General features: G+C 36.8%; 4 protein-coding genes, 1 long non-coding RNA gene and 1 other non-coding gene across 14 annotated transcripts in view; 4 read left to right on the plus strand and 2 right to left on the minus strand.

Moving 5' to 3' along the window:
• Positions 1 to 5,397: 5,397 nt before the first annotated feature.
• LOC104612596 (uncharacterized) lies at positions 5,398 to 14,324 on the plus strand. 2 transcript variants are annotated; one of them, XM_088894407.1, is made up of 7 exons: positions 5,398 to 5,926; positions 7,741 to 7,818; positions 10,706 to 10,740; positions 10,845 to 10,900; positions 11,441 to 11,542; positions 11,704 to 11,810; positions 13,993 to 14,324. In XM_088894407.1, the coding sequence occupies exons 1-6, from the start codon at positions 5,900 to 5,902 to the stop codon at positions 11,760 to 11,762; spliced, it is 357 nt and encodes a 118-aa protein (XP_088750533.1). In that variant the 5' UTR covers positions 5,398 to 5,899; the 3' UTR covers positions 11,763 to 11,810; positions 13,993 to 14,324. The 2 variants fall into 2 exon arrangements, with proteins under 2 accessions (XP_088750533.1, XP_010278365.1); XM_010280063.3 differs by lacking the exon at positions 5,398 to 5,926 and adding an exon at positions 6,382 to 6,952.
• Positions 14,325 to 22,511: 8,187 nt separating this feature from the next.
• On the plus strand, positions 22,512 to 28,024 carry LOC104612597 (uncharacterized). 3 transcript variants are annotated; one of them, XM_010280065.3, is made up of 2 exons: positions 22,512 to 23,184; positions 26,066 to 28,024. In XM_010280065.3, exons 1-2 carry the CDS (start codon positions 23,002 to 23,004, stop codon positions 27,824 to 27,826), a joined length of 1,944 nt encoding a protein of 647 aa, XP_010278367.1. In that variant the 5' UTR covers positions 22,512 to 23,001; the 3' UTR covers positions 27,827 to 28,024. The 3 variants fall into 3 exon arrangements, with proteins under 3 accessions (XP_010278367.1, XP_010278366.1, XP_088750534.1); XM_010280064.3 differs by having other exon boundaries at positions 22,519 to 23,184; positions 26,063 to 28,024; XM_088894408.1 differs by lacking the exon at positions 22,512 to 23,184 and adding an exon at positions 23,229 to 24,311 and having other exon boundaries at positions 26,063 to 28,024.
• Positions 28,025 to 28,133: 109 nt separating this feature from the next.
• LOC104612598 (uncharacterized) lies at positions 28,134 to 34,385 on the minus strand. The gene is made up of 4 exons (XM_010280066.3): positions 34,177 to 34,385; positions 33,066 to 33,136; positions 29,597 to 29,686; positions 28,134 to 28,775 (listed from the first exon to the last, which is right to left on the minus strand). The coding sequence occupies exons 1-4, from the start codon at positions 34,292 to 34,294 to the stop codon at positions 28,752 to 28,754; spliced, it is 303 nt and encodes a 100-aa protein (XP_010278368.1). The 5' UTR covers positions 34,295 to 34,385; the 3' UTR covers positions 28,134 to 28,751.
• A 3,418-nt stretch (positions 34,386 to 37,803) lies between these two features.
• On the plus strand, positions 37,804 to 38,361 carry LOC148803868 (uncharacterized). Its single transcript, XM_088898217.1, has one exon. It carries the CDS (start codon positions 37,804 to 37,806, stop codon positions 38,359 to 38,361), a length of 558 nt encoding a protein of 185 aa, XP_088754343.1.
• A 19,452-nt stretch (positions 38,362 to 57,813) lies between these two features.
• Positions 57,814 to 71,694, plus strand: part of LOC148803869 (uncharacterized) — a 15,234-nt gene continuing 1,353 nt past the window's right edge. For 2 of the 6 annotated variants that reach the window (XR_016080232.1, XR_016080227.1), the window contains exons 1-3: positions 57,814 to 57,997; positions 61,322 to 61,849; positions 63,976 to 71,694. The exon at positions 63,976 to 71,694 is cut by the window's right edge and continues 222 nt beyond it. This is a non-coding gene — a long non-coding RNA (uncharacterized LOC148803869). The remainder of the gene's footprint in view (positions 57,998 to 61,321; positions 61,850 to 63,975) is intronic. The other 4 variants (XR_016080230.1, XR_016080229.1, XR_016080228.1 and 1 more) reach the window with 4 other exon arrangements.
• LOC148803870 (small nucleolar RNA R71) lies at positions 64,451 to 64,557 on the minus strand. Its single transcript, XR_016081711.1, has one exon. It is a non-coding gene; the product is annotated as a small nucleolar RNA R71 (small nucleolar RNA).

Genomic DNA, 71,694 nt, shown 5'->3' on the forward strand with positions numbered 1-71,694 from the left:
GATGATGTGATCAATTGTCATACCCACGATTAAGGTGGTATTTAATGTACTACTATTTAAAAGACAAAAGTATTGAAAAAAAAACAGTAATTGCATCACGAAATTTGATGGACAAAAACTTTCTATAATCTATTATTGTGTTTGAGACTTTTCTTTGGCTTCATGGTTCTACACAAGAAGGTGTAACCCATCCCCAACAACCATAACCTCCCAAGTCCCAACCCTACAGGTGGCAATGAGATTTGATCTCAAGTCTCTATTACAACAAACTAGAGTAGAGACCCTACCAATAGGTGGTGTTTGATAATACTTTTCAGACATTTGAAGTTTAAAAATTTTGCTTTTCAGACGCCACCTATATTTGGGTTGAGTATGAAAAAAAAAAGGATCTAAAATGCATTTTCAGATATGAATTTGTAAAAGAAAGGTCGGTGACTTAATGTGCTAAGACGGTTTTTAGACCGTGTTAAAGACAAAAATGCCCATTCTCATTATGCCCCTCATTCTCCTCTCTCTCTCTCTCTCTTCTTCTTCTTCATAGATGGTGAACCAACACCGCAAGCTTTTCCCTCCACCCTTCTTTCTCTCTCCCCCTCTCTCTCTTCTTCTTCTTCTTCTTCATTGACGACGAACCAGTACCACAAACTTCTCCCTCTGCCCTTCTCTCTCTCTCTCCCTCTCCCTTGTCTTCCCCCACCGTCGCAATGACATTCAATTTCCCTCTCCCTCCCTCCCTCCCTCTCTCTCTCTCTCTCTCTCAACGAAAGCCCTGTTTCAGCAATGGTGTTCGATTATATAATTTTTATTTGTATTAATTATTAATTGTTTTAATTTTTATTAATTATTAAAGATTTTAATAGTTTTAGTTTAATAATTTGATAATTATTAAAATATTTTTTTCATTGCTTCATAGACTTTATTACTATTTTCATTATTATTTTAACTTTTAATAATTTATTTTTAATTTATAAATTTATATGTATTTTCAATTTTTTTCTTATTTTAATAAATTTATTTTTTTTAATTTGTCATAATTTATCCATTTTTTTCAATATTATTTTGAATTTAATAAATTATATTTATGAAATAGTATAAATTGAACTCAAAATTACCAAATAGTTTGTTCTAGGGGTAAAATAGTAAAATTAAGAAATTTCAGATGTTGAAGGATTGATCCAACACAAACAACCTTCTCTGTTCAGAGCCTCTAAAAAGTCGAAAAGCATATGTCTCTTTTAAGATTTCAGACACTTTTAATATCTTTTTAACTTTTCAGATTTCAAATTTATCAAATGCCACCTAAAACACCCACGGTTTGCCTGTTGCGTTTAAGGTTGGGGAGGGTTTCATGAGGTGTGAAGTTGAAAATGATTTAGAGGGTGTTGAATTGTGTTCTTGTTTTGAAAGGTAAGGACAAAATTGGTTTTGCTTAAAAAATAGTACATGTTTTTTGGAACTATCAAAACAATGGTTTTTAAAACAAAAGCAAATTTTTGAAGGTAAAAAGTTAATGACTTTTTTTTTTTTGGTATTTTAATGCAACACATTAATTATTTTCAAGGTAGGTAGTAACGGGTAGTGGGACTTGAATCCACATCTCCACTGGGACCACCTAGCTAATGTATCAAATGAGCCACCACTAAGTTAGTTAAAAATTATATGATTTATTAAACATGATATTAAATAATCAGATTATAACACATTCTTTAAACCAAAAAATTAAGAACAAGTTTTTGAAAACAAAATACATGCATACAACCAAGAACATGTTTTTGTGTTTTCATTTTGAGAATCAATATATTTTTAAACTAGATGATTTTGTTTTGTTTTTTGAATGGGCAACAAGAAAAACGATTCACCTTGTTGCCCATTCCAAAAACAAATCAATAGTTCAATACCATCTAGTTTGAAAACAAATCAATACACATGTTGTTGGTTTCATATATTTTTCTCTTTTTCTTTCAAAACTAAAACCAACTTGAATTTTTAACTTTAAAAACATGTTTTCCTCTCATTACTTAATATCACTACAAAATTTGTTTTTTGTTTAAGAACGGTTCGAAAAACATATATTGTTTTTTTTTTTACTTATTTTTGAAATAAACCAACTTCTTTTTCCATTTTAAAAATAAAAACGAAATTCAACATGCTTTTGTTTTGTTTTTTCCTAATGTAGTGATTTCAAAAGACAAATGAATTGAAAACAAAAAACCTCATTATGACAGTAGAACACCTTGCGCTTAGTTGTTACAGTAAAAATCCTAGGCACTCCATTTCGATCATTGCTGATGTGGTTAAGGTGTATAAAGTATGTGTTTGGCATAGTTGCTGGGAACATCACAATGTTTTCTCATAAAAACGGTGCTGGGCTTGTGGAGCTATAAGCACTTATTTTTTGTTTGGAACCGATGCTGTCACATAGGCGTTTTCTAAGAAAACAATACTAGTTTTGTTTGATACCAGTGCTAGTAGTAATGTTTTCAACATTGATCTATATTATTTAAACATCCAATATGATATCACATTGACACCACATCATTGCACTGTACTAGCAATATGCCATTTTCTTATAAAAGATTGAATTTAGCGTTGCTCTATACCACACTTTCTCGATTTTTAAGAAATAATTTAGGACAATATTTTTTTTTTCAAACTAATCTATATATAACCTATTTATCTATCTTCTCCATTTTTGCAATTTTTATTTTCTTTTGTTTTAAATATATAAAACAATAATCATTGCTTATCTTGATTAGATTAATAAAGCTACAATAAGACATTTTAATGCATATTAAGAGAGAGTGAGTGAGTGAGTGAGAGAGAGAGAGGGAGAGATAGAGAATAACAATAATATAAATCAAATAATATAAATAGGTTAAGGTTAAACAATAAAAAAATTATTAATTTAAAAATCCACTTAACTATCACTAAAAATAAATATTAACAAAACTTAGTAAATATTAAAAATGTGTTTCAATTCCACTTAAAAAGCCAACTTAATAAGCACTAATAAAAATAAGAAATTTAAATATAAAAATATTAATTGATAGTTTTAATAATATTATTAGATAACTTATGAGTTGATACCTTAATAAACACTAATAAAAAATATTAATTTATATTTTTAAAATACCAACAATTAATTAAAAATCCAAAAAATAATTAAAATACTAATAATAATTAAAAAATATTGAAATTTAACAATATTTTATATTAATAAGGGTATTTATTGAAAATAACTAAAAAGTACAATTAATAGTATTATTAAAGAATACCAAAAATTATTAAAAAATACTCGAGCCAGAAATTATTGAAAAATATTGAAAATTATCTATATTTTTTTTATTAACTATGATATTTATTTAGTTATTTAATTTATTTTTACTGAAAGCAAAAGAAAATTAATTTTGTAGTGACTAATATGCAAAAATAAATGATGAAAAATATTGAAAAATACTTATATGCAAAAATTACTAAATAATAATGTAAAAACAACAAAAATTAATTAAAAATCCAAAAATTCTAAAACACCTAAAGCTTTATAATTAAAAAAATTAAATTAGTTGTATTTTATTGCAAAAAATACTGAATAATAATGAAAAAATATATTTTAATTATTAATAGTAATATAATTAACAATAATTATTTTTAAACTATAATTAACAGTAATTATAATTTAAGCTATAAATAGTAGAAAATTATATTTAATTACCAAAAAGTTATATTTAATTACCATAAAATTACATTTAATTAGTTTTATCCAAGAAATTAGCAATATTTTTGAAAATATGATAATTAAATACAGTAATTTAATAATTACAATATTTTAACAGCTAACAATATTTTAATAATTAATAATAAAAAGTAACAAATCGTTTATAACTTAACCTAACCTGATTAGATCTATAAATTTGTAGGCTCATGCAACTATTTTCTTTTAACTTAGTTTTAGCTGAGATATCCACAATGCCCATACATTATTAGGGATAATCAGATCCGATGCCTAATAAGTTCAACTTGGTAGTTATATGCATATATGGTAAATATTATTATATAATATTTAAATAACAAATTTTATATTAATATATATATAGAAATGTTATATATTTTTTTATACTAGACTAGAATTAAATAAATATTTTAATTTGTAAAAAATCATAGTTTTATAATTAGCATGAGCCTCTTTATCAATAGAAAATGTGCAAGCCTGAGCCCACACGAGCCCGGCCTGACCATCGGACCTAGATCTTGAGCCCAAGCCTAACCCTTATATAAAGCCTGAAGCTCAAGCTCGATCTATACACAAAATGTCTTATTTTCAATATACTTTTATAAACTAATATTATATTAATTCAGTAATAATTTAATAAATTAATAAACTAATTTATATTTCCTAATAGTAAATTGATATTTATTAATAATTTAAGAAGCATATATATACATTATTTATTATATATAACATAAGTACTTTTTTATATATGTAATTGTATTGGGCCAGGCCGTCGGGCTACCTGGCCTATGAATAGGTCTAATTATATATATAAACAATTGTATACATAAAAAATCATATGAAATAAAAATTTAAACATCTTTTTCATTTTTTTTAAAGTGGACCTCTCATAACTTGGCCCGGTTCGCGACATGGTCTGGCCCAAGGCTCGGCACAACATGATCTAATTTACACCTCTACTTGAACCTGCCCAATATTGGGAACGAGGCGGAGACATTCAAGGGTTCCCCATCTTTGATGAAGAGTGGTTGCCTTGCCTTGAACCTGCCTGACATTGGGGACGGGGCGGGATGGGGTAGAGTGTTTTGATTATGGGGCAACAATAAGGATGGGGTGCCCCGCCCTGAATCCAACTCGTTGTCATTTCTATATAATTGTTAATTATTAGTGAAATTAATTAAAATGTTAGCTTTTGTAATTATTTGTATTTATTTAAAGTTAATCAAAATTTTATTTAAAAGTAATAACATTTATTAAAATTATTAATAAAGCTAAATTTATTAAAAAAATATTTGTTCATATTAAATTAACAATAATTATTTTCTATAAATCAACATTAAATGAAAATATAATTATTAAAATTTTAGATATTAATAATAACTTTAAATATTTTTAGCTAATTAACAACAAATTTTAATTATTAAAGGGTAAACTTCTTAAGCTACACTTATAGTTTAGTTAATTGACTAAGTATACTTTTACTATTTTAAAATTGACTAACATTACCCCCACTGTGACAATTGATTAACTCTACCTTACCATTAGCATCCATTAACTTTCCGGTCATGTGATTAATATATTTTATAAAAAATTCCAAAAATACCCTTCCTACTTTCATTCCTAAAAATACCACATTTATTCCTAAAATACCATCCCTAAAACCTCTGGAAAACCAGAAACCAAGAGATGAATGGAGATCGATCAACTTGTTAATTTCCATGTACAGGTAACGTTTTCTTTTTTCACAAAAAGAAATTTTACTGAAAAAATTCATTAGTTGTTGTGAAGAGAGAGAACTGAACAGCCAAGACAGAAGACGATGAATTAAAAACGATAGCATCATCGCATCAAATCACCCTCACCTCCGATCTCTCCACAGATCCCTGCCAAATCCAGCACCATGAGCCGACGCTCGTCTTCAGTGCCGGTGGCTACACGGGTGATCTCTTCCACGACTTCAGCGATGGGTTGGTGTTTCCGCTCGTCTTCAGTTTCTCTAATGGTTTTGACAGATCGACTACAACACACCAAGAGCAACAGCAGGCACAGCACATCGAACAGCAAAGCCGGAGGGACAAACTAAGGGTGCAAGGGTTCAAGGTGCCTCCACCTTTGGTGGGAATAGAAGCGGAAGCATCTGGGGAGTTGCCGGGTTATGAAACGGGTGGGATGTTATCGGAGATGTTCAATTTTCAGGTAGGTGTCCCCGTGGCTGCCGACCTTTTAGAGAATTAGATCGTGTCAATTTTCACACTATAAGAGTAAAATTAGCCAATTCGCTAAACTACAAGGGTAGTTTAAAAAATTTACCTATTTAAAGCAGACCAGATAGCGCCGTCATCGATGCCAAACATCACAAAAAATGTCTCCATTAAATATTTCCGTCTCGAACATAATCCACCGTATAGACTTCTTCCTGGAACGATTACTTGCAACAAAAATATCTCTAAGCCTATCCGAGAGTTACATACAGATAGAGGATTGAAGATCATTTGACTAGATTAATCAACTGCATGCAAGACACGTGGATAAGGCAATATCCTTTTCTTTGGTTTGGGGGCAAAATTGTCAGTATGTACACGGTTTATGAAATGGGCAATTAGATTTTAATATCTCTGTGGTATAAAATCCATGTCTTCTCCACCATAAAAATCCTCGTTTGGTGCTTAACAGAGGATATAACCAAATTTAGGACGAAAGCTCTTGTTATTAACTACATACCCACCCGCCATGAATCCCCTATAGACACCCCCAATCACAGTTTTGTCTATATAAAACAGAAACAAGTTCGCCATGACCACCCTTCAGATTTCAAGAATTAACGTTCCAGTGTTCAACGGCTTATCCGGTGATATTAGCAAGAAGAGAAGCTCCTTTGGGCTTAGATTCCTTCAACCCATCAACTGTTGTTCTCAATCAAGAAGAAAAGTCGGTTATTTCCAGGAGAATGCATTCAGATGGAGGGCTTCTGTGGAGAGATGGTCTTTGTTTGGGGAGAGCGCAGGGAAAGATGAGATTTTCATGAAAGAGAAGAAGGGGAGGAAGAAGAGGGATGTTTTAGTTAAAGTTAACCAGGGCTTTGGATTTAATGGTGGTGGGGGCGGAAGAGATAACAGCAACACTGTGAGGGTTTTGGGTAATCTTGCTTTGGCTATTGGATTAACTTATCTTTCAATGACAGGGCAGCTTGGTTGGGTTTTGGATGCAATTGTTTCGATATGGGTAAGTTGTCCTTTCTTCTTTTTAGGCTTTTGGTCCAGTTCAGGTGCTCGTAGTTCTTGGATAAGCTTTTCTTAATGCACAGTGGGATATCAATTGCAACTTCTCTCGTTTTTTTGTGTTGAGAAAATACTCTCACATGTCATTTGTTTGTGATTTTGGTTGCATTTGATGGTAGTATGCTTCACTGGGACTTTTTACTTGTTAATAGTAGAGCTAGAACAGGTAACTATAATTTCGTAGGGCTGAGGCCCTGAAACATTCTTGTGAAAATAGCTCCATTGTGAAAAAGATGGTGGGATTAGCATGGCTTAGATGGCGGAATCTCATGTTCACCAGAGGTCCTCCTTTAGAGTATTACATCTTAGATGTTTCTATAATTTCCAGTATTTCTTTCAGTACTTTATGATTTTTCCTATTTCCACTAGAAAGGTGCCTTGGCCAAAGGAACACTAATGAGTAAGCAAAGTTACAAAGGAACTCTCCTAATTATTATTCTTTCTATTTAGTTAATGATGTTTGCATAATCAATATTATGATTTTTTATATTTCAACTCATTTTAGATGCTATTCCAGGCTTTTTTTTTTAAATAATTTCAAGGATAGCTAATCAATATAACTATATGAACATATTATTCTGTCGTGCCTCTGGGGCTTAATGTATCCAACAACAATCTGTTTCTAGTATTCTGCTTCTAGCAGCCAATTCTGCATTAATCTCTAATTGCTTTGTCTCTCTTTCTCTCACCCCTCTGGCTTTTGACTGATTCCACCATGCTTTTCATTAACAGCTTCTTGCAGTGCTGCTGCCAATTGTGGGGTTGGGTGCTTTCCTCTGGTGGGCAGGACGAGATATAATTCAAGGCAGCGTAAGACCTATTTCACTTGTGATTTTTCTCTTATTATTTGAAAATTCTATTATCTTTTATTGTTTCTTCTGTATGGGGAATATGAGAATATGTTGACTTGCATAGAAGAAAAAGAACCGAGGGAATCTTTATTTAAGATTAATCTAGTCTAAGTGAAACCCAATTCTTGAGCTCATTTCCCAGTTCTCATTTTGCTTCAATGTCTTTGGCATGTTTAATAGCTTTGATATTTCTATATGGGGTTCCTTCTTTTTCTTTTCTTTTTCTTTGTATACTCAACCTATAACCATGGGTAGGACCTATAATCACCAGGATACTTATACATGCTTACTATACCCTTGCCAGACTTGATACATACTCAATACAATGCAGCAAAGTGCATGGGCACTTCAAGATACACTTCATAACATTAACATTTCTAAATATATAAACATTATATTTCAACAAACCATGCTATAAAAAATGTACACAATAGAAATTTAATTAAAGTTGGCAAGATAGTTATTGGGAAATGATGCTTAGGTTGAAAACTAAACATAGGAGTATGATAAGAGAATATAAGATGGGGTACTTGCACTGTATCCATGATTTAGATCTCACAAAATGGAGAGTTGAATTCCTGTCTCCCCTATCTGTGTCCATGTCGATATCCATATTGGGACATCTTAGGATAGGATACTATCATTAGAGATGTGAAGTATTTCCATTTCTTGGTAAGGTGGTGAAAAGTGATGTGCAACCATATAAAAGGACTTTATATAGCCCAATACATAGTTTGATCTATTATTCCTAATTATCATATGCTTCAATGCCTTCCCCATTTTTAATTTTTATTTTTTTACAACCTTATAATAAGCCCATACATCAAAACCTCTTTCTGTGACTTTACAAAGACATTATCTTATGATTTTCCATCCATGAACACACCATGCCCATTACCCTCTTGATAACCTCCTCCACTGAACCCTGTTTCCGTTCAAATATGCGAGCAGTCCTTTCTACCCACATTGCCCAAAATAATGCTGCCAAAATAATATTTCATGCCGCTTTACCACCTTTACTCAAACCTTTTAAATCCCATGCTCCTAGAAAACTCTTAAGCACATCTCCACCCCAAACAAATTCAGCATTTTTATCCATAATGGAATAAGAAAATTCACAATGTATCAATAAGTGGTATTCTTTTTCCTCATTTGTGCCGCACGTAACACAACCAACATCATCTACTTCTATGCCCTTTCTGATTAAATTGTCCCTAGTCACAATCCTGTTCAAAACTGCAGTCCAAAAAAATTATTAGTAAGATAGCCATAAAAGTCTCTTCAGAGAAACATGTAAAGATGGAACTACTCTTCCCTTCTTTTCCTTCTTAGAATGAGATGGTGAAAGGCATAATTTAGGGCATATGCTAGAGCTGTGCATACTCTGGCTTAGAGAGCTAAATCTTTTGATGATGATGTGTGTTATTGGTGGCATTATTCACCACCTATCTGGCTGGAACCTTATATTTGTAGTCTTTTTGTGTTTAATGAACCTATCAAAAAAATTAAGAGAGGGAGAAGCATATTTCTTTATAAGGAAACAATTAATAGTTAATAGGAAGAGGAGATTAATCATTTTTCTTTTTAAAATTTTTGAACTCTTTAAATCTGTTGAGAAGAAAATGTGGTTATTCATACTATACTCCAAAAGTGCCTAAACAGGCTAATTTGAATTAGGAGCATGTACCACCAGTATGAATTTTAAATATTTCAAATGGATGATTGCTTGATTCTTCACATAAGTATTGTCAGATACTGAGGTGTAGCATGAGTTTTTTTTCGCTACAAAGGTGTAGCATGAGTTGTTCCACCTGTTTGAGGATTGAGGAACAAGCCTCATGAGCATGGATTTTTTTATTAAATAAATAAAGTGTATAAATAATAAGAACAATTTTAATTTATTTGTTGTATAATTTCATATAAAGACTAATTTAAGTTCTATAATTTTTATTAGTATAGTTTATTTTTATGAAATTTCTATGAGTGCATCACTGTTTAATTGATATTCTTAGAACTCCATTTAAAAAAAAATATATTTTATTTTTGTATACCATTATTTTTATTTTCTCTTAATATGCAGAATTAATTTGATATTACTATTTCTAGGAGTAAAAGTGAAATGTCTAAAATATAATAAACTAACAAATAATTTGGTAGACCCATTTATTAAAATCATCTTAGGCCACAATTTTATGTAGAATATGATACTATGGGATACATCTAAAGCCCAATAAATTAAGGCACTATTTTGTTTCCCAAATTGATTAGTGAATAAAACAGTCCATTAAATATTCTCTATGTTCTTTTTTCTTCTATGGTACTATGGATTATATTTGGTGTCCAATACATACATGTAATAGACATTTAAACCTGATAAATTACTTAGTAAAATACAAACATAAAGGAGTTAAAAGACAAAATCTATGAAGGGACCCAACATTGGATAAATAGAAACTGACAAACTGCCCATATTGTCCAAAAATACAGGCGATAAGAAAAATCAAATAATCCAGTGGAACCATTCTTTTTCTTACTTGCATTTTGCATCATGTGTATGATTACGGGTTCATAAACTACAAATCAAATGCTTGAACATACTTGCTTGGCATAGTTCTCTGGATATTCACAGATTGATGCATCCTTATAATAGGAATATCTAGATTAGTAGTTTAGCCATGGAAGTGTGTACCTTTTTGCCTATTGCTTCTTCCATAGTTGCATTAATTCTTATGTAATTTGTTTTCCTTAAGCAAAAGGAGCTCTATAATGTTATCTAGGTGTTAATGTTGCATGGTTTTCTGGACAATAATTGACCATTTTCTGTTGCTACTATGGTGTATGTGCAGTGCCCTAACTGTGGGAATGATTTTCAGATTTTCAGGTAACAGCCATAAAAAATCCTTATCATATACTAGAATAGTGTTGATCCCTTTGATACCTCCCTCTCCCAACCAGATTTTAGAGTGATTTGACTTTCTCTTGCAGATCTTCTCTAAAGGATGGTTTGCAGCTCTGCCCCTTCTGTACCCAACCTTTCTCTGGTAATAACTAATATATATATATATATATATATATATAAGTAAAATCCAACAAAATTCAATTTGTAATTTAATGCGGTACACTTTACACATTTTAGATTTCCTTTATTGTGGGGGGAATTCCTCATATTGCAATATGTGGAGGAAAAAAAGCACAGAAAGACAATCTAGTTTTGGGGGAACGGGGTCTTGCTTCTCCCAGCAGAATGATGCTGCTCTTAGTTTATTAGGTGAAGTCATATTTAACTACTGTTGATACTGAGGCCCTTGTTATTAATAGTGCCATATAAAACAGAATGTTTGGTCCTTTTTGGAGGAACCCTTTTTTGGTGACTTGGGGAGTAAAGCTTCCTGATGATTTGCCAGAACCTATGGGAAATAAGCTTTCTATGCTGTATTGATGTCCTCTTTGGAGTTTCATCCAATTTATAAACCTAATATTTATATTGTTACCTTCTTGCTTTTGAGGCAAATGCAAATTTTCAAATATATATATACTATCTTTCTTCCCCTGATTTCTAAGTCAATGTAAATTAACTCCAGTGGAGGGCAATGAGTTCGTTAAAGAACCTACCAAGTTCTCTTCAAACCAGTCTAGGACATTTGGACAAGCATTCAATGGTTTCTCCCCCCGCTCAAAGAAAGGTACATTGTCCTGCCCAAATGATTTCTAGTTTATTCTTCCAGGTTATTTGTATAATGCTTGTTACCATAATAACTGGATTTGTTCTTGGATTCTGTAATCCAATTCCAGGAGTTACTGGTTTAGATTCCTCTAACTTCCTGTTCCCTGTAAATATATGCAGGAAAAGACTCTTCTGTAACAGTTGTAGACATAGAAGCTGAAGTGAAGGATGTGGATTGATGAGCTGATGGCTATTGTTCATGTTAATTTTACCTGGTGACTTTTAAGGTACCCTTTTCTGCCTTCTCCTCATAATGTTATCTTCTTAAACCAGTTTGATATTTACCAAAAAAACCAGTTAGATGCAACATGACATCAGAGTTCTGTCTATAATGGGAAAAATAGAAAAGGTCCATGTTTTGAGATAAATGTATGCATATATTAGTACAGAGTATTAAGACAATATTCTTATTTCTTATGGTTCTGGATTTTTTTTCTTGACCAAAAACAGATTACTTTATTAAAAGAAAAAGTAGTCCATGTTTCAACTCCCCTTAACACTTTGAAAGAAGATAACGACCAAAAGAATCACTTCAAATGTAGCATTTTTTTTTTCAAAATAACAATGGAAAAGCACTTTCTTTAAATGGGTTGGGGGTTGATCATATAGTCGATCGTCGGGATTGATCATGGGTTGGGGGGGCCAATCCAACCATTTTTTTATGAGTGAGGGTTTCTTTTTCTTTTTATGTTTTTGGAGTGGGTTTATTGTACATTGTGAAAGCTAATGATGCTTTTAAGACTATACTCTAAATAATTTAAACAAGGTCATCTTCCTCTTTTATTTTCTTTTACTTCTATTATTGATGTTTTTTGTAGGAAAATTTTGCATCGATTTTACCTTAACCAGAAAAGGTTAAAAGTATAAAATAAGGTAAATAACTTTAAATAATTAATTAGAAATAAGAACTGTGCCCACATCTACCTTTCTCAAATATATCACACAAGATCCCACTACTGCATTTTGACTATAGTACTTGTTCATCAATTTTTGTGGTTATTTGTGGTTCTGCTGTCTTCTACCATGTATTATCACTGATGATAAATTCCAAAGATATGAGATATTCTTAGGCTATGTTTGGGAAATAAGTGCTTGTTCGAGTAAGTACTTACTCAATAAGTTCTTGTTTTTAAGTATTTATTCAAATAAGTACTTATTAGTGTTTGGGAGGTCTTTTCCCAAATCACTTATTTTAAATACTTATTTGTGTTGCAGTGTTTGGTGAGCTGCTTATCCCACAAGAACTTGTACTTTCAGAAATGACAATTATAGCCCTAACTTAACATAGACATATATTTGATATTTATGATATTATATTGACATGATGGAGAGAACGATAGCTGTTGCCACTGCTGCAATTTAACATTTGGTGGTAGAGAACAATAGGGTTCTATTGGCTTTTTGGGGCAGTCCTTTGGAAAATAAACAAAACATTGGGGACAGTCTTGTTTCACAAAAAAAAAGTGTTTATTGAATAAGCACTTAAAAAAAGCCACCCAACTTTGGCTTATTTTTTAAGTGCTTATCTTTAAAATAAGTATTTATTCTAGTCTCATTTGCCAAACACGAATAAGTACTTATTTTCCACTTATTGTGTGGTTCTAGCACTTAAAATTAAGTACTTATAGTTTTACGTAATAATCATAGTTGTTACTCGAATATACTTCCCGCATTAAATGTCTTATTTTTTACAATTTGCAGAGTCTGACACCTGTAACAAGATTAATGCAACATAGCTGCCATAGTTGCTGAAGTAATTGTGTTTTTGTATATTTGATATATCTATGATTCATTTTTAATATATGCTGTGTTTGTATGAACAATCTATAGATTCTATATCACAATAGTATTTCTCAATAATATCATCAAACTTTGGCATTGATCTTGTGGAGTTGTGCCTTGAATTCTTTCTTGCAGCCCACTCCATATCCTAACCCACATTTGTGGAAAAAACTCAAAGGCAAAATTTCATAGTGGAGGTGGACCCAATCCATTTTTAGCTTATCAGTCTGACCCGAATGTGTTAAGTTGGGGTTTTCTCTTTTATGTAGCTTGGGCTTGTACAAGAAGATATAGCGCAGGTCTGAGTGAGGGCTGTATTAGGGTTTAGGATTTTCTGTGAGAGTGAGATTGCACAACATTGCATTTTCCATTGCCATTTTCTTATAGTGGATGTTTGTTACTCTGCCCATTGACATAAGCTATAAGCGCCGAACCACGTAAATCTTTGTGTGCTTTCTTGAGTTCCTCTGTTCTGTGATTTCTTGTTTTCTCTCTGTCAATCAGTTTTGATCTTGGGTTTGTTCTATTGCAACAGATCTTGTTTTGCATGTTGGGCTTGAAGATCTCATGTTATTGTTCTGAGATTACTTTGTTCATCTGATTTTCTTTGTATACTTCCATTTGTAGGTGAGCTGAACTGGATTGCAGCGGGAACTGCTATATGAGCTTCTAAAAGCATTTTGTTCACAAGCAATGGTAGCTTTGGCATCAAACGTGAGCACTTTTTGCATACAAGTTGTATATCCTTTACTGCATGCTTCTTCAAAATACCGAATAGGTCTCACAATTCAGTACAAGAGTTCAGGAACAAGGGTTTCTTGTTCTCCCATGTGTGTTTATAGTATTTTGTTGATATATAGTTCCTCATCTGTTTTCTCTAACTTCATGTTTTTTTTTCCCTCCATTGGTTTAAGTTGGCATGAACATATAAATAGAAAATAGATCCTGATTGCGTGTTCTGATGGTTGGGTCTAATAATAGACGAGAACTTAACTGTCATGGTAACTAATTAACCATGTTAACTTTGTATCTGGCTTCTGCATTTGATTTTTGAAGCCACTTCTGCTCTGTTGATTTTGGGTAAAACCCGAGAAAGGATTATCTGTCTTGTATTAACGTATGGAATTTGTTGATAGAGTGGTCATATTTCATATAGTTCCCACAAATTCCATTCCATCTTGTTCGTCATCTATTAGAAATAGGCAAGAGGTTTCTCACCAGTCACCCACAGGCTGCACGTCTCAAACTTGAATGTCGTCATTGATGGGGTCGTAAGTGAGATGTATGGCTGTAGTGTCTTGTGGATGGATCGGAATTCACTATTAAATGCGCTTCACGTGCAATCCAAACAGTTCTAAATCTTTCTAAAATCCTTTATCTTCAGCGACGATGAATGCCCAAACATATTTTTAGAGTGACATTAGTCATGTAATAACTCGTGTCCTGGTTGGTTTTAGCAATAGGACAACATTCCATATCCATTGCATCGAGATCTCTCAAGTATTTGTACTAAGTTTTACATTAACCAATGAGAATTCATCAAAATTTATAGGGTGGTTTTAATTGGTCATACTTTCAAAAGTGAGAATAGGTGTTTTTTTTTTTTTAACACAGAAAAAAAAACATTTTTTATCTTTTTAAATCGTAGGTATGGTTAAGGATCAAATTAATGATATTGGGTATCGTATCAGATAATTCAGATATGAATATGAATATAGATATGCTTTAGAACCACATGGATACATATAAAAGATATAGAAACACTTGGATACTCTAGGGAAATGTATTCAAATCACATAAATAATATTAAATTTAAAGTTTAATTATCTATGAATAAGGTATAAACACATTAAAAATGTACTTTAATAGGTTATATGAAGAGCAACAATACTAGGACTCTAGAACATGCAAACATAATTTTGGAAAAAATTATTTATTAGTATTTTTATCTAAATATTAACTCCAGTTTTCAAATAATAAATATATATTCATTTTTAACATATAATTGTTTTATACTACATATAATTGTAAAATAAAACATATAAATCATTTAAGCTTGATAAAATCAATTATTTTTAAATTTTTATTAATTTTATTGAGAAATTTATTTATTTAGTATTTTTATATAAATAATAACTCAATGTTTTGAATAATAAATATGCTTTCATTTTAACATATAATTTATATGTAAAGTAAAAACATATAAATCATTTAAGGTAGATAAATAAATTATTTTTATAATTTGTAGTTTTTATTAAATTTGTGGGGAAAATTATATCTTAAATTATTTGTTTTAGTTTTATAATTATAATTTTCAACTTTTATTAAAATTCATAAACAACCCAAAAGCGGTTAATATGCAGTTCCATCAAACTAGGCACTGATTTATATTTTTATGTGAAACTAAAATCCCTAACGATAAATTAACTAAATTAGCAAATAGTTGACATTATTCTAATACTTATTTGATTCTTTTGGCTGCTACATTATCCTAATGTTTCTCTTTCTTTGGGAGCATGTTGGGGCTCTGATCACCATCCATTGATTTTCAACCTTACTCCTCAAACAATACAACTCCCCAAGCCTTTTAGGTTTTATGAGATGTCGCTCTCTGATAGCTCTTGTAAGGATGTAATTGAGGATGGTTGGAATTTTCAAATCAATGGTCATACATCCTATAGATTGACTCTAAAAATGGATTGAATTAACACTTATCTAATAAAATGGAGAAAATCTACTTTCACTGATCCAAAAGATGGACTTAAAGTTTTAGATAATCAAATTATTTTGATGGAACAATCTAAAACTTGGGATTCCCATAGGCTAAATGATTTGTATAAGGAATATGAGGATTTATTATCCCAAGTTGAGAGTTTTGGGAGACAGAAATCTTGACGGTTATGGCTGCATTTGTGGGATAGGAATACTAATTTTTCCATAAAAGCACAATTTTTTGGTAGAAGAGAAATTATATCGAAGGTGCAAAGGATGATCAAAATAGTTGGGTTTCTTCTCATAAAGATATTACTCAAGTTTTTGTTAAATATTTTTCAAAGTTATTTACCTCTCAACAATCAGAGGAATTTGATGATCTATCTCATCTAATTTGCCCAGCCATTTCTGAGGAAGAGAATAATTTCGTACTGGCAATACCTTAAGAGGAAGAAGTCAAAAAAGTACATTTTAGTATTGGCAGTTTAAAATCTCCAGGACTTGATGGGATGCCAGCCTTAGTGTTTAAAAAATGTTGGGATATGATGGGACAGGAGATTATGCTCTTTGTTTAGGAGATTTTTTGTAAATAGACGTTTGTTAAGGATGTTGAGTCACCCATTTATCTCTCTTGTCTAAAAAGGTCGATTGTACAAAAGTACAAGACTATAGACCTATTAGTTTGTGTAATGTTCTGTATAAAGTTATAGCGAAATGTGTTAGGTAAATGTATTACTCCTACTCAAGCAGCTTTTGTTTCTAGACGTCAAATGGTGGATTACTCTATCATTACTCATGAAATGTTTTACTTTTTAAAAAATTAGAAACGAGGTACAGGCCATCTGGCAATAACGTTAGATATGTGGTCTGAAGCCTATGGTAGATTAGAATGATCATTTTTATTAAAAATACTCCATCCCCTAGGGTTTTCAGAAGGTTTCTGTCAAATGGTTAAAGAATGTATTTCTTCTGTTTTCTTTTTTCTCTTGATTAATGGCACTTTAGAAGGACATTTCTTTTCCTCTAGAGGCTTAAGACAAGGTGACCCTCTTCACCTTACTTGTTTATTTTAGCTATGGAGGGTCTTTCTTGCATGATTTTCAAGACTGAACATGAGGGGCAGTTGCAAGGAATTAAAATCTTGAATCACTCCTCCATTTCTCACCTCTTATTTCTTTCTGACAATATCGTGCTTTTTCTTAGAGCCCATAGGGAGAATTTGGACAATTTGAAACAAATTTTAGATCAATTTCAGTCCTCTGATCAGATGATTAATTTTGAAAAATCAAGAATAATTTTCAGTAAGAGCATTCATCCGCGTCATCAAAGGATGATTAAAAGGCAACTTCCTATCAGTCCCTTTAATCATCATTCTAGATATTTAGAGATTCCCCTGTGTTGGTCCAGAAATAAGAATGCTAATTTGAATTATATTTTGGACAATCTTAACTCGAAACTAAATAGGTGGAAAGCATCAACTCTCAGTCAGGCAGGTAAGAAAGTTTTTATTCAATCTGTTCTTCAACCCGTTCCCCTACATTCAATGAGTACAATCCAGTATCCTCAAAAAACTATACATAGTGTGGAAAAAGTAATTAAAAAATTCTGGTGGGAAAAGTCAGAGGTACGAAGTCACCCTTATATGTGGTGTTCGTGGTACAAGATTACTTTACCAAAAGCCTTTCTGCCTTTGGTGGTTTGGGACTTAAAAATTTAAAAATGATCTTAAAGAAATTGGGTTGGAGGTATCTTAAATGGGCAACATAAGCAATGGGCTCAGTTGTGGAAGTCAAAGTACTTAAAAAAATAAAAAAATAATACTCTTTCAGGTCCTAAACGTTTTGGGAGTTGGAATTCATTTACGTTTTTTTTTTATTGTTTTTTATTTTTAATTATTTTGACATAGATAATAAAATAATGGATAATTTCTGTCTAATGGAACAAAAGCGTTTGGATGAAAGGCACATTAATTGGGACATGTGTCACACAGCTATTACGTGCTCACTCATTGTGCTTGTCTAATTAACATGCCTACTACATCCAAACCCGTCTCTTTCCTCATTCCATTTAGAAGTGAAGATTATTGGAAATCAGTAGCTCCAAGAATTCGAGAGTTGGCCTCAAAATGTGAATGCCTGATAAAAGAAAATTCTGAAATCACTTTGGATCAGTTCCTTGGATCCAATCAAGTAATGCTTTTACAATGGCGGCACAGCCAATGTCTTCAAATCTTAGAAATTCTCCTATTTCAAATCTCATTTCTTCGAGTCCGGATCTCCTGCCCACGTTTCTTGCAGTCACACGTGGAGAACATCTCATCCTCTGCATAGTATCAGAGGGAGATGTTCCCGATTCATGGGGGGTAGTGTATTGTTGGTAGGCATGGGCAGGGTTCTCGTGGGCAGGAGATCCGGACTCCATTTGTCCAGGCCAATGGAATGAACTTTTGATTCATTCTATGTTTATTCCCACAAAGGCTACTAAAATTATTCAAACACCCATTTTTCCTCCAGAAAATTCTATATGCATTGGGCCTGGACTCCTCATAAATCAGGTAAATTTACCACTAAAGAGGCTTATAAAAAGCTTCAACAACTGTTCCTAGCAAGGTTTTAAATTCCGACTTGAAAATAGAACTGTTTTGGGCACCTTTTTCAGTTCGATAGTTCAACTATTTGGATTGAACCGTTCAACCCATGATGTCATAAATAAATTAAAAAAATAAAAATACCATAAAAATTAAATAAAATACATAGAAAAATATAAGAAAAAGAAATCGTAGTATTGCAAGAAATACCACAAAAATACAGTGGTTCTTGGCTCCAATGGAGTGGTGGTTCCTGATGTGAAATTGGAAAACAAAGATCAAATGAGAGAAAAACAAAAAGAAAAAAACACAATCACATGCAAGTTTTTACCTTATAGTCGTCGTTGTACCCCTTCCAGAGTGGTCGTAGGCAGCCGCAACGAAGATTGGTCACCAGAGGTTGGATGTCCACAGCGATCGCCATCGTTCTCTTCCAAGAGATGTCGTTCCTTTCAAGAGATCAGAGATGTTCGGAAACAGAGTGTTTCACCGTGTTTGCCGGTTGCTGCTGCAAATCTTGGTCGCTGGTGGGTGGTTGTTCAGACTTCGGGAAGGTAGGTGTCAGTGTGCCGTTGTCGTCTTCTTCGGTGAAGTTGGTTCAGATGTTGGATTTTCAGTTTTGGAGGGATCATCGAATGTTTAGGAGTTGGGATATGTTTGTCATTTTCTTTTTTGTTTTACTTTTATTTTAAAATAAAGTATAAATCAAAATAAATTTAAATGCCAAACCGCTAACTATTGACCGGGTCAAATGGGTCAATGGTTCGACCGACTGGATCAACGATTTTTTGACAATTTCAATGGTTTTGGACTAAATGACGGTTTGAGGTAAAACCGAAATCATTCAAATGATCATTTTCTGGTCCAAATGGTCCGACCATCCGGGTCAACGATGATTCAAAAACTTTGGTTTTCCTACTGACTTCCAATTTTGTCTTAAATGGATTTGGAAATTGACTATTCCCCCCTGGTTATCAGCTGGAGGGTTATTAGTAATTTTGTTCCAGTTAAAGATTTGCTATGTTTGGAGCAGCAAGAGAAACATTGTGTGTTATGCCATGGGTTTGTGAAGTTTTTAATTATTTATTTTTTGAATGTAGTTTTGCACAAGCTATCTTCTTTGCGGTGCCATGGAATATTAACCTTGTGTTCATATCTCTATCTCTGTGAGATAAACATTGTGTGTTTTAGGTTGGATTGCAATTGCCATTTACTATATTTAGTTTGCTAGGAATGAAAATGGTTTTAGAAACCACCAAATTATACCTCAGAATCTTTTAATTATTATTAACCAAGCATTCCAAAATTCTAGATTGTCACAATCTGATCTAAGTCGTACACAAGATTTTCGGCCAAAAATTTTTGCTTCAAGTAAAACACTCAACAGGGTTGATAATTACTACCAAGGAATCTATCATGCTCATTGATGCTATGTGGATTACTAATACCTTATTCTCTTTTGGGATCATCTTAATTACTACCAAGGAATCTATCATGTTTGAGAATATATGGGGGCAGGGTTGATAATTTTGATTTTATTGATCAAGCTGAGCTCTTTGCTGTTCTGTAGGCTTTTGAATTTGTACAGCAATTAATGGAATTCTGGGAGTGTAGTTTTATGTTCTGATTCGCAAAGGCCAAAGCGCTACAAGAGAAGTTTCTGTTGCCTTGGTCTTGCCATTGGCTGGCTAAACTTGGCGATCGATGTCAGCCCATGCAGCGGCCCCAGTTGGCTAAGGGCCATCCACAGAACTCCCTTTCTTTTAATACTTATCCCACTGCAATACCGGTGGTTCAGGACTATGTAGATATAACTGTTGTTTAATATATTACTCTTATCTTTCAAAAAAAATCAAATTAGGCACTGATGCGCTTTCATATCGGTGCATGTCAGACCGTATCCACTAATATAGTGTGGATATAGAGTTGTAGTAGGATATATGTCTAGTCGTGGCATATCCATATTCATGGCCATATATTGGGTTTATTGTATCAATACTTTAAACCCTATCGGTGCATGTCAGACCGTATCCATTAATATAGTGTGATATGGCCCAATATAGAGATGTATTGTGCGGATACATACAACTTGCGGGATATATACTCAATCATGATGCATCTATATCCATGGCTTATTGTATCAATACTTTAAACCTTGAGTATAATTGCTTTTCATGTGGATGATAAGACTAAACCTCCTCATTTTTGTAAAAGCTTGTAATAGAAGCCAAAGTTCTCTTACTTCTTTACCAAAAAACAAAACAAATTTCTCTTTAGATTTGTATCCATGGCTGTGAAAAGAGTTCACTTTTGCTGAAACAATGTCATAGTGAGGACTAAAACCCAAAATCATGGCCTTAATGTATTGTTGTGGCCCTAGTGCCCTACCAAGGTATCATTCATTTATCACATTATGGTAATAAAAGTGGTTTACAAAAAAAAAAAGAGGGTAAATTGCTGAAGCCTCCTTTGAAGTTTTGGGCCGTCACTAAAACCTCCTCTGAAGTTTGATAGTTGCAATTACATCTCCTAAACTTTCTAACACAGTTGCAAGTATACCCTCTCTATTAGGATCTTCTAAAAATAGGCATAAAAATGACCAAATACCCATACAGTTACTATTGAGGCTAGTTTTATAAATAAAATAATGCAAACTTTATTAAAAAAAATGGTCTACATGCAACTATGTAAGAAAGTTCACGAGAGGTGATTACAATTACCAAACTTCATGAGAGGTTTCAGCAATAACCTGAAACTTCAGGGGAGGTTTCAGCAATTTACACAAAAAAATAATTATTTCTATATATATTAAATGTGGGTTTCATTCTTTTAGACAAAATGGGTTATTAATTGAAAATTAGATTTGATTTAATCTCCTAAATTAAATATTAGATATGACATTCAACCTAAATTTATCACAAGAGTCATGAGTAGTGAACCCCAAACAAAATATATATAACAGCTGTAGTTGACCTGTATTTAATGGGTGGCCATTGGTTAATTTTATATTTAAACTGCAACAGTTTTGGGTTATTGTAAGTTTGTTACTTGTCAGGTTGAATAGCCATATTTAAAAGGGTATATTACAAATAGGTACTCTGTACTTTTGGGGTAGTGACTAATAGGTATCCTAAATAATACTTGAGTACCCTAAACTTTCAAAAATATCATGCAGATATTAATCTGGCACAAACAAACACTCTTTATTCAGCTTAGTTTGGTTTAGTTTAGTATGCAAATACATACAAAATATAAGGTTTTGCACTCTACAAATTTGTATTTATACTCCTTCTAAACTGAACCTTAGGGACCAAAACGGAGTTGGAGATGGCTGATGGTATATATACACGGAAATTATATTATATAAAAATTCCACAGATAAATTGCTCTGTCATCAGAAACATTCCAAGGAAGGTGCACAAACAATGCCATCTCTCTAAACCTCTAAAATACCCAGGTGATGGTGTGCATGGTAAATTATGGTGTGTGTGAGAGAGAGAGAGGGAGGTGAAGCTTGGTTGCTTGGTGAGGTGCTGGAGTGCATTATACGTTTGAAGAGGAAGAACACAAGTGGAGAGAACACTCTGAAAACGAGCATGCTTTTGACCTCAGAGTCTCAGACTACCTTCTGCCTTAATCAATGCAAAAAGACAGCGCACTCTTGACTCTCCCTCTCCTCGAGACTCTGTCTAGAGAGACCAACTTCCCTATATATATATTTTTTCTCTTCTTACTATTATTCTATTGCTTGAAATAATATAGAAACAAAAGTAATCTTACACTCTTACGTTTACTCAGAAGTCAGGAGTCTATGGATCTAACTAAGATTTGGCTTCTAATTTCTTTCGAATATAAAAAAAACTGCATGTCCATGCCTATGGCTATCGAGCTTGTTCTTGATACTGCACTCATCGATCTGTCTGTCATTTAGAGAAGATATCAAGGGCATTGTAGTAACTGTGATTGGGTTGGTGGGAAGTGTGGGAACCATCTCTAGAAATTGGAATCAGCGCCTGACACAATTCCCATGCTTCTTCCACCTTGCGACTTCCGTTTCTACGTGAGATGCTCGCTACCCTTGTGTGAACCGTCTGTGAGGGGAGAGAGAGAGAGAGCGAGAGAGGCAAATTAAGCAACTTCCTCAGCAGGGAGAGAGAGAGAGAGGCAAATTAAGCAACTTCCTCAGCAGGGTTCTTTAGATTTGAAGCAAATAGGAGCTGCGATATATTATAAAAACCAAACAGGGAGGCCGGTCGGAGGAACAGAGAGACCCTGTTGCTTCTCTCTCTTTACTTAGAGATATCCATTTCCTGGAGACTTGAGAGAGAGAGAGAGAGATGGCGGCAAAAGGGAACTGGAGTAGCAACAGAGGGAGGCCATATGCGATGATGCTGCTTTTAGCGTTTGGGGCAGCAGCGTTGGGTGTAATGGTGCTCCACAAGCTTAGGGAGAGGCGCATTTTCAACCTTGTTGTTCAGGACAAGGACCGCCAGATCATGTCCCTTCACCTCCTCTTGCAGGTATATATGATCTCTCTCTCTCTCTCTCTCTCTCTCGCATGTGTTACAGGTTCTTATGAAACTTATCAAACCGTGATCTGTCTGAATCCATCACATCCTCTACCACCGGAAAGAGCCTGTTGTTGGTTTCTTTCGCATTCAAAAGAAAAACTAGTCTTTTAATTTTGACGTTGGTTATGATCCGAGTATAGTAAGTCAGCTAGTAATTCCTCCAAATTGGTGATCTGATGCCACTTCAAACCCCAAAGAATTTGGAACTAAAAAAGAGAGAAGAGGGAAATTTCTATCCAACTGCTCTTTGATGTTATTTGACGGTTGTCAATGTGGGAAGCATGGTCATAGAGTCGATCAGATGGGTGGCCTTGTCTCTTGTCAACCTCCTTTTTCCGTGGAGATCAGACTCAAAATTTTCCATAACTTCGTTAGCACCCCATCATGCAATGGAACATATCATGGATTTCGGGTTGTGGATGACATCTTTCTCTGTATCATTAAGCAGAGGCCAGACCCTCTTCAGACTTCAGGGGTTTCTTTTGAAATGTAGTCTTCTTTGGTTGTTTCTCCACTATTACTTTCAATTCTTCCTCCTCTAAAAAAAATAAAAAAAAATCACTCAGGTCTCAGCAGTAAATACACCCACGTGATGTTTCTAAACTAAACAAAGGGACTTCACGTGCCACCCACGTGACTACTATGACTCAATTCTCTCAAAACCTGTGGGACATGAAGTTCGGTTGTTTACAGGATGCGCTTACAGGGTCTGGATCTGGCCAGTAACGGTCAAGGCATAAACCCACATAGCATGACTAATTCTGTGTTTGTCTGTGTAGAAAGGAAACTGGTGAAATTCTATCTCTCCCTTTTTCTTGTTTAATTCCAAGAAAAATTACATCCAATCAATAGACTTGGACCACACCAAAGTTTTTCAATCACCCCCCATCTCTCCAGTCTTTTTTTTGTCTTGCATAGAATTGAAGTTATATCACTATCCCAACTATCAAGCTACATGGTTTTCTGTATCTAACTACCTGTTGCATTTGAAAAAGCCAAGTGCTGCTGGCATAGTGACTATCATCACCATCATAAGCATCTGTACCCTTTTCTCAGCTATTATAGACAAAGCGTAGGTATTACATTTCACTAATCAACTCAGTTTGATCACATACATCCTTCACTGCTGAAAATGTTCTCAAATATATTCACATTACAATATGCACACTATGCTGAATAGTCCTCTGAATTTTTATCTCTCTAATTATCAATCTGACATCCATATCTCACCTAGAATATGATGCTGTTGTTTCTTGATTGCTCACCATTTTGTCCATAAATTAAGTTTATCTTATACCCATTGCATAAAGTTTAAACTTCAATTAGTCTATGTTGAAATTGTTGATCATATGGTACAACTTGTTGTAAGAACATGGGGAAGTATGGTTCAGTATTTTCTTTTTTTCTCTGTTCTTTTTGTTTTTGGTGAGGGAAAGGTATAACTTTCTTAACATCTCAAAAGACCTCCTGAACTGCTCCTCATGTCAATGTCCTTGCTCCATGTATCAACACTACCAGACTCTAGTTGATGTCTCAAATCTTTTGTAATATTTTGGAATCTATCTCTAGGACCCTATGTTTATGCATGAGTTTTCAGAGGACTTGCATTAAGATTACACATCTTGCTGCTAGCTTCCACCTTGCCTTTGACTTGCTGACACTATAATGTTACATATATGATATTTATAAAGCTTAAAGTAATCATTAATATATGATCTGTAAATGATGCAAACGTTTTTGTTCGATTGTTAAAAATGATTTAAAGACTTAGAATATGGTAGAAAACATGGCTTTTGACAAAGCACAATGGTAGGATAGGATTCATGTAGCCAACCCCAAATAGTTAGGATCAAGGTTGAATTGAGTGGTTTTTGTTCAATTGTACTGCAAAAATCTATCCATTTTTGTTTTCAAAAGAGGATAAGAATGTTAAAGATGTCTGCCATCCTTTCATTTGTCTAATTTCACGCACCTTCACAATTGATTCTGTGACCTAAAACATGTAGTGGCTAAAAGACCTTGTGTGTGCTTATTCACATATTGTGTTCAAACAATGAAAAACATGGTAACTTTTTTTGGAACTAAATTGTGATGCAATGGAAACTGTTTGAAGCTTGTGTGCAATCCAACAGTAGATGTACATCGAAACTAGATCATCATGGCGTGGAATTTGAATTTTTAGAAGGAAATGGGTGCCATCAAGTATGACACAGAACCAGATTGTTGATAAGTGCTTCTATTTTTTACCTTTCTTCTATTATGGGTAGAGTGCAGAGTTGAAAAATATTAGTAATAGAAATAATTAAAGATGATATCTCAGCTTTACATGAACTTCTAGCCATTTCACAACATTCAGTGGCACTCTATGATGGTATCAAACAGCAATAGCAGCTGTTAAGATCAGGAGTGACAACACAAGAAATGGAAATAATTAAAAATCGTGTTTCAACTTTACATGAATTTCTAGCCATTTCACAACAACCAATGGCACTCTAATGGAAATATCGAATAGCAATTATCACTTCTTCATATCAAGAGTGATAGCATCCCCTCGCCAAAGAAGAAGAGAGAAAGAGAAAGAAAAACCTTATATTACATCCCATTTAACAGATCCATAATTGAAAAAAAAAAACTGTATAATCATTTACTCTTCTAAATTATTAAGCTGGACTCAAAACATTGTAATTTTAACATCAGATATGTAGATGAATTTCCATGTTGAACAGTTTCTACCAATGGAACAACTATTTTTCTCTCATTTATGATTGGTTTATATGGACATAGTATAGATAGGTTTTAAGCAATGACTCTAGTTCTTATTTTACAGAAGGAAAGAGATTCCACAAAGGAAGTAAAAAGGAAAAATGAAGAGATGACAGCAAAATTATACTCCCTTGCAAGCCAAAAGATAGAGCTGAGTAACAGGATCATTGAGATGGAATCCATGTCAGATTCCCTTAAAGAGGAACAGAGAATCCTGGAGTCAGCACTCGAGGAGAAGCAGAATGAGATTAAAATATTAAGAGAGAAGGAGATGGATTCAACCAAGGCAATCTCTCAAGTAACAGCTCTAACACAACTCTTACAGCAGAAAGAATATGAAATTGAGGAAATGAAGCACCACCTCAAAAGCACTGCTCATATCTGGTCACCAAGTATTGATGATTCATCAAATCCACCTACAAATCTAACTGCAACAAGGAATATAGTCAGTGAAGTTGAAAATAAGGTGGATAAGAAGAAAGTGGATGGTGCCATTGCTAAAGAGGGGGGACTTCAAGAATCTAAGAATGCCAAAGATGGCCAGAATCTAACAATGCACGAAGGAAGGATTGAAAATGGAAAAGATGATATAGGGCAGACAGAAATTCTAAGAGAAGGCTTGTTGCAGAAATTGGAAAATAATATGGATGGTGAAAGTTCTGAAGAACAAGGTGAAAATGGTAAAAGGATTTCAGATAAGAGTCAAGGAATGGGAGAAAATAAAGATGAGAAGTTTGAGAAGCCTAGAGGTTTTCAAGATGGTGAAGTTTCCAGAGTGGCAAGTACAATGAATAACAGAACTAATGACGGAAACTCTCATGATTCTCAAGTCTCGGAAACTAAAAATGAATATGGTGATTCAAAAGTAATGGACAGTAAAGAACATGACACCATCAGAGATGAACAGCCCAAAAGACTCCACTATGGCAAAGGTCGGGATCCTGATGTGGTTGCTAATGATAGGATAAAGTTAGAAATGGCCAATGGCTCTCAAAATGGTGACGGTTCTAGCATGAGAGGAATACATGGTTCCAGAAGTAAGATGAAGGGTAAGAGATGGAGAATGGTTTCTGAAAATAGGGAATTGAAGAAGAATCCGTCGGATGGTATTGGTATGGACTTACGGTCTAGAACCTCCGATAAAGATGAAGCGAAAACAGGCAAAAAGAGACAGATGTCAGAAATTGGGAATTTGGAAAGGTTTATGAGCTACCAAGTTGATAAAAAAGGCCTGAATACGAGAGATGAACATGCTCATGGAGATACAGTTGCGAATGAAGAACAGGGAAATGGGCAACTGGAAATGATTGAAAGGTCTAAAACTGTTGAAATAAGAACGAATGACGATAACCAAATAAGATTGGAGGGTAAAGAGGAGAAAGAACTTCCAAATAGAGGAAGATCAGAGATGCCCAAGAATTCCACAGGTCGAAGTTCTCAACATGCTGAACATTTGATGGTCGATGATACAAGTGCCAGTACAGTTCATCAAGAGGGGAGGAATGGCGAAGTTATTTCTAAAAATGAGAAATTGGTAAAGCCACAGAGCTCTCTTTATGGAGAAGGGTTAATCAGAAATGTCATTGATGAGGCTGAAGGACGTGCTGTAAACGTCTTTGAACAGCCAGTGGACCAAGAAGCAGGTAGTATTCGAAGGCAAGACATGATAACAACTACAACCAACAACAGAGAAAGTTCAGAGAAAGCCACTGGATATGAAGAGCAAACAACTCTGGAGGTTGCCCATATTGGTGAACAAGAAGAAGCAAATGATATTGAAGCTGATGAGGAGGCAAATGGAGGGAAGGATGGCGAGACTGAATTCTAGATGACAACCACGGGTTTTCCTACCAAGCTGTAATGTTTTCACACTTCGTAGGAGGATTTTACTTATTTAGGCAGAAAGAAAATTTTCACTTACATGAGTCAGTTTGACAATCGCTGATGTGGCTGAATTGAACGACTTATAGCCTTGTGTTTTTAGTGATCAAATAATAAAATATTTGCAGGAATAGTAAGCAACCAATCTCGTATCCAACAAAAAAAGAAAAAATAATCACAGCTTTCATCCACTTGAGAGCTTGCAGTCTCCTTAGTAATTTATGAACTCAAAGACGAAGCAAAGAGTCATCCAGTAACAGTAATCAGTATAGACTGTATAGCAGCTTCAGCTGTTAAAAAGCAGCCCAACTTTAGTGAGGATCGTTTATGTTGGCAAAACAATTAACTTTGGGTAAATAATTTGACCTCCCAAACACAAACAACCTTCCTACCACAGTTTTTTACTTCCATTTTACCTCACAAACAAAGAAAACAAAGCCAAACCCGATCCTCCCGGTTTTCTATCTGATACACAATAATACATTACAAGTGAAAAACTGAAAACACGTCAATGGTTTCGACTTTCGACTGAAGGCTGCTCAATCCCTCGATCACACACTGTGTCTCGACTCTCGATATGGGAAGAACCAGCGAAGATAGACGCCAGATGCTTGGCTTTATTACCAACTACCAAGATAAAACACCGAGATGTGCATTGGTGTGCTGAGCTCGACCAACCAATTTGATTAAAGAAATGAAATGAAAAAGGCCCTCGGCATTTTAACGCCAAATCACTCATCAAAGTCATGTACACAGAGAACTGCTGATACAGAGAAAAAAAAACACATCTCCCTAAATGAAGTCCTTGCACATACTTTATTTCCAGCTGCAATTCGAGATGATAAAACCAGCTTAAAAGTTGTCCTTCACTCCTAGTGTGTTGCTTCTGCGGGTTTCTGCACCGAGATTAAAATTAAATCAATTAATTTATAAAAAGAAAATTTCATGCAATTTCATCAGTTTATGAGTAGTAACAGTTGTGTAATGGTGGAGCTGGCGCAGAGAATGTTGTGGGTGCCCTCCAAGGGTGGAAAGGAAACATCAGATAAGGAACTGCATCATTTTGTGTAAAGCTCAGGATGGGATTTAGTCATGTAGGCATATAGACCAGCAGTACTAATGCACGTAAAGCTATAGCTAAGCTGTTCCAGCAGGAACTACCACTAGACCTCCACCATGGCAGGGAACTACGGATCTTCGGGTTCCTTGATAAACTATCTAATTACATATGAATAAAAAACTTCTTAACAATATTTCTTTTTTTTTTTTGATAAATTCTTAGAAATATTTCTTATTTGTAAAGAACAAAAAAAGAACACTATCCTCGCTATTACAATTGCCCTATGTCACACCTGAGCACTCGTATAGACCATTCAGTATTATAATTTCCCTAGTCTTGCACAAAATGAAGCAGTGAAGAATCTATTTACCAGGATTGAAATCTAATTATAATCACAAAGAATTTTATTATAAATAAATAATCACAAAGAATTTTATTATAAATAAATAATCACAAAGAATTTTTTTAACAACAATTATTTAGATAATTATACAATTAAAGGAAATTCCTTTCAAATGATCAATCTATTCAATCAGATCTTGATCACATTGCTATGAATATCACTGAGTAAGATGATCATGCAAATCATAAACCCTAAATTGCTGCTATTCTTAAACTATAGACATAAAAGATTATGTCAGAACGATTTAGAGCTACCTCTTCCTTCTTGTCCTTCTTGCCTCCATTAAAGAACTTGTAGCCTCCATAGAAAAGTAAACCCCATCCAGATAAAGAGACAATCACAAACTGCAAGAATTTTGAGTTGAAGTTTAAGTTGAGATATAAATCTTCACTCAGATCACTAATTGGAGATTCAGAAAACCTTACAAGCTCACAAGATCCTAAACATACAGGAAATAATGCTTGTCTTAATTCTCTTTTCCTGGTAAAAGTGACGGAGCCCACAACAATATCTTTGCATTTTGACAAGGTTTACATACACTTTTAAACATGAATTGAATCTTGTAAGGGTATCCAAGCAATGTCCAAACAACAATTCATTTAAAAGGTGAATTTCCTTTTTTGAAGCATGCATTTTCAAGAGGAAAACATTGGCTTAGAGAAAGATCACAAAATTGACTGAGCCAAAACATAATTGCAACATAACAGCTATTTAAAGTTTCAAGGGATAACTCTTGCCTTGGAAAACAATCATTTCAGATGCCAATGGTTCAGAGGTTACTCTGTTTCAAATTAAGAAATGCCAATAAATATAGCAAAGGTGCCAACCAGATGGTTGGTAAGGCCTCCTGCTGGTTGCAGTGGAGACTTGGGATCAAATCCCGCCTGCACCTGGGGTTGGGGGGGTTATGGGTTGGGGGATGGGCTACCCCCATTGTGTAGCCCTTCAAAAAGAATTAAAAAAAAAAAAAGAAATGCCAATAAATATCATGAGGTTACTCTGTTTCAAATTCTAAGTGTATCAGCTTGATATGGTTCATTATGTTAAATAGTAAGAAACAAAAGGAAATGTTTGTTAAATTACATAAAGTGAAAACATGATAAAAAAACAAGGTCCTCTCTAAAACTCCAAGTACTAGTCTAAAGAATGTATCTAACAAAGGTGCCAGCTAACTTGCTGGTTGTTGCAGAGACCTGGGATTGAGTACTTTCTTCACCAGTGTCGGAAGCCCAGGGGTTTTGGGGATGGCTACTCCCTGTTGTGTAGCCAATTTTCCAACCCAAAAAAAGCATCTATCTTGATTTAAAGAAGTCAAACAGTCATGCATTTACATGGATTCACAAAAAACATGACACTGGAACAGTCATGCACACCAACCAGGTTGGTAGAATTGCCAGTTCAACTCAGTCAAAATGCCATATTATTCCAGGCAGCTTGCTTGGTGATGGTTTCCAAAATCAAAACTAAATAATAAAAAACCTATTGTTTAGCAAAAATGGGACAAAAATAGTCATGTATTTGAATAGATTCATAAAAGTAGAAATTGAGAACCAGCTTTTCCAAACTTCAAGTGCAAGCCAACCAGATTGGTCACACTGCTCCAGCCAGCTCAGTGATGGTCTCTGAAACTATAATTAAATAATAAAAGACCTACTGTTTTCCCAGTTCTACAATTCAACCATCTGTGTTGATTACGTTGTTTTAACCATTAATTTTTCTCAATTAAATCCACGTCTAATATATCCAAGTCTAAGATTAGAACAGACCTCTTGATGTCTAGGCTCCCAGGTCATCCAGTCTGACCATTCAATCAGGTCCTGGATTTAAGAAAGTTTGAAAATTACAGGTAATGGCATCCAGGTAGTATATTTAGATAATACCTGTGTTTTTTTTATCTGATACATAGATATACCTGTATTACTGGGTACATGGAGCAGGTGGCAAGGTGCTCATGCAATGGAAACATGCCATGCCATGCCATGCCATGTCAAAGTGCCAACAGCCCAACAACTCTAGATATCCAAGTTTGCCTGCTCCACTAAGTCATGTGGCTAGTATGCAGTTTTCTGTAGATATTTTTTAAGTAAATTATCAAATTATAGATGTTATAGTTTAGAATTACCCCAAGCCTCTATTAACCCAAATTTCAAAAGACATGGTACCACTTAGGGTAGAAAATAGAAATGCATCACCTAAGAAATTGGCCTAGTCCACTGATCTGGAAGGCTTTAATGTCACCTAAGAGAAGTAACAGTAGCCCAATTTTGGAAGAGACATGGCTGACCAAAGTGGATTAGTCTACTTGACACTCCCTAGCCCAACTAAGCTAGAAAATGATTAATCCATCTAAGACAAGTCAAAAGGAATGACCACAGCCAGCTACGGGAAAGGTCTGCTGTCATCCATGGCATGGGAGGATAGCTTAGCTTTTTTGGTTGTGAATGCGCATTGTCATAAACAAGCCTATGAAGTTGTTTGGAAGGGCAATTTCCTTTGTCTAGCAGCAGAATATACAGACATAGGAATACTGACCTGGAACCAAATTTCCCTTGACCTGGAAAGATGTTAACTCCTAAGGGAGGTAAAGCAACGGCAGAGACCGTAGAACACTCCCTTGCCCAGAATGTTGTTTCTCCCCTCTAAGCCCGGTTCCATGCAAGATTCCTCTCCAACATAGCAAGCAATAAAATATCCTCATCGCCCCCTCCCCCCCATTCAGATTCTCCAAAGACCATGTCCTTATCCATCTTGTGCCACATCAATTCCCAGAACCATACATCTAAAATGAACTTTTGAATCGTTTTAGAAAATGAAATATGGAGTTTTAGGATATATATTTTGTATAGATTTTAAGGAGAAACCAAGTGATTGGCCTGAGGGATCATACAACCATTAAATACAGGTTGACCATCCAATATCTGGGAACATGCTAAGCTCAGTTGGATCAATAGATTTTCCATCCTTACATTAGTGTGCCAAATTCCATCATGCCCCTGATGAAAATAGTATCCTAGATGAGATTCTAGCTCTAAGATCAATAGTTTTATTGCATTTATACACATGACCTTATCAAGTTTTCTGTTTCTGAAAGTGGAAAAAATGTACAATTGTGAGAGTTCATATTAAGTTATATCCAAGACTAGCTAATTGATTGGGACATTAGATCATCCAGACATGAAAGAAAAAGGAGGAAAAAATAGCAACACCAATAGGTCATTTCATACAAACCCATTAATTCATGCTATAAATATGGCGTTCAAATATAATGAACTTAATCAAAAGAAACAGTTATGAATTCCCTAGAAAGGCCTCAACCATAACACAAAATCTAGACTGAATTTGATTTCCTAGGCCCAAGAGCATTACAACTTGCCTCAGAACTATCAAAGGCAGACACATACACACCAAGACAAAGTCCCAAGTAACCATGTCATCACCTAAGTACCATCCATGTCAATTTTCCTAATCATTTTGACATCACTAAGCATCTCTGGACTTGGAACACTGGAACTGTGAGGAACAGCATAAGATTAAAACCAAAGAAAATGAACATTTAAAATCTTATACATCCAAATTCCAAGAAATAGGAATGGGGAGAATTCAAAGTTCATCTGATGTTTTATAACACTTTAAAATTTCTAAACTTGTTAATTGGAAACTAATAAATTAGGTATTATCTTTATAACATAACATACCTTTTAAACACAAAAAAAAATTACTTACATGCTCTTCTTTCCATTTAGATGGGTTCATAGGGTCCTGCCAGAAGTTCACCTTAGGGGGTCCATGATGATCTGCAAAAGAGCCAAACTCACATATCATGATTCATGAATTTAACAAAAGAATCTTTTCCTTTTTTGAAATTGGAAGGCATCAGTGAAATAAGTCAAAAGATATTGTGATAATAGACTATATCAATGAAGTCAATCTTGCAAAAGACAAGAGTTGTCTAGCTAAATGATAAATTTGATAGATGTATATTCCATATACATTGAAGCAGAAATATTTTGTTTATTTAAAAATCATCATTTAATAAAAATAGGATAAGAAAGACATATCAGAAAACTACCACCATTAGAGATACAATGTTCTTTAGAATCATGACCACAAATTTATTATTCCCCCTCTTTGAATGCTAATATATATATTTTACGAACAAAGGGAAAGAGAAAAAATCAAAAGCAAATTATTAATTCCATTATAACTCCATTTAAAAATTATTTAATTTTCTTTCACTCTCTTTTATATCCAAAGTTCCAATAGTGGTATTAAGTTAAGGGTGAGGAACCCTAATTTTTTACATATTGCAGAGTCTGGCATTGATCAAGCTCACTCTTTTCCGTCACTTCTTATTCACATTGATCAAGAAAGTGAAACCGGCTTCTCAACAGACCATATCACAATGGTCATCTAAAGGGTTTCTTTACCAGCATAAATACCATTCAATTAACCTGAATATGATGCATATAAGGTATAACATTGTTAAAGACATCATCTCAGATTATTGCGGCATTGGAGGTGCATTAGTACACTCTACAATAGTTCAAAAGGAGAGAAAAGAATGTTCTGTAAATATGTCTATCCGAATTAACCAACTAAATAGCCAACTGTCACCATTTAGAGGTTCTTAACCCAGATAAATAAAATGGGGGGAAAACAAATTTCTTTCGTGGAACAATGCAAACAATAGAAGTGCAGAACCTCTGATTTAAATTTCGTTTTTCCAAATCTAAGAGTGAGATCAAGGTCTATGGAGAAGAAAAAGATGTGAAATAACAAACATCTAAAATTGAGATCAAAACTGATGGATTACGGAAGAAAATGAGATTCTTACCTCCACCACCTGCAAGACCGCGCCGCTGGATCAACTTAGAGGCTTGGGCAGCCGACGTTGGGGTGGAGAGACGAGTTAGAGACGCTGCTTGACGAGCCGCTGCCGTCCATGCCGCCATCGTTAAGAGGTCGTCGAGGGTTTTCTTTGGAAAGTGTAAGATGGAGAGGAGAAAAGAGCGTGTCCCAGACGATGTGAGGACTTTAGATAGAGGAAGGTGAGAGGAGAGGGGCAACAAAAACTAAAACGCCGAGAAGCATTAAATGACATTATTACCCTTCTCTGAATTGACCTGAAAACGAGAAACAATGAATTATGAAGCATCTGGATGGGGCATGGGGGTCTATTTTGCTCCAGTTCTGGATCTGGGCTCAACATGGGCCTGAGGCAACCCATAATGGTAAAGTCCAACGCTTAGTTCGCTCTTTTCTATTTTTGGAATGGAGTATGGACTAGTGCAATCTTCTTGTGGAGTTCAACCATACAAGAGACAAGTGGGCTCCATGTAAAACATAAAGATACTTACCAAAGATTGTCAAGTGCCAACCAACCAAAAGACTAATTCCAGAACAAACTGAATTTTCTAATTTTCTGCCCACTACTCTCTACCCACACTCTATCCAGCCAGACATCGGCATGTTGTATCATGAGATGTGCGACTGTACTAATATCACATCTCCGCCGTGTATTGGGAATATCTCCAGATAATGACATCATCAAGATTGGTATTATTATGGGGAGATGTTTCCAATACACGGTGGGGATGTTCTGTGGGACATTGTGGAGCAGCCCCTTGTGGGATGGAGATGTGAACTCGGTTGTAATGTGGGTACGGCACGAGTAGAGAATGCGAGTAGGAAACCTGGGTTCATTCCAAAAATGCCATGTTTGGTTTGAAAGAAAAGGTAGGAAAAGGAAAGGGATTCCTATATTTTCATTCAAACCAAACACAGCCTATCATCAAACACAAAAAGGCAACAGTAACGGCTTCTCTTTCCTTCTCATTCTCTCTCGGACCAGTTGGAGCCAATGGCCAGTAGCTGAGATGGTCACTTGACTTGCTCCAGTTATGGAGAGGAGGGATTTTATTTTTTGGCATGGTTTTCAAAACTAGGCCGGAAAAATCGGGAACCGGTTCCATTTTCCCCAAAAATCGGATTTCCCCCCAAAACCGTTGATTTTGGTCAATGAATCGTTGAACCGGGTAGTTAACCGTTCGAACGGTTTTGACCGTTTTTTATTTTCTGAATTTTTTTTATTTTCTTGTCAGAATGGACCGAGCATTCAGTTCGAACAGTCGGACCTTTCAACCCGATAATCGGACCCCTGACCAGTTTGGTCACCGGGTCAGTTTTAAAAACCATGTTTTTTGGTAAATTGGAGACAAGGGATCAAACCTTCATAGTTGCAAGCGCCTAAAGATAAGGTTGGTGGACCTCATGTGCACCCTTCTCTACCCCCACTCCCTTGATCCCTTGTAATGTAATACATAATGAGTAATATGAAAAACTTCCAAACTGAACCTTAAGCCTTTAAGAGTTGAAATAGAAAATGATGAGGCACAAAATATGCCCACCAATAGATGAGGCAAAGAATTTGTTCACTCCCTCATGTCTGATGAGATGGCTCGGACCGGGTTCAATCTACAGTGAGCCAAGCTATTTGTGTCGAGCTGTGAAGCCGAGTTGAGGAACCGAGCTGAGATCTGTAGAAGAGAAAGAGAGGTTTGAAGGGATGAGAGATCCATCATATGGATGGCCGAACCCTGCAGGAAGGTTGGGCGAAATTTCAAAATTTTCTCTCTCTCCCATGTGGGAATCGCATTCCTTATTTTAGAAAACTGCATTTTCAAGGATCAATCTTGAACCTGAACTAGACCAGATCTGAAACCAAAAGAGAGTGGAGGGATATACCTGATATGAAGTAGTAATAACCTCCAATGAAGGTGTTCACGCCCAAAGAAAAATCCAAAGACTACTTCCACCGAAAATGACACGGTGCAGGATGAAGCAAAATCAACAGGATGGTTCTTCACCCGAGCCTCATAGTTCTCATTTACCTGGTTTACGACTAGCTATGAATCGTTGCATATGGCTATGTGTTAGGCTCCTACTTCCTTCTCTAATACCAATCCTGCTAGCAGCACCTCATATTCAGCTTCATTGTTTGATGCTCGGAATAAAAACCGGAGCGCGTATTCCAGCTTTGTTCCGCAAGGTCCATATAGTATTAATCCAGCTCCACTTCTGCCCCGATAAGTCGAGTCGTCTACATGAAGAATCCATGGCTCCTCGTCCCAGCTCACTATCTCATGAGGTGGGGGCACCGCATTGGATAAAACTTCTATTGCTAGCACCATCCCCAGGCGATGGCGAGTTGAAGGTATACTCGGCAATGAAATCTACCAAGACTTGCGCTTTAATTGTTGTGCGCGACTGATATATCTGTATTTTGATGCCTTAATAGGCATCATTTTAGGGTTACTTAGGCCTTAGAATAGTCAAAATGTGCCATTTTCCCAGTTAAATTCAATATTGTGACCTCTGAGGGTCCTTGTGCAAATCTTGGAAAAAACTGGGAAAGTTTCAGGGCTGAAATGCAATTTTTGGGAAGCTGGTGTGAATTCCAGCTAAGAGAGAGGGTGTTTCTATGAAAAACTGAGCACAAGAGGGCACCTCCTATCTGCTAAACCCAGAATGGCGCCCCTCCTAATGTATTAGCATACTCTCATCTCCTTAGCAAATCTTAGGACTTCACCTAACTTCTAATCCTCACCATTCAGCCTTTAGCCACTAGATCTCAACCCTCTATTTCACTCTCTATCTCAGCCATTCACTCTAGGGCACCACCCACTCTTTTTAATCTCCACCTTTCATCCCTAGGCGCCTAAATCTCCACCATCCAATCTTAGGAGCCCAAATCTCAGCCATACATAATATTGGGTGCCCTCTCCTTCTCTTCTCAGCCTTAGGATCACTTTAGAATAATCCTAACCCTTCATTCTCAACCCTAGGGCACCCATATTTCTACAAAAACCCAATTGCCACCCCCTCTTTCTCTCTAATCCCAGTTTTATCCACCCTTCTCTATAAAAAGGACCCCAGGGGCCTTGGAGAAGGGGTTGGTCAATTTACCCAGTTCATAAGGCTAAGGTTTCTTGAAGAGTTCAAGGGTTGTAAAAGGGAAGGATGTCGAGATTTTGTCAGGAGGGGTTCCTGCAAGTAGTCCAGTCAATCTGCAACTACTGCCACTGGATTTGATTAGCCATCCTTTCAACCTTACGGAGTGGAAGGTTTTTGGAAGACCCGTAAGTTGGGGGGCAGGGGGAAGAAAAAGGAAAGGGGAACTTAGAAGAAGAACCTATAGTGAACCCACCTATAGTTCCCTTTCCAACCGCACTCACAACTAGGCCGTTGCGAAAGACGAAGGACTCGCAACAAGGAGATTAGGGAGTTATTCAAGCAAGTCCATATTAACATCCCTTTCCTCGATGCTATCCAACATGTCTTGGCCTACGCCAAGTTCTTGAAAGAGTTGTGCACTCAAAAGAGGGAGCCACGATCGGCCCCACAAAAAGTGATGCTCTCGGCAAATGTTAGTGCGGTTCTCCTAAACTAAATTCCCCGAAAAATGAAAGATCCTGGTGCTCCTCTCATAAGCTGTGTCATCTCTGGAATTACTTTCGATCGGGCCCTATTGGATCTTGGGGCTAGTGTAAATCCGTTTCCCTCTATTATTTATGAAAGGTTCATAATCGACGAGTTAAAACCAACCCCGGTAATTCTGCATCTCGTTGATCGGTCAGTCAAGACTCCTCAAGGTGTTATTGATGATGTCATTGTCAGGGTAGAGGATTGTTACTTCCCAATGGATTTTATCATCCTAGACATGACCCCAACTGAGGAACTGAACCATAACCCGATAATCTTAGGACGTCCGTTTCTAGCAACGGCTAATGCAAACATCAACTATAAATCAGGAGAAATGGACATTTCATTTGGGGAGCAAAAAGTCCAGTTAAATGTATTTAGTGCCACTAAGTATCCAAACCTAGGGGAAGATGAGTTCAAGGTAGATGTAGTGGACGATTTTGTAGATGCCCTGTTTACCCCTTGGTTAATCCAATCTGAGCCCTGTATGTGTAAAGAAGAAAGCAAGTCTAAGAGTGTAGATGAAAGAAATGTGTGAATGCGTCTGACTGAAGACGTTAAACTTAGTGCTAGTTGGAAGGCAACCCAACGTAATTTTTAGTTGCTTTTGCTTTTAGTATTAGAGTTTTTGTTTCTTTTCTTGATTCGAGACCAGTTGGTAGACCTTAAACCCCTTGGGAAAAAACCCCCTTGATTGTCCCCTTTGGCCCAAGTCCCTTTGCAACATTCTAGCTATGCCATTAGGGACAATGGCACTTAAGTTGGGGGTGAGGAAAGAGAGAAAAATTGAAAAAAAAAAAGCTAAGCCTTTAGAAATGAAGAACTAAGAATTTTTTACTAAGAAATTTTTAAGTTTTTTCCATTAAAAGAGATTCCCAAACAGAAAAAGTTGAGGAAAGTGATAAAAGAATATTGAATTTTGTAGAAATTGGTAGCAAGTGATAGGAGTTAAATTGGTCATGTTTGAATGTTGTCGAAACCGTTTAGAAATTGAAAATACTCTCAAATTTGCCCCTGCCAAAATAAGTAGAGAAAGATTGAGAAATTAGACGCAAAATTCTTCAAATTATTAGAGGACAGTGGACTACCCTGAACAATGTTTCAAAAAAGAAAAAAAAAAACTGAGAATAAAAGGTCAATGTACACCCTGGACTTAGTAACCGGGTCTCTTCACCTAAGTCAAGTGTTGAGATTCGCGTCAAATAGAAAAGGGAATGCCAAAGACAATCACCTAACACTTAGTAAGCGAGTCTCTTCACCTAAGACAAATGTCGAGATTCACGTCAAACGGTGGAACGTAGCAATAAAAATAAGTGTGCATATCAAGTTTAGGGGTAGAAATCCACTATCATAAATGATAAGAAGAATATCCGCCTGATTTTAAAAATCAATCTTAGCTTATCGAGACAGTCTGCAAATGGAAGGGTATATAATATTTTTAAGCCAAAGTTCTATAATGTTCAAAGAATGATGGTTTTACCCCTTAAACCCAATACTGATCTATACAAAGTTTGAGAATTGTGGAATCAGGATACTTAGCTGATTTTGTCAAGGATGATCTTGCTATGGGAATGACTTCTTTTTATACTCAATGTGATTTTAAGGCTGCATTACTAAGGAACTAGCAATGATCAAGTTGGGGGGTGTGATAACTCTGTATTTTGATGCCTTGACGGGCATCATTTTAGGGTTACTTAGGCCTTAGAATAGTCAAAATGTGCCCTTTTCTCAGTTAAATTCAATATTGTGACCTCTGAGGGTCCCTGTGCAAATCCTGGAAAAAATTGGGGAAGTTTCAGGGCTGAAATACAGTTTTTGGGAAGCTGGTGTGAATTCCAACTGAGAGAAGGGATGTCTCTGTCAAAAATTGAGCACAAGAGGGCACCTCCTATTTGCTAAACCCATAATGGCGCCCCTCCTACTGTATTAGCATACTCCCTTCTCCTTAGCAAATCCTAGGGCTTCACCTTACTTCTAATCCCCACCATTCAGCCTTTAGCCACTAGATCTCAACCCTCTATTTCACTCTCTATCTCAACCATTCACTCTAGGGCACCACCCACTCCTTTTAATCTCCACCTTTCAGCCCTAGGTGCCTAAATCTCCACTATCCAATCTTAGGAGCCCAAATCTCAACCATACATAATATTGGGCGCCCTCTCCTTCTCTTCTCAGCCTTAGGATCACCTTAGAATAATCCTAACCCTCCATTCTCAACCCTAGGGCACCCATATTTCTGCAAAAACCTTATTGTCGGCCCCCTCTTTCTCTTTAATCTCAGTTTTATCCACCATTCACTATAAAAAGGACCCCAGGGGCCCTGGAGAAGGGGTTGGTCAATTTACCCAGTTCACAAGGCTAAGGTTTCTTGAGGATTTCAAGAGTTGCAGAAGGGAAGGACGCCCAGATCTTGTCAGGAGGGGTTCCTATAAGTAGTCCAGCCAATCTACAACTATCGCCACTGGATTTGATCAGCGATCCTTTCAATTTTGTTTATTTTCTTTTATGCTATTTTTTTTGCAACAATCTTTTAGGTTTAATTTATGTTCGTTTGTGTGTTTTGCAGATCTGAATTCGCCCGGTTCAAGGCTAAGGTGTCTTGTGGGGTTCGAGGGTTGAACGGAGGGATAAAGCTTTTATTTCGTCTTCCCAGACAGCTACCGCCACTGGATCTGAATTTTGGATCACTTTTATTTATTTGTTTTGTTGATTTCAATGTTCTTTAATTTCTAAATTTTAATTATTGTCTTGTTTAATTCCAAACCTTTAATTTTAGCATTAATAAATTCTATTTTCTTAATTTCTGCAATTCCCAAATCTATTTTCCTTTTATCTATCTAGAACGAAAATAATAATTTTTCTTTGCTTCCCTGTGGGTTTGACCCCTTCCTCACCACGTACTACATTGTTTAAGGTTACGTGAGGATTGGAAAAATTTATAAATCTCTAAACTGGTGTTCCAAAGTGGTTAACGACACGCTTCCGATTACACCAGCGGCTCAAACCAAATATCATATTCATTGGGCTCGATTGCCCATTTGGTGAGTCTTCCCAAGGTCTCTAGTTTTCGGAGAATTTGCTTCAATGGCTGATCTGTTAGCACCACTATGGAGTGCACCTGGAAGTAGGGTCTCAGCTTCCAGACAGCTAATACCAAGGTGAAGGCAAGCTTCTCAATGTTTGGATACCTTATTTCGGTGGCATGAAGTACTTTGCTAACATAGTATATTGGTAATTGTGTTTTGTCTACCTCTTTGACAAGGACTAAGCTTACCACTTCATCACTTGTAGAGAGATAGGGTTTGATCTCGTCTCCTACCTCCGGCCTAGTCAGTAGAGGGGGCGGGCTGAGGTATTGCTTTAGTTCATCAAAGGCGAGGTGGCATTCCTCGGTCCACTCAAAGGCCTGGTTCTTTTTTATGGTTTTGAAGAAGGGAAGACACTTACCAGCCGATTTGGACATAAACCGGTTCAAAGTTGTTATTCATCCTATTAATCTTTAGATTTCCTTAACCGTCTTGGGTGGTCTCATGTCTAAGATCACTTGGATTTTTTCTGGGTTAGCCTCTATACCTCGCTAGCTGATGATGTAGCCCAGGAACTTTCTTGAGGTCACACCGAAAGCACACTTGTTTGGGTTTAATTTTAGGTTGTGTTTTTGCAAAACTTCAAATACGAGATTTAAATAAAAAACTAATTCTTTTGAAAATAGAGTTTTTATAATCATGTCATCAACATAGCATTCAACTTTATTACCAATTAACTCTGAGAAAACAAAATTCACTAATCGCTGATAGGTCGCTCCAACATTTTTTAAACCAAATGGCATGGCCATGTAACAATGCAAGCCTGTCTCGGTGGTAAATGTAGTCTTCTCTCGATCTTTAGGGTCCATCAAAATTTGGTTGTAGCCTGAATGGGCATCCATAAAGTTGAGCAGTTCAAATCCTGAGGTCACGTCTACCAACCAATCTATGTTGTGTAGGGGGAAGCTGTCTTTTGGGAAGGTGCGGTTTAAGTCTGTGAAATCTATACACATCCGCCATTTGTTGTTTGCTTTTTCCACTAAAATCGGGTTCATCGCCAGCTCTGGTACTGGACTTCCTCTATCAAGTTCGCAGCTAGCAGTTTCCCCACTTCTTCATTTATTATGTTCCACCTTTCTGGGGCAAGGTTTCTCTTTCTTTGCCAGACTAGTCTAATTGTAGGGTCCACATTAAGTTTATGAGTTATAAGATTGAGGTCTATACTAGGCATTTCAATAGCCAACCAGGCGAAAACATCTAGATTTTTTAATAAAAAGCTTATCAATTCAGATCGTAGAGGATCTTTCAGGTGGGCTTCTATCCGTAGGGTTTTCTCAAGGTCAGTTTTGGAGACCTGCACTACTACTGTATCCTTAGTAGGGCGATCTCTTTCTTCAGTGTTTTCTAGCGGAGGATCCAGGTCGATGTCAACTATCATTTTACCTTTGGCTTTTAGCGATGCCACGTAGCATTTCCGAAACTCTAGTTGATCACCACGTAGCACTCCCACCCTTGTGTCCGTTGAAAATTTCAGTTCTAGGTGGTAGGTAGACACCACAGATCACAATGCATGTAGAATTGGTCATCCCAAGATCGCATTTTAAGGCAATGAAGCTGCTACTACTAGAAAATCATGTTCCAGGCGAGCTGGGGGGGGGGGGAGCCTACTTCAATTAGTAGTCTAATCAATCAGGCAAACTACTTCCCCGCTAAATCCTACCAGTGGTATATCGGCGGGCTGTAGGTCGGCCTTACTCAATTCCATTCTTTTGAAGGCTTTGGAGAACAAGATGTTAGTCGAACTACCTAAATCTACCAAAATCATTTTTACCTTGAAATCATTTATGAGCAATTTTACCACCAAAACATCGTCATGAGGGTATTGGATCCCTCACATGTCATCTTTAGTGAAATAAATAACTTCTTCTGCTCGGGGGTGTTTGTGTGGCTGGTTATCTTCTTGTTCCAGTTCATGTATTACATTCCTCCTAGTAGATGAGGTGCATCTTGCTATAATCGAGCCCCTTGTGATCACGTGGATAGTTCCTCTAACCTGTCTCTCTAGTGCTTGTTGGTTTTTAGCAGGTGGTTCTTGCTGTATGCTACTCTGCGGTGCTTCCCTGTTAGCTTCTGCTTCTTGAGTTCGCTCATCCTTGATGAAACGTTTCAAGTAACCTCGCCTAATGAGGTCCTCAATTTCATTCTTCAAGTTCCAACAGTTCTCAGTATCGTACCCGAAGTCCCTGTGGAAATGGCAGTAATTGTTTGGGTTTTTGGTGTTGGGATCCCCCCCTCATCTTGGGAGGCCATTTTACATAATCATTAGACTAAATATGCATCAGAATCTCCTTTCTACGAGTATTCAATGGCATAAATACCATACTATATGCGGGAGATGTTCCCGGTCGTCGCCCTGCTCTTCTGTTTGGCGACCTGCTTTTTTGGCATGGCGAGCTGCTACACCTTCTCCTTGGGGATCTAACTTTTATGAGGTGACCTGCTTCTTCGCCTGGTTCGACTTGTGCTTGCATCTTCGTCTATCCGCTTCCTTTTTCCTACTGTTTTGGTCTCCGCTCCTACAACTTCTTCTGCCCTAATGAAATCATGGGCAACCATGAGGAACCTTTCCATGGTAGCTGGAGGGTGGAGTTCTAGTTCCCATTTTAGTTTGCGATGCTTGACGCCCTTTTTGGCTACTATCAGCTGTACAGAGGGATCTAAATCAGGAATCTGCAACCATTCCATGTTGAAGCGTCGGATGTATTCTCTAAGTGGTTCGTTAGGCTTCTAGATTATGTTAAACAAGCACATAGCTAACTTTGAAAGCGGCGTGCTTGTGATAAATTCATTGATGAAGAGTCAGACGAACTGGTCCCAGTTTTTTATGGATCCTGGGGCCAATCCCAAATACCATAGCCAGACTTCTTCTTTTAAGGTAGTGGGGAATTCTATACACATACTAGCGTCATTTGCTCCATGAAGGAGCATTAGAGCTTGGAAATTGTTAACGTGTTCTACTGGGTTTGATTTCCCTCAGTAGGATTCCAAGATGGGTGCTTGGAAGTTTTTAGGGCGTGGAGCTTTGAGGATTTCTGATGCGAGAGGGGTTTCCCTGGTCAAACCGGGTTGTTCTGATAAAGTAATTATTCTTCCTGTTGTTGTGCTACCTTCTCCCAGATGAACCTCACCCGTTGCTCGGGCAAGTTGTATCTTCCTTCCTACGTGGTGTGTTCTTTTCTTTTTTTTGGTGTCTTTAGTGGAGCTAGCTACATTAGATTCAGCAGGGGCCTCCACTTGGCTCTCTTCTGGTCCTTGCTCATCTGGGGCCGTAGTATCTTCTCTGTTTGGTGCATGGATTTGGCTACACACTCGCGATTGGGGTAAACCTTCTTGATTCAAATTGTTGGATTGTGGGGGATGTTGATTTTATGAGGCTGATTGTCTAGACATCATCGGATGTTGTGGTTGACACCGCTGTTGAGATTGTTGGTGAAGTTGTTGAGACTACTGATGAAACTGCTACTGAGACTGTTGTTGGTGTGGCTGCTACTTTTGTCCAGCGATAAACACAAACCTGTTCTCCCATGACCGCATTTGTTCAGTCATGGTATTGACACACCGTACTAGGTTATTAACCTGTCGCAGGAGGTGCTTCTGGTCCCATAGATGGGGGGCATATTCGCATTCTTTGCTTGTGGCAGAGGAACATCGATTTGGCCAATGGTGATGGTTGGGATCCGGTTGTTGATGTTATTGGTGGAAGGATTTCCTGACGATGCCATTGAAAGGTTTCTTTGAGTAAAATGAGAGGGATAAAGAGATGAATGAAAGGAAACATAGGCTTTTTGTTGCGTTTCCCACAGACGGCGCCAATTGATGAGGCACAAAATATGCCTACCAAAAGATGAGGCACAGAATCTGTTCACTCCCTCGTGTCTGATGAGATGGCTCAGACCGGGTTCAATCTGCGGTGAGCCGAGCTGTGAAGCCGAGTTGAGAGTCTGAGCTGAACTCTGTAGAAGAGAAAGAGAGGTTAGAGTGCCTAGGTAAATTTTACCCAGGAGGACACACAAATGTTTAAGTCAGTGAGTGGTTCTATCAAAGAAATTGGGAGAGAGTGAGAGCTTATGTATGCCTACCTTTTGGAGTGGTCATGGGGTCTTTTTATAGCTACTAGAGGTTCAGGTGTTGTTGGGTAATGTCTCTAAGCCTTGTATAGAGTTGTTTCCTAAATTCTGGGTTGTACTAGTCAGTTGATTACTGGATCTGTGTGTCGGTTACAGGTCGCCTGCTAGTCTTGAGGCGGTCAATTTGGTGGATCGTTCCCTGTGTTTCGACTATAGTGCTTACGCGGGCATTGCCTTCAAGACTATTTCGAACGAGCTGGTGTTGTCGGAGGATTGAGCTCACCCTAGCTCAATCACATACCGGATACTGACTGCCATGTGTTACTTTGGCGAGCTGCTCTGCTATGTCGAACGTTATGGATCGAGCTCTCCCTAGCTCGACTGTGTACCTAATGCTGGCTACCACGTGTCGAGCTAGCGAGTTGTCTTGCTGAGTGGGACGCTATGTTGTTGACAACGTCCACGTGTCCACCATCAATTAGGTTGACCAAAATGCCCCTCATTAGAAAACAAATAACAATACAAAGAAAGGGCTCATCCACTTTGAATGGTAAGACACGAATTTGTTGCAATCACATGACTAATAAAGTTCAAAATATCAATACGCCTAATACATCGGTAGGGGCATATCGGGTGAATCGATACATATTTTTATTACTTTTTTTATTATTTTGCAACCGGTTCAGGGGGGCCAGTTTAGGTCTTCTTTACCCCCTGAAACAGTCAGACCTCCGATACACCCCTATCGGAGGGGTCCCGGAACGATACGTATCGGCCGATACATGTCAATACTTTGAACCTTGAGCACATGTACTCCCTATTGTTTTATAAATTCAAAACACCTTTTTGATTTGGGGTGTTGGGAATGTGGATAAAACACACCAAACCCATTAGTGTGGCATACTCTGAAATCATCCAAGGATAACTCCGATCAAAGGTTCCAAGTATCAATATGTGTGATACTAAAAAATTGTGATTTAAAGGGGTGATACTCTTAAGTTGAAATTTTATTAAGTTTCAAGAATTGGGTAGAACATCTTTTTAAAAGGGTATTATCCTTCAAAAGTGACCAGGTGACCTAACTCCTAATATTTAACCTATCAATGTGTAGAAAAACCAATACATTTAGGGCATGTTCTTTTCCTCTTAATTCTTATCTTTTAGGAGGAATCTTATAACTTTAAGAGGAAAATGGGTGTTCATTTCCTCTTATCTCTTAAAGAGGAATCTTACAACCTTTTATTTTCCAATAATACCCTCAAAACACAAATAAAAATTTTTATATATGGGGTTAAAATATTCAGAATTCAGAACTACATTCTCTAAGAAGAAAGAAAAGTTCACTAATACCAATATACCTCTTAATGTAATTATTGCAGTTAACAAGCAATGCCCTTAGTCTTGTTTCTGATCAGCAAAATATATCCTATGTTTGTCCATAGAAGGCATAGTATCATGGGTCCATGACTCCATGTAGTTGTCGTTTGAGTGATTATTAACTACAAAATCATGTATTATATGACAAAAGTGCACTTTAACATTATGAGTTCTTATTGATGAACCATTACAAAACAGCTTGTGGACATGGAACATAAAGTGGTTTGAACTAGGGAAAATTCCTAATGAGTACCCTGAACTTTAGGGGTTGTCTCAAGTCAGTCCCCAAACTTTAAAACGTGTCTTTGCAGTACTCAAACTTTCAAAATGTGTCTAATAGGTCCTTGTTGTTAACAGTCCATCAGTTAATTTTGGAAATATCAAAACTACCCTTCAATGGAAGACATTGTTCATTGGCTTCTATGTTTTTAGTTCTTAAAATAAAATGGCAATAGGTAATTTTGGAAATGTCAAAACTACCCTTCAGTGAAAGACATTGTTCATCGTCTTCTACCTTAAGACTGAAGATGGAAATGTTATAAATTGTTACCAATCTAACAAGTTCTATGGATCCTGTATTTTCGATTCTTAAAATAAAATGGCAAGAGGTAGCAAAACATATTTCCCTGAGATATTTGATGACTAACATGAGGCTACAATTGCGAAACATGAGTTATGTACATCATAAACTTTTAACGATTTTGAGTTTGGCTTATTCATTTACCATGGTTTTTATCTTTGCCATTGTAGAGTTTGTTGGGGTTCCCTCCTTATGAGGTGGGACCCACTAATAAAGTTAGAGAAAAGAAAAGAAGAAAAAGACAAAAAGAAATGAATGGAAAGTCAAGAGACTTTTTGCATTGGCTTGCAAGGCAAGCCGGCACGTCCTTGGCTAACCAACGAATTGGAGAGAGCTCACTCTCCACTCTCTCAACTCCAAAAACAGATCTCTAGAAAATATTAGAGAATAGAAAAGGGATTTAGAGAAAAAGGTTTTTACGAAGAAGAAGAAGATTTACAAGGGTTGAAACGAATAATACAAATCCGTTTTCAGCATCTCTTCTTGTTTCCATTGTTGTGCTTCCACCTTTGGTGAGAGATTTCTTGTTTGCTATCCATTTCAATGATGTTTTCTATTATTGGTACACAAGAGTTTTTGATGTTCATCATTTAGTTGTAACTAAATAGAAAAACATTGTACCCCATTACTATTGCTGATAGTGGACGATTTAGACTTTGGTCCTGTGGTTTTTACCCTCACATTGAGGGATTTTCCACATAAAAACTTGGTGTCTACTACTGTTGCTTGCTCAATTTTTGCTTATTTGTTTTATTATTGTTATATGCTTGATATTTGAATGGTGATGTTGTTGAAAGGGTATGGATAGGAAAAGATATTTCCTATAATCATCTCAAGGTATTTGGTTGTAGGGTCATTGTGCATATACCCAAGGATGAGCGGTGTAAGCTTGATGACAAAATCAAGCAGTGTGCTTTCTTGGAATATGCAGATGAAAGGTTATGAGATCCAGTGGCAAAGAAAATCTTTAGAAGTAGAGATGTGGTCTTATTTAAAGACCAAACAATTGAAAACTTTGAAAAAAATTGAGAAGCCTCAAGTAAATGAAGGTGAACTTGTAGACTTGGATCCAGTGTCTCCTCCCTTGGTGCACAGAAATAATGGAGGAGATGTGCAACAAGAAAATGTGAACTCAAAAAATAATGAAAATGCTCCCAATGTAGATGTCGACAATGATGATGAACAGGGGGAGCAGCCCCCTCAAGAGCCCCCTACTAAATTTAGAAGACCAACTAGGGAACGTCAACCATCGAGAAAATATCCACCAAATGAGTACATAATGCTTTCAGATGCAGGTGAATCCGAAAGCTATCATGAGGTTCAAGAAAGTGAGCACAAGAAAAAATGGTTCAAGGCTATGCAAGAGGAGATGGACTCCTTGCATAAGAATCATACCTATGATTTGGTAGAACTACCCAAGGGTAAAAAGGCACTTAGTAATAAATGGGTATACAGGTTGAAGCATGAAAATAGGAGCTCGTAACCAAGTACAAGGCAAGATTGGTTGTGATGGGATTTGGACAGAAAAAAGGGCATAGATTTTGAAGAAATTTTCTTTCCAGTGGTAAAAATGTTATCAATACATATTGCATTGGGATTGATTGCAAGTATGGATTTGCAAGTTGAACAATTAGATGTCAAAACGACTTTTCTCCATGGTGACTTGGAAGAAGACATCTACATGCAACAACCGAAAGGATTTAAAGTCAAAGGAAAAGAACATATGGTTTGCAAGTTAAGGAAGAGTTTGAATGGTTTAAAACAAGCTCCAAGGCAATGGTGTCGAAAGTTTGAATCATTCATGACAGAGCATGGGTATGGTAAAACAGCTTTAGATCATTATGTTTTCACTAAGTATTTTTCTAGTGATGATTTTATCACTCTTTTGCTATATGTTGATGACACATTGATTGTTGGGCAATATAAGACAAAAATTGATAGGTTAAAGAAGTAGTTAAGCAAGTTTTTCTCCATGGGTATGGTAAAACAGCTTTAGATCATTATGTTTTCACTAAGTATTTTTCTAGTGATGATTTTATCACTCTTTTGCTATATGTTGATGACACGTTGATTGTTGGGCAATATAAAACAAAAATTGATAGGTTAAAGAAGTAGTTAAGCAAGTTTTTCTCCATGAAGGAATTAGGTCCAGCTCAATAAATCTTGGGTATGAAAGTCTCACATGATAGGAAATCCAAGAAATTGTGGTTGTCACAAGAAAGCTACATAGAAAATGTGCTTGAGAGATTCTGCATGGATAAAGTGAAACCGGTTAGTACTCCATTGGCAAATCATTTCAAATTGTCTGGTGATCAAAGCCCAAAGAATGAGGAAGAAATAGAAGAAATGAAGAACATCTCATATGCCTTTGCCATAGAAAGTTTTATGTATGCTATGGTTTGTACTAGGCCGGACATAGCACATGCGATTGGTGTGGTTAGTAGATTTCTTACCAATCCATGCAAAGAGCATTGGTTAGCAATGAAATGGATCCTCAAGTATCTAAAAGGCATATCCAGAGTATGTTTGTGTTTTGGTGGTGGTAAACCTATGCCTAAAGGGTTTATAGATGATAATATTACAGGTGACATTGACTCCAGAAAGTCTACATTGGGTTTCTTGTCTACTTTTGTTAGGGGAGCATGTCATGGCAGTCCAAGTTGCAAAAATGTGTAGTCTTGTCAACTACAGAGGCTGAATACATAGCTATCATAGAGGCTTGCAAGAAGATATTGTGGATGAAGAGGTTCTTAAATGAACTTGGTTTGAAACAAGAAAAATTTACACTCCAATGTGATAATCAAAATGTCATTCACTTGTGCAAGAATCCAAGCTCTCATTTTAAGTCCAAACATATTGATGTGAGGTATCATTGGATTCGGAATGTTCTTGAAGAAAAGGAAGTGCAATTTGAGAAAATTCACACTGACAAGAATGGGTCAAACATGATGACCAAAAGAAAAGTTTGAATATTGTAGAAGCATTGCAGGTTTGGGCATGGTGCATCCCTCCTCATAAGTCGGGAGGGGGAGATTGTTGGGGTTCCCTCCTTATAAGGTGGGACCCACTAATAAAGGTAGAGAAAAGAAAAGAAGAAAAAGACAAAAAGAAATGAATGGAAAGTCGAGAGACTTTTTGCATTGCCTTGCAAGGCAAGCCAACACGTCCTTGGCTAACCAACGAATTGGAGAGAGCTCACTCTCCACTTTCTCAACTCCAAAAACAGATCTCTAGAAAATATCATAGAACAGAAAAAGGTTTTTAGGAAGAAGAAGAAGAAGAAGAAGATTTACAAGGGTTGAAACGAAGAAGACAAATCCATTTTCAACATCTCTTCTTGCTTCCATTGTTGTGCTTCCAACTTTGGTGAGAGATTTCTTATTTGCTATTCATTTCAATGATGTTTTCTATTATTGGTACACGAGTTTTCTTAATGTTCATCATTTAGTTGTAATTAGATAGAAAAACATTGTACCCCATTACTATTGCTGATAATGGATGATTTGGACTTTGGTCCCGTGGTTTTTACCCTCACATGGAGGGATTTTCCACGTAAAAACTTGGTGTCTACTACTGTTGCTTGCTCTATTTTTGGTTATTTGTTTTATTACTACTGTATGCTTGATATTTTTGGTTAAGATCTTTGTGATTTTTCATAAGGAAAAATATTTGTGTTTAAGTTCCCTTCACGAAAAGTGCATATCTAAACTAAGAGCATACATGAAGTAACTAGGCTTAATAATTTGGGCAACCAGTAGATGCAAAAATCTTCGATTGGTTGCTTGAGGTGTCGACTGCAGTGATTCTACTACCTTTGTTGCATATTGACTTAAAGTTGCACACTAAAGGTTTATTCGTCTAATTGTATAAATTCTGTGCAGGGGAATTTTCAAAATAGAAAGTTGGGCACATGATAACATTTCCTCTGATCATTATCTACAATTGGTTTGATTATATTCAGTCTTGGAGCGGATGAATTAGTAGCTTTTAGGGTCTAAGGTTGTGGCTGAATTGCTTGTTCTAATTCGCAACCATGAAACATGGATCCTAGTATACTCATTTACATAGAAAAAGGAAACGGAAGTGGTCATGGTAAGGTTATATTGGTCTTACCAAAATCAATCTAACTGGATCTTGTTATCTTCTTTCTATATTTTCTTAGTTCCTTCCCCACCTTTAGAAAAAGGATTAATGGCCTAAAGCATCTGATCAAGTTTACATTTACAATACATTAAGGAGAGCATTATCTTCTTAGCCTCCGTCCCTGAACACAATTGTCCTTGATGATTAGATGTTGATGGGTTGCTAACAACTTATAGTTTACCAGATTTTGATTTGATGAGTTACTAAGGCATCACTGCAATGTTTTCAAAATCGTGCAATTCACGATTTGAACCATATGATTCAAATAGAATCGGGGCTAAAACTAGGGGTGATCATGGGTTGGGTCGAGTTGGGCTTTGCACTTATGATAAGGGCTACAGCTTAGGCCCGGGCCCAGCCCGGCCTAGGGTTCCAAGGTTGAAACATAAGCCCTAGCACAGGTCTATACGGGCCCGGGCCGGGTCGGGCCTAATTTCGAGCCAATGTCACTCATATATAAAACATTACATATCTATATATTAAATGACATAACATGGATATAAACTTATTTTATACATTACATAATATAAAATATTACATATAATATAAATTATACATGTCATGTTATAATATTTATATATAAAATATATATTATAATGTAAAATAATATGTATACATATGTATACATTATACACAAAATGTGTAAGTTTATTTATATGTGGGCCAGGCCCGGGCCGAGCTTGAAGTATTAAGCCCAATCTCGGCCAAGGTTTTAAATTTCGCAACGTATCGGCCGATACGGTCCAATACGTATCCTTTTGAAAGAGTTTCGATATATGGAACATGTATAATTATGTGATTTTGTATTTTTTCGTCTGTGTCGAATCGATATGGGTCTGTATCGGCTTTGTATCAGATTGTTTCGGGTATGTATCGGCCGATACAACCCGAAACGCGCCAATACATACCCAAAACGGGTTGATACACATTATGTATCAAACCCATTTAATTTCCCTCTTCTTTTTAAATTTAAATTATCTCTTCTCTCTCTCATTAATATCAATTTTAATTAAGTCTTAAAGTTTGAGACATCACTAAATGCTAATATAATTTAATTAAAAGCTCATTTAAATTACTTTTGATTACAACATTTAATATGTCATTAAATGTTATTTAAGTGAAATAATTTGTTAAAAATCAAAAACCAAAGGTAACAAGTTTCAAACCCAAGTCATTTGCTTATAATAATAATTAATTAACCGTTATGCCAACCTTAATTACTTATTAAAATGACATGTTTTTTTATACTTAAAGTAACCTTTCTTGCCTTGGTGGATGTTTCCCAACAAATGCTATAAATTTGATTATTAATACTTATATAATGATAAGATGAATACAAGTTATATTTATTTATTATAAATTAAGGTATATATTAACTTGTATACATAATAAATATTATCTAAATCTATATATAATAAATATTAACTAATAAATGATTTCAAAATAATATTAACTAATAAATATTAGTATATACATACACACATTTTAGTTCTTCTATTATTTTTCAATGGTTATTAGTTATATCTCGATACTTTATATAAATCATTAAAGAATGGTTTTTATGTTTAAATAAATTAGTTATACTCACATAAAACTCATTTTTATCATTGTTCATATTTTTAAGGATTTTTTTTTTTATTTTCTAGTATATCCATGCATATCTTGATTTTTCGTCTGTATCTATATGTTTCCAAAGCATATCTCGATATATCTCTTAAAATTACCTTTCTGATACACCTTGCATTTTCAATACTTTGAACCTTGATCCTAGCCCTAAAATTTCTGGGCTCGAACCTAAACACAAAACCTAGGCCCAAACCCAAAATTTCTGGGCCGGGCTGAAATGATCACCCCTAGCTAAAGCGATACAAATTGTATGTATAAATCATTTTTTGAATTAATCGTACGATTTGTAACCAAATCGGTGGCTTAAATCGTAAATCACAGTTCTTAGGTGATTCAAACGAATAGAGTTTGAAAGATTCTTTTGAGATTAAATGACCATTTAACCCTCTTCCTAATTAAAGTTTCACTTTTATAAAGAGGGGTAGAATCATCATTTTAAATATAAAACATAGAATGCCCACTTTGGTCAATGTGAACATTGGGAAAATACCCATGGTGGTTCACTTCACAGCCGGATTATATGGAGTCGCCACTCACCAAAAAATAACTGGGAGTGATGGGCCTCCCGAGATTGGATTTCGTGAAATACTTAGAAATTAATAGTGACTCCATAGTTTGACAAGGACAAGGCCATTCTGGGTAAGTTGAGAGAGAGAGAATGAAGGGGTTAGGCACCCCTCTCTCTTGTCATTGCGAATGCTAGTTTTCCTCTTTAATTAAAATCCAAATTGGAGTCCTGGATCCTCTAGTAGCTCGAAAGGATGCTCCCTTTTATACTCCCAGACCAATCCCCTTTTGGATGTAGGGGCCTGAGCAAAAGGGTGAGAAATTGCTCCCTCACCCCTTTTCTATTAGAGCCCCTACCTTTGGACTCAGCTGAATGGTCTGAAGAAAAAGGAAGTACAAGCCTCTTAGACTCCTAGGGGATGCACAAATTCTCGTGTTTGAACTCGAATGCAAGACAGAAGACTAAATCTCTGAGTCCATTTCGTAAGGGGCATAGAGTATGATGTAATCGGTTTTAGCTCTCATAGCTTAGAACGAGTAAATGATGCAACAAGATGACTTAGAGATTCGATCTACTTAGATGTTTTCTTTTAGACAGCGGCATGGTGTTTCAACTTGGCTTTCAGTCGATCAGACCCTTCTCTTTGAATTTGATGAGGAAGCTGAGACAAGACCTTCAACTAGGGTTTTCTTCTTCATCAAAACCCTAACTCATGTTCTCTCATACCAGTTCTAAAACCGTCCTAGCTCTCCCTCATTTCTTCTCTACTTTTGAAGCCCTTTCTCTTCCATCCTCTCTCACTCTTGACTTACCTTAGCCAGACTGTTAGACAGTGTATGCCCTTAGCTCCAATCAAAATGATGTACATTATGACATTTAATGTAAATGAATAAAGTACATATTTGATTCATGTTATTATGGTGTGTTTCTGTGTAATACCCTTAAATTGGACACATATGAGACTCGTGTTAGTTTAGAATCTTCACAGCCGTTGGATAGATCTAGGGAGATTTATCCTGCCAAGGCTGACACTGATGTACCGCCAAGTTGGTTGGGGTGGCTTGTCTCAGCTACCAGGGTGAGACCTGAGGTACATGCAGTGTGAGTTTTCTTGAAACCCTGAACCAGACCAGAATTTCAGTATTGCCCTGAACCTTGGAGATAGATGGGCAAAACTGGAATGTTACACCTGACCCCTAGACTCGATTATGATACTACACTAGGTGTTGGATTGGGCTGTCTTTGATATGCCAATCAGTGAGATCCTTAGAAGGGGTCAAAACCTGGGTATGTTGAAACAGTCCGAGAATTCATCTGAGTGGGTGATCATAGTGACAGGATCAGCCCCTTTGTCGGACAAAGTGAATGATCGGGGATGCACTCTCTCTGATGGAAACCAAAACTATCGGCAATTGATTTCAACCATTGAAATTTGTTTTGCAAAATATATTTATATAGAGATATACACATATATATATATTATGGTTTCAAAATGTCTGCAAAAGGTTTTAATTCTTGAGATCCTTGCGAGTATAGAGTGCAACACTGTACCTTGCAGTCGAGGGAGAGGTCCTCTCTTGTCGGGTAGTGTTTGATCATTATGGGCTGAGAGGTTAAGTGCAAGACCATTGAAGTTAATACCTGATGGGGTAATCTTGCATTTGCCCACAGTCCTTGGGTTTTTATAAGGTGGCTTGACCCAATGACCATTTAGTGTAAATGTTGGGCCCATTAAGAGCCCATGGTGATGGACTCAGGGGTTCACTGTCTCCTACAATGAATTCGGCCAAGCCTTGTAACAGAGGCTGGGCTGAACCCATGTGGCTAATGTGTAGATCAGTGTTTGGGTCCCACGCCATACAAGGATATCCAATTGGGCAGTAGTTTGGAGGGTAAGTGAGTAGATGGACTTAATGGGCCTAAAGCACAATTCGAACTGGCCTAATGAGATTAATTAAAAGGGGTGGCTATAGGATTTAGATCAGCAGATAGGATAAGGGATTGTCCCTATCCACTCAGAGAGTCCAGATCCAAATAAAGATTTCGATCAGGAAACTCCTAATTAGATTAGGAGGGCTGATCTTTATCTGCAGATAAGATAAGGGATTATCCTTATCTCTTAAAGAGAGTCCAGATCCAAATACAAGATTTGGATTAGGAAACTCCTAATGGAATTAGGAGATGCTCTCTTTAAAGGCTATAAATAGAGGAGTGGGGAGAACCTCCAACATACAATTCTCAATTCAGAGATTACAAGAGAGAAGAATCTGTAGTTCGACTGCTATTGTCTTCTGCTCTTTCCTGCTCTTGCCGCCATACCAGTTTGATCTCCACCTATGGGAGCGATCAAGAAGGGTTCTTGATATTACCTTTTGGCTAAAAAGGTAATATGAAGTCGTGCTCACTAGCCCTCCATCAGATTCTTGCTGAAGAACCATCCTGTTGATTTTGCTTCATCCTGCACCATGCAATCTTCGGTGGAAGCAGCCTTTGGATCCATCCTTGGGCGTGAACACCTTAATTGGAGGTTATTACTACTTCATATCAGGTATATCCCTTCACTCCCTTTTGGTTTCAGATCTGGTATGGTTTAGATTCAAGATTGATCATTGAAAATGCAATTTTCTAAAATAGGGAATGTGATTCCTACATGGGAGAAAATTTTTTGAAAATTTGCCCAACCTTCCTGTAGGGTTCGGCTATCCATATGATGGATCTCTCATCCCTTCACAAACAACTCCTCCCTCTTTCTTAAAACCCTCTCTCACCTCTCAATTTTTCTCTCTCAAAAACCTCTCTCGTGCTTTTTATCCTCCTCTAATCTCCCTCATCTCTCTCTCTCTCTCAAAAACCCCCTACTCAGTTCATATGAGCTCTCCCTTCTCTATTCAAAAGCTCCTCTTTCTCAAAAACTTCTCTTCTGTGTTCTCTCTCTCTCTCTCTCTCTCTCTCTCTCTCTCTCACAGACTTCCTCCCTTAATCCTCAGCTCGGCAGCTCCTCAAAAAGGAAAGCACCGAGAGTTTCTCCCCTTCCGACTCCTCCCTTCGACCCCTTCTTATAATGGGAAGAAATGGAGGCTAAAAGAACTTTTAGTAAAAGAGGGGGCTGATTTGGTAAATTAGGTTTTAGAGTGGGGTGGTACAAGCTAGAGGGGGTGTTTAGCTTATTCAAGTTCGAAAAGGGTATTTTGGTAATTTGAGGCCTAAAGGATATTTTGGGAATTTGGGATGGAGAATGTGTCTTAGAAATTTTTGGGTGAATGGCAATATGGTAAATTGGGGTTTAGAAGAGTAATTGGGTAAATTAGGTATCATAAGGGTGATTGGGGTAATCTAGGGTTTGAATGAAAAGGTTTAGAAGGGTATTTAGGTAATTTGAAGAATGAAGGGCATTTTGTCAATTTTAGAAGAAGAGGTATTTTGGGAATTTGGGTAAAGGGGATTTTTGGGAACTTGAGCAAGGGGTATTTTGGTAACTTTGGTCAAGGGGGTATTTTGGGAATTTGAACAAGGGGTATTTTGGTAATTTGGAAGAAGGGGGTAATTTTGGTAAGTTAGAATGAAGAGTATTTTTGGTAATCTGGTCAAGGGCATTTTGGGAATTTTGAAGTCATTTTGGAATTTTGAGTGAGGGGTATTTTGGTAATTTTGGTCAATGAATATTTTGAGAATTTGGAATGAAGGGTATTTTTGGTAATCTGGTCAAGGGTATTTTGGAAATTTGGGTTGGAGGGGTATTTTCGTAATTTTAGTTAAGGGGGTATTTTGGTAATTTAGAAGGGGTAATTTTGGTAATTTGGAATGAAAAGTATTTTTGGTAATCATGACAAGGGTATTTTAGGAATTTTTGTTAAGGGATAATTTTTGTAATTTGGAATGAAGGGTAATTTTGGTAATTTGGTTAAGGGTATTAAGTGGGTTCAACAATGGATTTTAGGGATTTGGGTTCTTTGGATTCTGAGGTGAATGCTAAGGTCAGATTGGGCCAACTAGGCTTAGATCGGATGGGTTTGGAATCCGGTTAATCTGGAGTCTTGAAATGGAATCTTGGTACAATTAAGGGTAAATGAAGGTTCTTCAGGCTAAAAATTTACAGGTGGGTATTTGTAGGTGTTCGAGATATGATGGTGGTGTCTGATTAGTCTTGGAAGGTCAAGATCATAGGAAATCAGGTCAACAGGTTATTTCGGAACGAAACCTTAGTTTGATGGAAGGGAAAATGGGGAAATCTGGAGTTGAAATTTTATGGGCAGGTGTTTTGATGTATCCTGAGTCTAATGGCATGGTTTGATTGGTTCAGATGTGTTTGGATCACTGGGATCTAGGTTGTAGGTGTTTTGAGCTAATGAGAGGCATCAGAATGGAATCTTCACTTGATTGAAGGGTAAATGAGGCAATCTTGAGCTGAAATTTCATGGGTAGGTGTCTTGAGAGGTCCTGGGTCTGATTGTTGTGTCTGATCTAATGGTTAAGGTGTAAGTGGGGGTCGGTCAGGGCCATCAGATAGGTATCAAGCAAGTTTAATGATGGATTTGAAGGCTCTTGGGGTGAAACTCGGGTTTTTTGGGTTTTTGGTTGTTTCAAATAGATTGAAAGGGTTTGATCGAGAATTTGGGGTGAATTAGAGTTTTGGTGGCAAACTAAGCAAAAATCGGATGCTGACAGCCAATCAAAGAAGACTTGCCATTGAAGGAAAAGACTTGAGCGGGAGATTGGGAGAAAAGAAACCCTCTTCCATTGCTTCGGCGAAGCTCCAAACTTCTTTCTTTACTGGTCTGCATTGAAAGGTAAGAGATTTTATTTTATTTTATTTTATTTTATATTTCTATTGTTTTTCTATTATCTATACATGGTTTGTGTTCTCCTTCTTCTTCTTCTTCTTCTTCTTCTTCTTCTTCTTCTTCTTCTTCTTCTTCTTCTTCTCTATTTCTATTGTTTTACTGTTCAATTTCTAAAATTGTTCTTCTTGTTTCTTTCTTCCTCCTCCTTTTCCTCATTTTCCTCCTTTTTTTCTTGTTTCTTGTTTCTTCTCCTTTATCTCAGCCGGTTTTTTGGCATGAAAACAGGGGCTCCGCCCCATTTATTTCAGTCGGTTTTTTGGCATGAAAACAAGGGCTCCACCCCATTTGTTTTAATCAGTTTTTTACATGAAAACAAGGGCTCCGCCCCATGTCTTTCATTCATTTTTTCATGAAAATTATGGGTACCTAGTTTTGGCCTTTCTTTTTGAATAAAAATAGGGGCTCCGCCCTATTACATTTCCCCCTTGTTTCATTATGTTTTGTCTTGCTTTTTTTTTTTTTTGCATAAGAATAAGGGCTCCACTCTTTTACTTTTCACCCTTTTTCCTTGCACAAACAGGGGCTTTCCCCAATAATTTTACTTGTTTTTCTTGCATGAAAATAGGGTTTTAGCCCTGATATATTCTCCTCACCCTTTTTCTAATCACAAAACAGGGGTTCATCCCCATTTTTTCATTACTTTTTTCACAAAATACAACTGTATTACACAAAAGTAGATATGTATTTGCACTTTGTAGGTTAAAATAGATATGTATTCCTTTTTTTTTCTTTTTGTTAATGTTAAAATAGATATGTATTCCTTCATTTCACATGAGAAGTTAATTTTGTTTAGTTTGTATAACTTTCATTTGTAGTGTGGCTTGTTATTATTAATTGATGACTTGATGTGTGTAGTTTGTTATTTTGTTGAACACTGAAAGTTGAAACTTGAATTGAAAGTTAAAAGTTAAATTTTAAAACAATAGATTAGAGACAAGACTCTATACTTCTAGACTTTAGATTCATTATTCAAAACTCAAAAGATATTAAGACAATAGTAGCCTTGTAGAATGTAGATAGAAAACTTGAAATGTAGACTTGTAGTGATTAGTGACAATTTGAGAAAGTTCTCAACTTATTCTATTTTTTTAGTAGGAAATATGGTGAAGGGTCAAGATGGTATGTGGGTGCATTGTGTCAAAGTTGATGAAAATAACAATTTGCATGTGAGATGCAACTATTGTGGAGGGGAATTTTGGGGAGGTGTCTTTAGGATGAAACACCACCTTGCACACATAAACAAGAATACTCAAGTCTGCAAAAAAAAAAAAAAAATAGAGGAAGTATATGAAAAGTTCAAGGCATTATTAGAAAATAAAGAAGGGACAAAGAAACAAAAGGAGAATGAAATGTATGAATCCAATGCCGGGGCCAACTTGAGGGACTTCTACTTTGATGATCACCCGGAAGCAGAGGATCCCAAAGGAATGTGCAAGGCATCATGCACACTTGATACTTATGTACAAAAAGGAAGAAAAAGTCTTCAACAAACAACTTTGAATCACGTGTTGAAGAAAGGTGATAAGAGATAAAGTTTGTCAATCCATTGCTCAATTTTTATACAAATGCCTTGTCTTTTAATCTTGTGAAGAGTCCCTTTTTTGAAGTTCACATCTGCGCCCCACAATGTCTCACAGCGCATCTCCGCCATGTATTGGGAACATCTCCTAATGATACTACCAAATCCAATGATGTCATCATCGAAAGATGTTCCCAATACAAAGCGGGGATGCGCTGTGGGAAGTTGTGGAGCGCCCCCTCATGGGGTGCAGATCTGAACTCCCTTTTTTGCTAAAATGGTTAATGATACAAGTACATTTGGATCGGGACTTAAGCTGCCAAGTTATCATGAAATAAGAAATACTTTTCTGAAAAAAGAGGTAGGAATTATTGAAGAAATGATCGAAGAGTACAAGGAGTGCAGGAAGACTGGCTGCGCACTCATGTCAGATGGATGGACTGATGGTTGTAGAAGGTCCATTACAAATTTTCTAGTGAACAGCCCAAGTGGAACATTACTTTTGAAATGTGTGTATACTTCAGAAATCATAAAAAGTGGAGAATACTTGTTCAAGTTGTTTGATTCGGTGGTTGAAGAAATTGGAGAGGAAAATATTGTTCAAGTGGTGACAGATGGCGCATCAAATTATGTAACAGCTGCAGAGTTGTTGATTTAGAAATGACCAAAATTATTTTGGACACTATGTGCAGCCCATTGCATAGACAACATGTTAATGGATATTTGGAATCTGCCTACCCAAGCTGAAACAGTTAAGAAAGCAAGATTCTTAACTAGATTCATATACAAGCATTGTTGGGTTCTCAATTTGATTTGCCATTATACTAGAAACAAAGAATTGACAAAACCAGCTATTACCCGCTTTGCAACTTGTTTTCTTACAATAAAAAGTGTTCATCAACAGAAGGATGCATTAAGGAAGATGTTTAAATCAGATGAATGGGAAAGAAGTCCATTTGCAAGGAAAGAGGAAGGAATTAGAGCACATGACATTGTGTTGATTGATGTTAACTTTTGGGCATCAGTTTAATATTGCCTAAAAAGTACTCTTCTCTTGGTGAAAGTTCTTCGACTTGTTGATTCGGATGAAAGGCCTGCCATGGGAGATATTTATGAAGCAATAGATAGTGTATTTGCTGATTTGATCAGTAGCTTGTTCTGGGACTGATCTCAGCCTCCTGTGTGTAATTCCTTATCAATAAATATTACTTTACCTTTTCCAAAAAAAAATATTTATGAAATGTAAGGAAAAGATACAAGCCACTATGGGATATTATTGATAGACGTTGGGGTTTACAACTCCATGGGCCAGTACATACAGCAACTTATTTTCTAAATCCAGCTTTTCGATATGATGAAAATTTTAATGCAGATTTAGAAATTAAGCAAGGCCTTAATGATTGCTTGGAGAAAATAATTCCCAATACACGAGAGAGGATTATAATTGAGGATCAAATTGACAAGTTCAAGGCAGCTGAAGGTTTATTTGGTAGAGAAACAACAAAGCTTACTCGGAAGACAAATCAACCAAGTTTGTTATCAGACAACTAAGTCTATTTTTTTTTCTTTTGATTGTGTTATGCTTAGTCACTTACATACTAATGCTTGGCAAAGCAACCATATGGTGGGATAACTATGGAGATGTAATGTGTGCACAATTTACATATAAATTTTGGTGTTTATGCATGGTTTGATGCCGATTTGTGTGAACTCTTACCCCAATTGAGTTTGATTTCAAAAAATTGTCAAAGGGGACAAGTCTAGGGAAAAGAGCATAAAATCATGCTAAACGAGGCCAAATTGAAGGTGATACAGCCCAACAAGGAGCAAGGCCCAGCCGAGAGGTCAAAAGATGGCTATTTGGCCCTTAAAGCCCATGCAACACTCTTTGGGAGAGCCCAAAGAGAGAGCCCAGCCGCAACCTTCCAAGGGAGCCTATTCGGCCCAGCAAGGAGGAGGTCCATTTGCAGCTCAAGAGCAGCCCAAATTGCAGCTCAAGAACAACCTAAATTGCAGCTCAAGAGTAGCCCAAAGTGCAGCCAAGAGAGGCTAGGGGCCGGCAGCTTCTAGAGAGTTCAAGAGAGCTAAGGGCAGCAACTTCTAGAAGGTTCAAGACGCTAAAGGCACCAAACTTTCTAAAGGAGAGAACTTTCTAGATGAAAGAACTTTCTAGATGAGAGAAAGGGGCTGAAGAGAATATTCTAGATTCAAGAATATTCAAGAGAAGAAGAAGCTGATTTCGAATTTGGAGAAGAAGCCACTTGATTTCTGCACAAATGGTAATCGAATTCAGCTAGAGCTTCCATGTTGATTTTCTCCATTAATTCAATATTTCTTGCTGTAATTGAATGATGTTTCATGTAAATTTAGATATGTAATTAGCTCTCTAGGGTTATTCGAATGAATTAGATTCAATTTTGATTTTTTTATTAGAAATTCAATTGTAGAACTGTTAGCTGAATTGCTCTCTTGTAATCTCAGATCTTAAATTTCAGTTCATGCAATTGTGATATCCGAACTGCTATTCTATAATCTCAAATCTGTAGTTTCAGATCATGAACTTGTAAGGTTTGAATTGCGAGTTTGCAATCTCATATCTGTAATTTTAGATCATGAAATTGTAATATCTGAATTGCTTGAGAGAGAATTCAGGTAACTTTAACTTAGTTTGGCTGATTTGTTCCTTGAAAATCCTAGAGTGCTTGAGAAAGATTCTAAGATTTCAGATCTGCTAATCAAGAACCGAATTGAGTGCAAGGTTAGAGAAAACTTGCACAATTTGGTTGGTGATCATTCAAATCTGAAACGATGCCATAGAATTTCTAGATCTTAATGCATGCATGGGAATTAGATTCTTGCTAGAAATAGAAGAATCATCACTCATGCATAGAATGAACATGCGCTTGAGAGAGGTTGTTCATTACCTTAGGGTTTCACTAAACCAAGGCTGAACCATAATCTAATCGAATGACCTAGAGATTTAATTGCTGGATCAATTTTATGCATAGTTAGCTTGTCTTCTCAATTTGATTGCAAGGTGTTTGATCAAATTTGTTAGAGCTAGTTATGTAGTTAGGATTTCAGATTTGAAGTAGATTTAAATTTCAGCTAATCAGATAAGAGTTGGTTGATGTATTACTAGTAGTTGCTACATAAGTCCTCATGGGAATGATACTCTATTCATCACTTTATTACTTGTGCGGGTAGTGCACTTGTTAGTGTAAGTAAATACGCATCAAGTTTTTGGCGCCGTTGCCGAGGACTTATTGCAGCAATATTAGGAACTATTAGCCACTGTTAATCTGATTTCTAATTCTGTATATTAGGATTCAGATCTGTGTTTTGTAGCCTCCATTGTTGATATAGATAGTTCTCTTTATATTGTTGATTTGCTTTATCCTTGATTTTTGTTTTAGTCTTAATAGTGTAGCTGCATTTTAGTTCTGTTTATTTTATAAAAAGAGTGTGGTTCAAATCTGCATACATTAACTTTCATTGTTGAAATCATAATTCAGATCTGAACACACAGAAAAAAGTTATTGTTCTAATTCAGTAGTATAACTAATAGAGATAGTCTAGTTCTATACATTACAGTTCAGATCTGCACACACTAACCTACTGTTTTAGGTAATCTCTTCCTTCTTGCCGAATGTTTCTAGTCCTATACTATGTAATATGATTTTATTTCTGCTGTATGATAGATTCAGATCTGTAGATGGAATAATTTCCCTTGCTGATATGAGTAGTTTTCTTGCCTAGTGTTAATTGCCTTTTTCTCAGTTTGTTGTTCTAGTTTCTAGTTTAATAGCTTGTTGTTCTATTTCTGGTTTAATAAATTTGATATATTTCTGATTTGAAGTAGGATTCAGATCTGTATTTTCTGATATCTGTAGCTTCCCTTCTATTGCTGATTTGTTTAGTTTTGATTACTAATCTAGTATTGCCAGTTGAACTGATTTCTAGTTCTCTATATCTCATAAAATCAGTGGAGTTCAGAACTGTACACATTAGCTTTCACTGTTGAGTGCAGAAATCAGATCTGAGCACACAGAAAAATCTTAGGCTGATATCCAGATCTGTGTATATTAATCTTCATTGCTGAAATCAGATTTTCTTGCCGATTGTCTCTATGTTAGGCTGCTTTTCTTGCTTCAAGTGTGCAATCTGCTAGAGTTGATAGGCTACTTCTCTGATTTCAAACTAGTATTTCAGAGTTCAGATCTGTCTATATTCAGCCTGCTGATTTTTATTGTGTTTAAAGCTTTGTCTTCTTAGATAACATTCAGTCTTTGTCTTGTAAATTTGCTGCTAGATTAGGATTGCTAATTGTTTAATTATTTACATTTCTGATTTGAGTACATTAGTCTTTTTTCTTGTTTTGACTTGTACAATTTATGACAAGCAGACCTGAACTGGAGGAAGTCCCTTACAACCCGGAGATTGAAAGAACCCTCCGCATCCACTTACGAGCTACTAGACAAGTTAGAGCTGAAATTGAAGAAATGGTCGAACCAAGGACTATGATGGACTATGCCAAACCAAATCTAACCGGAGCTGCTTCAAGCATTGTAAGACCAACCATTGCTGCTAATAATTTTGAGATCAAACCAACCATAATTCAGATGATCCAAAACACACTTCAGTTTTGTGGAATGACTCATAGAGATCCAAACTCTCATATAGCCAATTTCTTGGAGATTTATGACACTTTCAAGCATAATGGGGTGAGTGATGATGCTGTTAGGCTGAGGTTATTCCCATTTTCATTAAAAGACAAGGCCAAGACTTGGCTGAATTCATTGCCAACTGGATCTATAGCCACTTGGGATGAAATGGCTAGTCGATTCCTCTCCAAGTACTTCCCTCCATCCAAGACAACAAAGATGAGAAATGACATCACTACTTTCTTCTAACTAGATGGAGAATCTTTATATAAGTCGTGGGAGCATTATAAGGAGTTGTTAAGGAAGGTCCCTCACCATGGACTTCCTATATGGCTGCAAGTGCAAACCTTCTACAATGATCTAACCGAAGCCAACAAGACCATCCTAGATGCGACAGCCGAGGGCTCCATCAACAATAAGACCTCTGAAGTGGCCCATGCTCTCATAGAGGAGATGGCAACCAACAACTACCAATGGCATTCAAAGAGAGCACAAGTGAAAAAGCAGCATGGTCTTCACAATGTGGACACATACACAGCTCTATCTACGCAAATAGGAGCACTTAGCAAGAAAATTGAGGAGATGCAGATGGCAGCCTTGCATGTGCAGTCTGTGACATGTGATTGGTGTGGGGGAGGCCACATCAGCACTAAATGCCAAGTTGGCAATCAGTTTAGGCAGTCCACAGAACAGGTTGACTTTGTTGGCAACTTTCCAAGGCAGCAATACAGTCAAAACCACCATGCATTCAACCCCGGATGGAGGGGCTACCCGAATCAGTCATGGCCTAATCAGCATGGGCCGAAGCCCTTTCCCCAAAATTTACATCAACCGGAAAAAAAATCTAACATAGAGGAGCTGATGACCAAGTTCATAGCCAGTGCTGAAACCAGATTTCAGAACCAAGAGGCCTCAATAAATAACTTGGAAAATCAGGTTGGACAGTTAGCGCAAATGATTTCTGCAAGAATACCGGGCACTCTACCAAGCAATACAGAAGTGAATCCACGAGAACAAGTGTAGGCTATCACTTTAAGAAGTGGTAAGGAGCTGCCAGAAGTAGAGAAGAAAGCAAGGGCTGAAAACAAGGCAGATGCAACCCTTGAAACCGAAAACAAGGAGGAGCAATCTGAACCGCAATAAGAAAGACACCAACAGCCGCAAGTTCCCTTTCCCAATAGGCTGAAGCAACACAGGTTGGAAAAGGAATTCGGTAAGTTTCTTGAAGTGTTTAAAAGATTACATATTAATATTCCTTTTGCTGATGCTTTAGCCCAGATGCCACACTATGCAAAGTTTTTGAAGGAGCTATTGGCAAACAAAAGGAAATTGGGAGATGTGGCTATGGTTGCTCTAAATGAAGAATGTTCAGCAATCCTTCTTAACAAGTTGCCCCAAAAGCTTAAAGACCCAAAGAGTTTCACTATCCATTGTACTATAGGCAGTTTAAAAATTGAAAAGGCATTATGTGATTTAGGAGCTAGCATAAATTTAATGCCATATTCGGTTTTCAAAAAATTGGGATTGGGAGAACCCCAACCGACAAGAGTTGCATTGCAATTGGTTGATAGGTCCATCAAGCATCCTAGGGGAATTATAGAAGATGTGTTTGTTAAAGTAGATAAATTCATCTTTGTAGTTGATTTCATTGTATTAGACATATAAGAAGATGTTGATGTTCCTCTCATCCTAGGGAGACCTTTCCTAGCTACGGGGAAACACAAGACAACCTTGGCTTGGAAGGTAGCCGACATCAAGGGCATCAGTCCATCGGTATGCATGCATAGAATTCTGATGGAAGATGGCAGCAAGTCCTCAATTCAGCCCCAAAGACGCCTGAACCCGAACATGAAGGAGGTGGTGAAGGCTGAAATCATTAAGCTCTTAGATGCCGAAATTATTTATCCTATCTCTGACAGTTCTTGGGTGAATCCCGTGCAAGTAGTACCCAAGAAAAGTGGCATGACCGTTGTTCCAAATGAAAGAAATGAACTCATCCCAACTAGAACCGTCATCGGGTGACGAGTATGCATTGACTACAGAAAGTTGAATGAAGCCACACGCAAGGATCACTTCCCTCTCCCGTTTATTGACCAAATGTTAGAGAGACTGGCCGGGCATGAGTACTACTATTTCTTGGATGGTTATTCAGGTTACAATCAGATCCCAATTGCACCAGAAGACCAAGAAAAGACCACCTTCACTTGCCCTTACGGTACCTTTGCTTATAGGAGAATGCCATTTGGGTTGTGTAACACTCCAGCAACTTTTCAGCGGTGTATGATGTCAATATTTTCTGATATGGTTGAAAAGTTCATGGAAGTTTTCATGGATGACTTTTCAATCTTTGGTTCTTACTTTGATGCATGTTTGAACAATTTGGAGAATGTGCTTAGGCGGTGCAAGGAGACACATCTAGTGCTAAATTGGGAGAAGTGCCATTTCATGGTGCAAGAAGGCATCGTGCTTGGGCATAAAATTTCACAAAAAGGTATAGAGGTTGACAGAGCTAAGGTGGAGACAATTGAGAAGTTGCCACCACCATCATCAGTCCGTTCTATGAGAAGATTCTTGGGACATGTCGGGTTCTATAGAAGATTTATCAAGGACTTCTCCAAGATAGCCAAGCCATTGTCTACTTTGCTTCAGAAGGATGTGGCCTTTGATTTCACAGTCGAATGCCTACAAGCCTTCAACATTTTGAAGGACAAGTTGATCAATGCACCCATCATGATTGCACCGGATTGGACACTTCCATTTGAGCTAATGTGTGATGCGAGTGATTCAGCCGTAGGAGCTATTTTAGGATAAAGATTGAATAAACACTTTCAGCCGATCTACTATGCTAGCCGAACCTTGAATGAAGCATAACAAAATTACACCACAACAGAAAAAGAACTTCTAGCGGTAATTTTTTCTTTTGATAAGTTTCGTTCATATCTGATTTTGTCCAAAGTCATTGTGTATACAGATCACTCGGCATTGAGGCACCTACTCGCCAAGAAGGATGCAAAACCGAGGCTGATTAGGTGGATCCTATTGCTGCAAGAATTTGATGTGGAAATCCATGATAAGAAAGGTGCAGAGAACCTAGCTGCTGATCATCTCTCCCGATTAGAGAATGCGGACTTAAAAGAGAAGACAATCAACACCATTCGAGAGGAGTTTCCAGATGAGCAGCTCTACTCCATTCAAGTAGACTCATCACCTTGGTTCACTGATTTTGCAAACTATCTTGTTGCACATGTTATTCCCCCAAACCTTTCATACCAGCAGAGGAAGAAATTGTTCTCTGATGTGAAATACTATTTGTGGGAGGATCCCTTTTTGTACAAGCTATGTGCAGATCAGATCATAAGGAGATGTCCCAAGGAGGAGATGGAGTCGGTGCTCCGGAACTGCCATGATAGAGAAGCAGAAGGACACTTTGAAGCCAACCGCACTGCAGCCAAGGTCTTGCAATCAGGTTTCTATTGGCCCACATTGTTCAAAAATGCTCATAGGTATGTGTCTTCATGTGATCAATGTTAGAGAACAGGTAACATTTCCTGGCAAAATGAGATGCCCCTCACTAATATCTTGATTTGTGAAATTTTTTATGTATAAGGTATAGACTTCATGAGACCCTACCCAAATTCTTTTGGGAATAAGTACATCCTAGTTGTTGTTGATTATGTGAATGAGTGGAAGCCACAGCTTTACCCACAAATGACTCTAGGAGGGTAGTACATTTCCTGAAAAATCTATTCACCCGATTTGGCACACCCCATGCTATCATAAGTGATAGGTTAACCCATTTCTGCAACACCCAATTTGAACGGATGATGCGGAAATATGGTGTTACACACAAATTGGCGACCCCATATCACCCTCAACCAATGGCCAAGTCGAATTAACCAACAGGGAGCTCAAAAGAATATTGGAGAAGACTGTAGACTCTGCTAGGAGAGGCTGGGCAATCAGGTTAGATGATGAATTATGGGCCTATAGAACTGCATACAAAACACCCATCGGCATGTCCCCATATAGGCTAGTTTTTGGTAAAACATGTCATTTACTTGTTGAGTTAGACATAAGGCTTATTGGGCACTAAAGCTCTTGAATTTTGATTCACAAGCCACAGGAGCCAAGAGGCGGCTGTAGCTGAATGAGTTGGATGAATTCAGACTTGCCGCCTATGAGAATGCCAAGGTTTACAAGGAGAGAACTAAACGATGGCATGATAAGAACCTGTTGAGACATGACTTTCATGTAGGCTAGCAAGTGTTATTATATAATTCCCGTCTCTGGTTGTTCCCGGGCAAGCTAAGATCTAGATGGTCGGGGCCTTTCACCATCACACAGGTTTTTCCCCATGGGGTCGTAGAGGTCACCCACTTGGTACAGGGCACATTTAAGGTGAATGGTCAACGCCTCAAGCCATATTTAGTGGGAGGATTGTTGCCTACTCCATCCACTATATACTTAGATGACCGATGATCTCACTAGACTGTCGAGTTTCGGATGAGCTGTCATAAACTTTTTTGTTTGCTTTCTGCTTTTCTTAGCATTTGAGTTTAGTTTTTTTAGTTAGGATGTTAATTTGGTAGGCTACTGTTCTCTCTAGTTTTATGAGATTTTTCGTAGGTAGAGGCTTCCCATCAAAGGATCTATTATAAAATTCAGAATGATCTTCAGGGAAGTCCCCTCAACCCCTCTCCTTACTTGATATTGCTCTTCATGCCCTTACCCTCATTGCTGGATTTATTGTTGCTCCCTAACACTAGGGACATTGAGGGCAATTTTCATCTTAAGTGTGAGGGAGTTAGGCTGAGGTTATGCACCTCAATCATCCCAACACTTATATACATGCATTGATAAGCCAAATAAACTGGAAATCCCCTTAAGATCATTGTTGTTTATTAGGTGAATTCAAAGAGAGAATACAATGAGTTGAGGGAGACCATTGTAAGTGTTTGAGTTTATTCTTGTGAATGATCCAAACTTATCACAATTCATGAGGTTAAGGAATCTGAATATGACTTTCAACATGACCGATCCTAGCTACCTTCATGTGTAGAATGCACTTGATTAAATAATTGATGATCATTCGAGCTAGTTCACATCTAAACTGTTAATGCATGAGGTTCAAATAACTGGAAAAAAAAAGTGTAAGATGGAGAATAAAATGCACTCACACCAAAAGAAAAAGAAGAAATAAGAAAATACCCTGTATGAGATGGAGCATAAAATGCACTCACACTTAGAGGCCAAGGTGTTGATTTGCATATTGAATGGAAGTGAATGTTGGAGCATGAAGAATTTCATATTCTCCCCTTCATTGGTTCTTATGTATGTGATAAGAATGGCAGTTCATAGGAATGGAGTAAAATACTTACACAAGTTTCCCGACCACTCAATGCATTTTCCTCTTAAAAAATTCTTCCGGTAAATGGTGAGAATAAGGGAGAAGATCTGGTTATGGGTGGTGTCTTTGCTTGAGGACAAGCAAAAGCTTAAGTGTGGGGGTGTTTGATGTGTGCACAGTTTACATATAAATTCTGGTGTTTATGCATGGTTTTGATGCCGATTTGTGTGAATTATTACCCCAATTGAGCTTGATTTCAGGAAATTGTCAAAGGGGACAAGTCTGGGGAAAAAGAGCATAAAATCATGCTAAATGAGGCCAAATTGAAGGTGATACGGCCCAGTTGGGAGCAAGGCCCAGCCGAGAGGTCAAAAGAGGGCTATTCGGCCCTTAAAGCCCATGCAACACTCTTTGGGAGAGCCCAAAGAGAGCCCAACCGCAACCTTCCAAGGGAGCCTATTCGGCCCAGCAAGGAGGAGGCCCATTTGCAACTCAAGAGCAGCCCAAATTGCAGCTCAAGAACAACTCAAATTGCAGCTCAAGAGCAGCCAAGAGAGGCTAGGGGCGGCAGCTTCTAGAGAGTTCAAGAGAGCTAAGGGCAACAACTTCTAGAAGGTTCAAGAGACTAAAGGCGCCAAACTTTGTAGAGGAGAGAACTTTCTAGATGAGAGAAAGGGGCTGAAGAGAAGGCTATAAAAGGAGAAGAGAACTAAAGGAAAAGGGGTCAAAAACCTTTTGGGCGAATTCCTTTTGGGGAGAAAAGAAGGATAGGCGCAAGAGAGGAGAAGAGAGGAGAAGATTCAAGAATATTCAAGAGAAGAAGAAGCTGATTTCGAATTTGGAGAAGAAGCCATTGAAGGAGATCAATCTAGGTTGTCTTCTTCCTTGATTTCTGCACAAGTGGTAATCGAATTCAGCTAGAGCTTCCATGTTGATTTTCTCCATTAATTCAATATTTCTTGCTGTAATTGAATGATGTTTCATGTAAATTTAGATCTGTAATTAACTCTCTAGGGTTATTCGAATGAATTAGATTCAATTTTGATTTTTTTATTAGAAATTCAATTGTAGAACTATTAGCCGAGCTGCTCTCTTGTAATCTCAGATCTGAAATTTCAGTTCATGCAATTGTGATATCCGAACTGCTATTTTGTAATCTCAGATCTGTAATTTCAGATCATGAACTTGTAAGGTCTAAATTGCTAGTTTGCAATCTTAGATATGTAATTTCAGATCATGAAATTGTAATATCTGAATTGCTTGAGAGAGAATTCAAGTAACTTTAATTCAGTTTGGCCGATTTGTTCATTGGAAATCCTAGAGTGCTTGAGAAAGAATCTAAGATTTCAGATCTACTAATCAAGAACCAAATTGAGTACAAGGTTAGAAATAACTTGCATAATTCGGTTGGTGATCATTCAATTCTGAAATGATACCCTAGAATTTCTAGATCTTAATGCATGCATGGGGATTAGATTCTTGCTAGAGATAGAAGAATCATCACTCATGCATAGAATGAACATGTGTTTGAGAGAGGTTGTTCATTGCCTTAGGGTTTCACCAAACCAAGGCTGAATCCTAATCTAATCGAATGACCTAGAGATCTAATTGTTGAATCAATTTTATGCATAGTTAGCTTGTCTTCTCAATTTGCTTGCAAGGTGTTTGATCAAATTTGTTAGAGCTAGTTTTGTAGTTAGGATTTCAGATTTGAAGTAGATTTAAATTTTGGCTAATCAAATAAGAATTGGTTGATGTATTACTAGTAGTTGCTACATAAGTCCTCGTGGGAATGATATTCTATTCATCACTCTATTACTTGTGCGGCTAATGCACTTGGTAGTGTAAGCAAATATGCATCAAGATGGCACACCAAAATTGAAGAAATTGGCAATCCGTATTTTGAGTTTAACGTGTAGTTCTATGGGTTGTGAAAGGAATTGGAGCACATTTGAGCAAATAAACCTTCTATTCCTTTAATTATTTAGTTTAGGAGATTAAAATTTATGCTAAGGGCATATTATATATGGATTTATATAATTCTTGAATCTTGATTTTTAATGTTTCTAGATACATTAAAAAAGAAGGAATCGTTTGGAACAAAAGAGATTGA

Source organism: Nelumbo nucifera, chromosome 1 (genome assembly GCF_055504915.1).
Source record: "Nelumbo nucifera cultivar China Antique chromosome 1, China Antique-T2T, whole genome shotgun sequence".
Classification (NCBI taxonomy): Eukaryota; Viridiplantae; Streptophyta; class Magnoliopsida; order Proteales; family Nelumbonaceae; genus Nelumbo; species Nelumbo nucifera.

What these genes read in the sequence shown, in the direction of transcription:
- LOC104612596 (XM_010280063.3), top strand. Translation starts at nt 6,524, where the DNA reads ATGACCACCCTTCAGATTTCAAGAATTAACGTTCCAGTGTTCAACGGC. An exon ending in GAGATATAATTCAAGGCAGC is followed by an intron (nt 7,819 to 10,705) that starts GTAAGACCTATT and finishes GTGTATGTGCAG; the next exon opens with TGCCCTAACTGTGGGAATGA. An exon ending in CTGTACCCAACCTTTCTCTG is followed by an intron (nt 10,901 to 11,440) that starts GTAATAACTAAT and finishes AATTAACTCCAG; the next exon opens with TGGAGGGCAATGAGTTCGTT.
- LOC104612597 (XM_010280064.3), top strand. Translation starts at nt 23,002, where the DNA reads ATGGCGGCAAAAGGGAACTGGAGTAGCAACAGAGGGAGGCCATATGCG. An exon ending in CCCTTCACCTCCTCTTGCAG is followed by an intron (nt 23,185 to 26,062) that starts GTATATATGATC and finishes CTTATTTTACAG; the next exon opens with AAGGAAAGAGATTCCACAAA.
- LOC104612598 (XM_010280066.3), bottom strand. Translation starts at nt 34,294, where the DNA reads ATGGCGGCATGGACGGCAGCGGCTCGTCAAGCAGCGTCTCTAACTCGT. An exon ending in CGGTCTTGCAGGTGGTGGAG is followed by an intron (nt 33,137 to 34,176) that starts GTAAGAATCTCA and finishes GCTCTTTTGCAG; the next exon opens with ATCATCATGGACCCCCTAAG. An exon ending in CTAAATGGAAAGAAGAGCAT is followed by an intron (nt 29,687 to 33,065) that starts GTAAGTAATTTT and finishes AAATTCTTGCAG; the next exon opens with TTTGTGATTGTCTCTTTATC.
- LOC148803868 (XM_088898217.1), top strand. Translation starts at nt 37,804, where the DNA reads ATGAAAGATCCTGGTGCTCCTCTCATAAGCTGTGTCATCTCTGGAATT.